The following is a 52,897-nucleotide window of genomic DNA, read 5'->3' on the forward strand; positions in this document are numbered from 1 at the left end:
AGCATTATCCATATAGTGAAGTGAGAAAATCTTCTTGAAACAAGAATCTTCAATTCATGTGCCATGGAGTAATGCCTCATATTTTCTTTTGGCAGCAATTTGAATCTCAATGTAGGATTTTATCATGCTCATTCTTTCCTCCTTTCATTCTCAAACGCATTCCAAAATCTAGAGCACCGAGGGTCGCCATATAACACAAGTTTGCAGGAGAGAAGAACAACCAAGGAGGTGCAGTTAGGAGCTTCGCCGATCTCTCAAGCTATTTCTCCACTTCCCTTTTGATTTGCTTTGTTCCTTTTTCATAGCTTTGTTCAACTTGCATATCCCGATTTTCATCCATAGCTTCCAGAAAAGCTTATAACCTCTGCCTTTTCATCTTCTTTTGTATAACCTTTGCTTTATGGAATATCGAATTTATTGAGTTTCTTCGATTTTGCCCAGTTCTAATTTTATCTTATTCAAATTTTCTATCATCAGGTATGTATAAATTTTTACTTTTTTGCTATGTAAAAATTGAAAGTAAAAATTGAGTAAACACAAATTTCATTTGATTTATTAAATCTCTATTTCGGTTTTTTAATTAATAATTTTTTTATTTGCGTTTGAGTGTGGCTCTTCAGATAGCTTGAAGTTTATTTGTAGTGGTGCTGGTGCAATTTTTCAATATCTCCATTCTCTCTACTTTCTCCTTCTTCTTTCAGATTCATAAGGATCAACTAACCATCAACAATATGAGCCATTACTACTGGTCCAGTAAATGCTTTTACTTTGAACCTAATTTTTCTAATCTCATAACCTATATGCTATATTTAAAACTTCTATTAAATTCATATGCTTTTGTTGTTTTTCCAACTATAGGATCTACAAATGCCATCTATATGTTACATTGTCTTTTTACGTTTCATTTTTCTTTTTTATTATTTTTATTGTTTTGATGGGATGAGGATGAATTTTACTAACAAAAGTGCTTTCATTGGACAAGATTACAGTACAAAGAATAGGTTGGTGAGAGAAAATTTAATTTGCTGTTGGGAAATTTGATGTCCAGACTAAAAGTTCACTAATAGGTTTTTCTTATTAATTTTTTTTCAGCATCTATCGTATATCTATCAAAGCAGGTTATGGGGTATTGATGGTGATCACACTTTCTCTAATATAAAATTTGCATCCCCAAATCAGAGGGATAACGCTTGCCGTGGTTTGTAGCTCTGATTTGTTCAAACTGATATAGATATATAATTAGGTGGACTTGGTCGCATAGTTTTTGGTAAATATGTTGCAACAAGAATAGTGTTTTAAATTGATCTATAAAAGCAGGTCATCATGGGGTATTGATGCGAAGACTTTCTCTAATATAAAATTTGCATTCTCAAATCAGAAGGATAACACTCATGTCAAAGTACAAAAGAAGGAAAAGAGAAAAGGGTGTTGATCTTGCTAACATGAAGGATCAAATGAAAATTTTTATAGACAGGAGTGTAAGAAAATTAGGCTCTAATATTATTACATGAAATGTTTATTAATGCGAGAAAAAAGTGTCTAACTTTTTGACTCATCCCCTTTATGATTGAGTGATGAATCTGAAGCAGGAAAATATCAGTTTTCTTATAAATAGATTGATGTAAACATGGGTTCATTTAACCTATCTATCACAACTACACAAGTTTGCCTAAGTAAGTTAGACCGTGGGTTGTTGTCAAAAATTTAATGTGTTGAAATGTTTGATCACTCACACTGTCCGACAACATTAATTTAGTAGTAGTTGCTAATATAAATAGTAAAGAAAACGAAATTAAGTAATTGCATGCAAACGTGTATCCATCTTTTTCCAATGCATTAATTTAGAGGTTGTGAATAATCTTATTTTTAGATTATTTTTTAATTATAAGGCCTTGATAGAATTTCCAAAGCAATGCTTTTTATTAAGGATTGAGTGATTTGAATCTGAATAAAGGAAACATGCGTGAGTAAGAAGGTTGATATTGAAGAAGAAAAATTGAGGTCAATATGATACAAATATGTGAAGTTTTATGGCAATAATTCCCATTAACCATAAAACTTCTAAGTGCACGTGTTAATTATAATTGCTTGGATTTTATCTCCAAAATTATGGATTTATAATCTCACAACTTTTATAGTTGATTCATAAATTCGAATGTTATTTAGAGTAACTTAATTTTAATTTTAGTAGTTGCAAATGCAGATAATAAATTGAAAAAATGATTTTTTATGAGTGAAGTAAATGTCTAAAATCCATTTTAAAGTGTCATTTTTTATTTCCTATTCATTATCAATAAGGAAATATTGTTGATATAAATATTAAATCTAAAATAGTTTTACCAATTTATTTCCTTAAATTTTTCTAATAATATTTATAAACATTTCTTATATATTCATAACAACAACGAAAAAATTATTGTCCGAGTATTGCACAGGCTACCCAAATAGTAATCATAAACAGTTATATAAAAGAGTTTTAAAAACAATAACTAGTTAAACAAAATTAATTATAGTTATATATTATAACCATTTGTATAATCTAACTAAGTATTACTTATGTTTATAGTTATTCAAATAACTAAAACATAAACAAACCTACTGCCTTTTGTACAATATTCGAGAAGTCCATAATGGAGAAATCCATGATGTATTTCGTGCTTCGACAATTCATTTAACATTCAATTACTGAACTATTAAACTAATTCGTTTATAGGTTTAATCGTTAATATAATTTTGAAAACATTAGAAAATATTATTATTTTAATCCATTCCACCGTCTTTCATTTTAGTTTACTATATCGGAATCATATGTAAACAATAATTTTGTAATTGATTTTGTTTTTGTCTAAGATGGTTCAAACTTACATGACGAACAAATGCCGTTGTCGATTTATATTGCATGGAAGAGATGGACATCAAACAATTAAGTCAAGCTATCATGCGAGATATTAATGGTACCTATGCTTAATTATGCTTTTGTATTTTAAAAAATATGTTTTAGAGAATATTATTAATGATGAAAGAAGTTGGGATAACATAAGAACATGAAAGATGCCAAAAAAAAAAGAGTCAAAATGTAAAAAGAAAATATTTTGGTTATTTTATTTTAAAAATTGAATAAAGATGTCTTTTTAAAATAGTTGTCAAACTAACTCATATTAAATATTTTTATTTAATTTTAAAATATTTTTTCTTTAAAAAATTGGTGATAGAAAAACCCTACGATTGTGATTTCCACTGTGGGACATATAGTATATTGTACGACTAAATAAATTAAAGTAGATCTGTCACTAAAGGAGGACAAATTAGGAGAGGAGGAGCAATACGTCATCATCACCATAATAATTCAAACAGTGAAGAATTCCATGAAACACGCACGGCCGAAGAGATGACAACACCGAAGGGGTGAGCTAAATATCGCGATTAGGATCATTTTTTTCATCGAAATCAATCACAATAAATGACAACGTTTTGTATACACGAACGCAAGCATTAATGACACAGCCTCTAAGGGGTCAGGTTCACGTGATTAACACATGCTAAACCATTGGGCTTATCCTCCATTTGTAGGGGTTGGAGGTTTGAAAACAACCTTCAAACCCAATTAATCTTCAAATGGCTATATATGCACAAATATGACATAAATGCTGAAGGGATGTAAAGTTGTTCAAACCACGTGAACGTATGCTGCATTGATTCAATTTTGACAAGTATAGTATTAGTGTATTACTATTGCCACATAGGTCCACATGAGGACCCCCACTTGATTTTTTTTTTTGGTGCATATTTCACAACAGGTGATTGATTTTTTTAGTTGCACTTAAGCTTTAAATTATTGCTTAAAAGATATTAGTATAATAGTATTATTCATTATAAGCAACGACAGAACTTATAACCTATGGTTCTATAGGTGCTGTTTGTATTGTTTTTCAATCAAAATTGGAATTTTACTTTGATTATTTGTAGAATCTTTTAATGCAACCCTTTATTTCGTAGATTATGGAAATGAAATTCTAATTCTAATAGGTGATGAAATTGTATCTAACTTTTTTTTCCAATAAGAAAAGTCTAACCTAGATCTACAGGGATCGGAGCAACATTATGAAACCCTAAACAGTGGACAAATGACTGTTTTAATTCTTATTAGGCTCATCTTATGATGTTGTCCAATAGCTACAGGTAATCAGGTGCTGCGGCCAGGGTTGTCTCTGCAAAGAGGAACAGCAATCCGATCATTACGCATTTCTTGAATTGTGCACATAAAATATATGATATGACACTTGTACATGATTAATGAGGAAACTGTTTTTTTTCGGAATTATTAAGAAGGTTTTGTAACTTTTGAAAGACACTGCCGGAAATGGTACCTGTCGTAAGAAGCTCCAAAGTATACAATGGCATGGAGGATATGGAGATGCTTCGCGCGAGCTGAAAAGCAAAGGACACATATCCTTTCATGAATCCAAAAATATAGTCTTTAAATAAGTTTTTTTTTTTTAAGAAAAAAACTTTAGCCAAAAATTATTATTGATATTTAGGCCGTTTTTAACAGTTATTACTGGAACGTTCAAAACCAAACAAATCATTTGTAAACCATCAAATCAATAAAAAAAAACCCACTTAAATAAAAAGTTATAAAAATTAAAAATCTAAAAAATAACATATATTTTTCAGTTTGATTTAATTTTTTGATCTTATTATAAAAATGAACAAATCATCTTTTATAGTTTATATTGATTTTTATTCTGATAATTAATAATAATTATTAAACAATTTATTATTTTTCCTTTGCTTTATAATCAAAATGCATAATATTTATTATTTATGGACTAAAATAATTAAATAAATTTTGGTAAAAAAATAATTAATTCAAAAAATAGTTAAAAATAGTTTTATAAAAAAGGACAAGAAAAATTAAAATAATGTCTTAAATTTAGAAACAAAGAGAGTACATTTTATCCACGATCAAACGTAAACTATATTACTCACTTCTCGAATAAAAAGAGGAAAAAAAAACATATGTGTTGATTGAATATAGACAAATCCCAGTTCATTTTACTTTATTTAGTTAGATCATTCCTAAAACATTATTCATTTAATATACATTTGATTTTTAATGATTATTTTTTATTTTTGATATCAAGTTCCTATGAAGGATAATTTAGAAAAATAATTTACTACTTCCATTCTTAAATATAACATTTTTTTTAACTAATTCTCAATATTTAAGAAATTTGATTAATTTAGTTAATAACATTGAATTTATTAGTAGTTTGCATAATCTCTCTTTCTATTTAATTACTTTTTATCTAATTAATTAATTTATGTTAGGTTTCTTCTTCAATCCTCATGTGAAGATTTTTTTTTTTTAATTTATAACATTTATTGTAAAGTAATTAAAGCTATTTTGGTGAAAAATAATTAATGCCAGAAAATAATTTGAAAAAAGTCTTATAAAACGAGATAAACAAATTTTTAAAAAAATTGTCTCATATTTAAGGACATATGTAGTATTTTTAATTGGAAATTATATAAACAAATGATGCTAACTAACTTTCTTATTTAGGATAATTTTTTTTCCTTATATTTAACATAAGAGAGAATATATATTAATGATTTGAAAAATAATTTTCACATTCCAATTCTATATCTATATATAAGAAGATAAGCTAATGTAGAAAGATTGATCAACAATGGCGGAATTTTGATTGTTCAAGCTTTAGATGCAAACTATTTCTCCTCCTGCTTCGGTATGTGAGAAGATTGATCAACAATGCCGGAATTTTGTTTGGAGTGATACTTCTCAATCTAAGAAAGTCCATTGGAAAAAATGGGAGTCGCTTTGTACCTCGAAAAGGTCAGGAGGTTTTAGCTTGAAAGAGTTATGAATCAAGCTTTGATGATGAAGGTGGGATGGAATTTGTGTATGAACAGTGAAAAATTGTGGGTGAAAGTTATTAGAACAAAGTACAAATGTGGTGATGATATTGTGCCTAATATTGATGATCGATTGTTTGGAACCAATCTTTGGCGTGGAATTGTAAAAAATTAGGAAAATCTAATTGATGCCAAATTTAATTTGGAAGTTGGGCAATGGCAGAACAATTCGCTTTTGGGAAGACATTTGGGTCCCTTAGTGTGGCAAACTCAATCAATACAGGAATAATCAAACCATTTTTGGGGAGAATATTCTAGTGTGTTTTTCGTGAATGCATCAGGTGCTTGCAGACGTTGATCATAAAATCAAGGTGTTGAAACCTCCTTGCAGCTCCAACCAGAATGATTATTTGGAGTGGCCCGAATGCATAAGGTGTATTGCCAACAAATGAGGTAAGAGTTCGCCGACATATGGATACTGATCATAGATGCATTTTGTGTCATACCCATTCTGAGACTTTGTAAGTGTGCAAAACTAGTCTGGCACCTCTTTAATATGCATCATAATTCATTGTTCTTCCAAAATGATGTTAACCACTACTGGCTGAGTACGAACTTGCGAACCAACAAATGTGTTGATAGTTCACCATGGAGTGTTGTGTTCGGTGCTGTTTAAGATCGAATATGGTGGAGGAGAAATGAGATGGCTTTTTAGACGAGATGGGTGCCCACTGAGGGGAATATTGCTGCTAATGTTATGGCTCTTCTTCGTGATATTAACAGAAGCAAGGAAGTCCAAAAATTAGTTCTTAATGATGACTGCATGTATGTTAGTGACAAGTCTGGAAGGTGGAAAAATACAAACCAGGGATTCTTCAAGTTGTTTCTAGGGTGCGGCTATATATGGCGTCTTGTGGAGTTGTTCTTCGCAACTCTGAAGGCTAATTTATACAAGCCATGTCTAGAAGACTTGGTCATTGCATTATATTAATTAGAAGCTGAGTTATAGGCCATTCTTTATGGTTTGCAAATGCTTGAAAATAGAATCAGATTGTCTCACAGGCTATTCAGCTTACGGATGACGATGATGTTTCTAGCAGTCAGTTTAAAGATCTTCTTACTGGAATTCTCAAAGTGAAGGGTCAATTCTAGCCATGCTTCTTTGGCCACATTTTTAGAGAAGCCAACTTGTTGCCTGATTGCTTTGCCAAGCATGGTTTATCCTTAGCTTATGATGTTTGTTTTTTCAATGTTATTCCTGAATTTGCTGTAAAGTTTCTTTTGGAAGATGTTAATTCCCATTTTGAGTTTTAATCTATTGGTGTCTTAGGCATTTTGCCTGGACAATTATGAAAAAAAAAAAAGATAAGCTAGTGTAGGTTACATATTATGTATCTTTTATCATGATTGAAAAAGAATTAAATAGTTAAGTTTATAGATTATTTATTTAGTGAGTTAGTGAAATAAATTGTATTTAAAAAAAATCCTCTATGTTAACAAAAAAAACTTGAGGCAATCTAACTCATTACATGTTTAATCGAATGAGTCCTGAGTTATGTTGACTCAACAATCAAGACTCACATTGACAATTTTAATAGTTATTTTAAAAATTAATAAATTATCATACACAATAATTTATTATGAATATAAACTATTTTCTCATTATATACTATTCTCATAATTTAAATTTCAGAAATAATCAATTTATAATGCAAGTATTCCTCCCCTTTCTCTTATATTATCTTTCATTTAAAAAAAAGTTAGATTCATAACTGCATTCTAATAAATGTTACCATCGTTTCAATTTTGATTTCCATTTATATTTTCTTATTTCATAAATTAAAGATGAAAAAGTTAGAGACATATTCTAATTTAACCATTAGAATTGTATAAAACTCTAATTTAATTAAACCTCATTTTTTGCTAATGTAAAAAATAATCTTGTAATTGAAATTCATAAATAGGAATGTTTAAAATAAAAACACTTATTTTTTTGACAGAAAAATAAAAAAATCAGTCCATGTGGCACGACAGAGTCTACAATCAAAGTAGTTAGCAGTTGAATCCTGATAAATGGCTGTAACCACAATTAGTAATAAAGGCCCAGACTAGAAAAGGAAAGAAGAAGAAGAAAAAGAAAATATGAGAGAGAGAAACCAAAACAAAACAGAGTATGCTCCGCTCCTGTCTTGAAATTTCACTTGAGAAAGGAGGTGTCCACTCGTCTCAATTGTTGGCTCATTTCACCAAAAACAAAAAATATTCTAAACATTCATTAGATTCGACTTTTCCAACTTGGCCTTTGTCTTCTAATCCTCAATCTCTTTATAAACTTTAACCAACTAATTATTCACTGCCACAGAGACCACAACCTTCCAATCATCAAATATTACACGTCCATTTTTTTTTTTGAGACAGATTAAGTGAGTGTAGTCGAGATAGTAGTCATGTCTTAATATTCAATAAATATTTACAAAAGATACTTTCTGAATATCTACTACTAAATGTTCTCAGGAACATTAGATTAGAACTCATAATTATAGGATATGAGTTCAATTCTTATAAATTAGACTAATTTTTATTGGTTACAACACAAATTTTATGCAATAATACACTTTGTTTCATTTTTTTTTTCAAATTATAATTATTTTTCACTAAAGACATTATTGTTTGAATCAGATAGAACTATTACAAGTGATAAATTTTTTTTTCTAAATATTTAATGTAATTAGATATCCAAACTTCTGGAATCATTGATTAAGTTAAATTAATATCATCAAGTTGATTCACTCGCTTGATGATATTTACTTTGTTTCATGAATCAATAATACATGTAAAAATAGTAAAAATATTATTTACACTACGGTAAATTATATATAATAAATTTGTTTTTATAATATTTTTTTTTTAAAATTATAATAAAAATGATTAATTGATTGTGTAAATTTTTTTACAATGAAAATGTTAAATTATTGTTTTATTTGAAAAGAAAAGAATGTTAACAATTTTAATAATTCTTTTTTATCATTATTTTGTCTTTATAAATTTTAATTCAACGAACTCGTAAATAAGTCATTTTTTTAAAAAAAAAATAAAACATATTATTTTTAAGAAATAAATTTATAATAAAAGTTTGTTAAGAAAATAGGATTTACTATCTTTTTGGTTATAAACTTTTTGGATTTATGCTTTTGTTCCAAATTTAAATTTTGATTGGTTAAAGTTTTTGAATTTTTTATTCGATAACACTTTTAGTCTTTATTATCAAATAAAGACGTTAAATGATAATAAAATACTATGTTAGTGAATCAAACGATTTGTAACGTCATTAAATAGTTTAACAAGATAGTTATACATATTTTTTTTAAAGACTGTGTTGACTAGGAAGAAGAATCCCCGTTAAGTAAGGAAAAAGAATCCCTGCAGTTCAAAGTGCATGTTCCTAAAAAAAATGAGGTCTTATGCTTAAATTCTGACAAAATTATAGTAGTAATTTAGTTATCATGGGAATTGGGATTGTATGCAGTTGTTAACAACATTAAACAACCCAAATTCATGAACTAACATTCATGTTTAAAAAGTATTCTTTCGGTGCACTAAAGTTTAGGGAAGGTAACCTCGGTTCGATGAATCAGCATTAATCATGTTTAGGGGAGGAAACATTGTACCATGCTTTTAACTGACATAAATTAAGATTAAATATTTTTTTTATTGCAAGATTACATATTTTTTTAATCTTTATAAGTATGATTTCTTTTGTTGCACTTATATAGGTATGATTTAATTTAGTTTTAGTTTTTTAAATTTCTTTTATTAGTTCTTATTTTTATAAAATTTTGAAATTCTTAAAATAGTCTCATCTCATAATTTATTAATGATATGTCACGTATTACGTCACATGCTTTAGAAAGTTTAAAATTTCTTAAAATAGTCAGAAAATTTCCTATTTAGTCTTATCTCATAATTTATTAAATTAGTCTTATCTATTAGTTGTTGTATTTCAATCTTAGTTCAAGAGTTGTTGTTTCAGAAGTTCTGGTGTTTCAGAACTTGGTAGTTGATCAGAATCTGAAGTTTGTTTTGTCCAGCTGTCATTTCGGTTAGTTAGTTAGATTAACAGCTGTAGTTTGTTAAAGTTTGTGGCCTATATATATAGGGCCTTTGTAATCTACATTGAGAGCAGTGATCAATAAAATTTTCTTCCTTCTTTAATTCAATTTCTCTTAAAACTTAGTAACAAGTTTTCTCCATTAGCGTTCAAAACTCCAACAGAATTGGTATCAAGAGCCAGGTTCGCTTTCAAGAACCTCAAGAAAGTTGCAGAATCTGTGAAAGATGGCTACAACATTATCAAATAATGGTTTTCCAGCACACCTACCAATATTTGATGGGAAAAACTATGATCAATGGATCGCGAAGATGAAGGTAATATTCAGATTTCAAGATGTGGTTGAAATCGTGAATACTGGAGTTGCTGCATTACCCAGAAACCCAACTGATGATCAAAATGCTGCGCACAAAGAACAAAAGAAACGGGATGGTAAAGCTTTGTTCATCATTCATCAATGTTTGGATGCAGACATTTTTGAGAAGATTGTGCATTGTGAAAATGCAAAAGAAGCTTGGGATACTTTGGCTAGGAACTATGGTGGAGATGAAAAGTTAAAGAAGGTACGATTGCAAGCTCTAAGAAGGCAATATGAATTGCTGCAGATGACTGAGGGTGAAACTGTTAATCAATACTTTGTGAGGTTAACAAGCTTAACTAATCAAATGGTGAGAAATGGTGAAAAAATCTCTGATTTGATGAAGATTGAGAAGGTGTTGAGAACACTAACTCCTAAGTTTGATCACATAGTAGTAGCTAAAGAAGAGTCAAAGAATCTTGATGAGTTGAAGATTGAAGAACTTCAAGCATCGCTAGAGGCTCATGAACTGAGATTAAATGAAAGAAGCAAGATCAAAGACAAGTCAAATGAAAGTGCAGCTGATCAAGCTCTGCAGGCTCAGCATCAGAAGAAAGGAAAGTATAAGAAAGGCAAAAGAAAGAATCAGAATTCAAAGAACTCAAATGAAGGAACAAGCAAAGGCCATGATAACAGTTCTCAAGAAGGAAATAAAGGTCAGAAGAAGAAGATAAACAAGAAAGATATTCAGTGTTATAATTGTCAGAAGTGGGGTCACTTTGCAGCTGAATGCAAATCTAAGAAGGTACCAAGAGAAGAATCTGATGAAGCTCAATTTGTTCATGACAATGAGGGTTACGATTCAGAAGGAGCTATGTTAATGGCAATCATCAAAGAAGAAGATGATGATGATCAATGGTATCTAGACACAGGTTGTTCAAACCACATGAGTGGGAAGAAAACCTGGTTTTGTGAGCTTGATGAGTCAGTCACAAGGAAGATTAGATTTGCTGATGACAGTGTGGTGAATGCTGAAGGCATAGGCAAGATCAAGATTCAGAGCAAAGATGGTAAAGACTCATTCATTTATGATGTTCTCTATGTTCCAAATATGAAAAGTAATCTCATTAGTATTGGACAATTGCTTGAGAAGGGTTATACTGTGAGAATGGAAGACAAGATCTTGAGAATTTTTGACAATAAAATGAGAACAATTCTGAAAGTTCAAATGTCAAGACAAAGAACTTTCAAAATTGGAATCAATATTGTTGAAAATCAGTGCTTGTTGACAAAAGCTGGTAATGAGAACTGGTTATGGCACCAAAGATTTGGGCATTTGAATTTTGGAGATCTCAATAAGCTTCAGAAGAAGAAAATGGTAATTGGATTGCCTCATATTACTGAACCTGACAAGGTGTGTGACAAGTGTTGTATTTCAAAGCAGTCAAGGAGTTCTTACAACACTGAGATTCCAACCAGAGCAACAAGAAAGCTGGAGACAATTCACTCTGATGTGTGTGGACCATTTGAAGTAAAATCAATGGGAGGTAATAACTATTTTGTATCATTCATAGATGAGTTTACTAGAAAATTATGGATATACTTGATAGTTAAGAAAAGTGAAGTCCTTGATGTCTTTAAGAAGTTTAGAATAATGGTTCAGAATGAAAGTGGTGAAGTAGTAAGCAAGCTTAGAACTGATGGTGGTGGAGAATACACATCTAATGAGTTCAGGTCATTTTGTGAATCAAATGGCATTAAGCATGAAGTGACTGCACCCTATACTCCACAACACAATGGTATTGCAGAGAGAAAGAATAGAACCATTGTGAATATGGTGAGAAGCATGATTAAAGAAAAGGGTTTACCAACCTATCTGTGGGGTGAAGCAACTGCTACTGCAGTTTATTTGTTGAACAGATGTCCAACCAAGAGATTAGAGTATGTTACACCTGAAGAAGCTTGGTCAGGAATCAAACCGTGTGTGAAGCATCTGAGAGTGTTTGGTTCATTGTGTTTTAGGCACATACCTGATCAATTGAGAAGGAAGCTAGATGACAAGGCTCAAGCAGTTGTCATGGTTGGTTATCACTCAACAGGTTCATACAAATTGTATGATCCTATAGAGAAGAAAATAATGTTCAGCAAAGATGTAAAGTTTGATGAAGCAAGTAGCTGGAATTGGGAAGGTAGCTCATCAAGGAAGAATAGTATGGTGTATCTCAATGATACTGAATCACCAGTACAAGAGGTGAACACAAATCAAGGAGGTGCATCTGAAAGACCAACTAGAAATGTACAAGCTCCACAAAGGCTGAATGATTGTGTGAGGTTTCCAGATACTGCAGTGGCTGATGATGGTGAACTAATTCAACTAGCTATGCTAGCTGAATCTGAGCCAGTCAGTCTTGAACAAGCAATGAAGGAAGAGCATTGGAGGAATGCTATGTTAGATGAGTTACAGTCCATAAAAAAGAATGAAACATGGTTTTTGGTTAAGTTACCTACGAGCAAGAAGTGTATTGATGTGAAGTGGGTATACAAGACTAAATTGAAGCCAGATGGTCAAGTTGCAAAATATAAGGCTAGGCTTGTGGCAAGAGGTTTTCTGCAGAGACAAGGCCTAGATTATAATGAGGTTTTTGCCCCTGTAGCTAGAATGGAGACAATAAGATTGATTATTGCAATAGCTAGCTGGAAGAGTTGGAAGATGTTTCAACTAGATGTCAAATCAGCATTTTTGAATGGTGAGCTAGAAGAAGAAGTTTATGTGAGTCAGCCACCTGGATTTGAGATAAAGGGCAAGGAGGATTATGTGTACAGACTGAGGAAAGCTCTATATGGCCTTAAGCAGGCACCCAGAGCTTGGAATAAGAAAATTGACCAATTTCTTATCAGTCAAGGCTTTGAGAAATGCATCACAGAACATGGAATTTACTTTAGAAATTCTGATGACAACCAGAAGTTGATAGTATGTTTGTATGTTGATGATATGATTGTAACTGGAAGTGATACAATGGAAATTGAATGGTTTAAGGAAGCCATGATGAGAAAGTTTGAAATGTCAGATTTGGGTGTGTTATCATATTTTCTAGGAATAGAAATTGTGATGTCCACAGAAGGAGTGCTTATTCATCAGAAGAAGTATGCAAGAGACATATTGAAGAGGTTCAATATGAATAATAGCAAGCCTGTCACCACTCCAATTGATACTGGTACAAAGCTAATCAAGGAAGGCGTAGAAGAATCAGTGGATGCTACTTTGTTCAAGCAGATTGTAGGTTCACTAAGATATTTGTGCCACACTAGGCCTGATATTACTTATGGTGTTGGATTGATTAGTAGATTCATGGAAAAGCCCATGACTTCACACTTGGTAGCAGCTAAGAGGATACTAAGATATGTGAAGGGTACAGAGGGACTTGGTATTCTATATAGAACTGGAATTGACACACCAGATGCTGAACTATATGGATACTCAGACTCTGACTGGAGTGGAGATGTTAATGACAGAAAGAGTACTGCAGCTTATGTGTTTATGTATGGTAATGCACCATTCTCATGGTGTTCAAAGAAGCAGGCAGTGGTTGCATTATCATCGTGTGAAGCTGAGTACATAGCTGCTTCAATGGCAGCTTGTCAAGCTCAATGGTTATGCATGCTTATGCAGGAATTGGGTTTGAAGTCTGATAATAAGGTTAGAATTATGTTAGATAGCAAGTCTGCTATCGATTTGGCTAAGCATCCTGTAGCTCATGGTAGGAGCAAGCATATAGAGACCAGATATCATTTCTTGAGAGATCAAGTGAACAATGATAAGCTGGAGCTTCTGCACTGCAAGACTGAAGATCAACTTGCAGACATTCTGACTAAGGCTCTGAAGACGAGCACACTGGAAAATCTGAAGATGAAGTTAGAGATGAATTCGACAAGCTAAGATTGTAATAAGGAGGTGTATTAGTTGTTGTATTTCAATCTTAGTTCAAGAGTTGTTGTTTCAGAAGTTCTGGTGTTTCAGAACTTGGTAGTTGATCAGAATCTGAAGTTTGTTTTGTCCAGCTGTCATTTCGGTTAGTTAGTTAGATTAACAGCTGTAGTTTGTTAAAGTTTGTGGCCTATATATATAGGGCCTTTGTAATCTACATTGAGAGCAGTGATCAATAAAATTTTCTTCCTTCTTTAATTCAATTTCTCTTAAAACTTAGTAACAAGTTTTCTCCATTAGCGTTCAAAACTCCAACATTATCTCATATATTGCCACTAAAATGTTCCATAGTATTAACTTAATGTGGTATGATCGTCAGGTAGTAAGTCCTTTTTTTTTTGTTAGATAACCATGTAGTTAGGAATTGCCAAGAAATATGTTATAATAGTACATCATTATTAGTAATAAAAAAAATTAATATATAGAGATAAATAATAATTTTATTAAAAGAATAAAATCAAGTTAATTATAGTTACGAGAATTAAGAAGTATTTAAAACTATAAACCATGCAGTAAAAAAAACTATGAATCATAACCATCCACTAATTTAAACCTATACACCATAATAATAATAATCATCCATTAAATGAGATTACTGACATTGAAAATCAACTGTAAAACTTTCAAATAAATTTCTGATTTTTATTATTAGGAAATACTACTATTATGATTGTGTATTTGATATATATTTTAATTGATTGTCACCATCATATAGTTAGGTTGTTTTATTACTATTTTTTTATTTATAGGAATAGTGTCAAAGAATTTATAATAATTTATAGATCTTATTCAACTAAGACATTAGATTTACGCATATTTTAGTTAATTTGTATTTTCTAGAATTAGGCTGACTTGATTTGATTAGTTTGTGTAATTTTTACTTCCTTATTATTTTTTTTTGAAGCATTTTTACTTCCTTAATTAAGTGGAATGAGATCTATATATACATGTAATCTTTTTTTGTAAATACAAGTTAGATACAATTTAAATATTCTTTTTCCTTCACATTTGATAATGTCATGGTATTTGAGTCATGACTACTGAAGCTAAAGTCGAAGAGCTAATTGGCTTTGTGGTCTAGGCTGGATTAAGGCTTCAAGATCGAAAGGAAAACAATTTGGATTGTTATGCTATGAAGTAGATAATTGTTTAAGTTTTATCTTACTTAATGGATTATGGGCATGAGTGCTTATCATCAAATGACAAAAATATTGGAGCATTTAATTGATTTTCAATACATCGTGTCTTGTGGGACTTCCTAATAGGAAATAAGCCAACGACACAGAGGAGGAGCAATGTTGTTTAGTGGATCTTTTTGGAATTGGATCTTTTTAGAATTTAATGTAATATTAACATGAAATATCTATTAATTTTATTGATGATTAATTTTTGTTAGAGAATCAAATTAGTCATATTTTTTTCACTTACAAAACTTAAATTCAAAATCTTACCTACTCAAATAAATAACATGTTGATGCTTAAAAATGAAGTTGTTTAATTTTCTTTATGTGTCAAGTTTAGGGAAATATAATTTACTCTTATTTTTATAAGTTCACTTGCATTTCTTAGAATTAGACTGATTAAATTTGTACAATTTTTACTACTCCCTTTTAATTTCTTTAATTAATTAGGTGAGATAAAATACATGTATGCTACCTTGCTATAAAAATAAGTAAAGATATATTCGGATATTCTTCTCTTCAAATATGATTCTGTCAATACTTTAATTTTTTTTCGTGAGTGTCAATAGTCAAAGTAAATTCTCCATCATTTATTACCTGTTTTTTTTTAAAAAAATTTAATAAACTTATAAATTTTATTATAAAATAATAAATAGCTAAGAACTATATGTGACAACTCACCTATTATACCATAATATCTCCTATGAACTAAAAAAAACGTAATGAATAAAAAACACAATACCATAATATCTCCTATATTGCTCTTGGAAACCAAAAAGGAGGCGAGTATCATTTAAATCTTTAATTATTGACCCAATGTTGTTTGTAACTTCCTTTATGATCAGACTTTGACATGCCTTGCGTTGAATCTGATCTCATAAGCTTTCCATTTTTTTTATAAAAAAAACTTTAATTATTGACAATTGTATTAGCACTCTAGCTAAGATATATAGCTTTTAATTATTTCTTAGTTTGATTTCTTTACTTAAACTTTAATTATTTATATTTATGTTTCTTTACCTCATCAATATCCTTCCCTACTAGCTATATATAGAGAGCACCTTCTCCTTATGCTATATGCAAAAAACATGTCTCCTCCCCTAATGGAATCAAGTGCTTCCACTCTAGTAATTTACCCTGCATCACAGCCACAACAAGAGCCCAAAAATGAGAATAATGGTGGCATAGTTTTTGGTTCAAATTTGCAGCAAATGCAAGGGGAAATGCCCAAAGAGTTCCTATGGCCTTCTAGGGACTTGGTTGACACCACCCAAGAGGAGCTGAAGGAACCCCTTGTGGACTTAGCAATCTTTAAGAATGGTGATGAGAAAGCCATTGCTAATGCAGCAGAGCTTGTGAGAACTGCCTGCTTGAAGCATGGGTTCTTCCAAGTGATAAACCATGGTGTGGACCCAGATCTCATTGATGCTGCATATCATGAAATTGATTCCATTTTTAAGCTCCCATTGAGCAAAAAGATGGGTGCTAAGAGAAAACCTGGTGGTGTCTCAGGGTACTCTGGTGCTCATGCAGATCGTTATTCGTCCAAGTTGCCATGGAAAGAGACGTTTTCTTTCCTCTATGATCACCAAAGCTTCTCCAACTCCCAGATTGTTGACAATTTCAAGTCTGTATTAGGCGAGGATCTTCAACACACAGGGTAAGATCATCCTCATTCATTTGATTTGATGATTTCTTCATTATAATTTTCTTAACTAAAATTTCAAATTATCAAAAGTGGAATTAAGCATTGACCCATAAGCACTTCTGCTTCTCTAATAACAAAACTCTTTGAATATTTACAAGTAAAAAATTTAAATCGTCCCCCTCTAATATTTTTCATTCACGTGTAGGATATATTCACCCTTTATAAATCTATATTTTTGCCTCCTACATCATTTGTTGGTTCCACCACGGAAACTTGTGATGAAAAAAAGTTGAAATATAAAGAGACTTTAACAAAGATCATCAGTCAAATTTTTTGATAAAATTTAATTACCAATAAAGTCTTAAATACTCTATAATAATTACATGATAATAAAAAAAATATTACTAACATTTGTTTTCTACAAACTATATGACAACTTTGGTTTTTGTCACATCAGCTTGCTACTTGACCCACCTTGTTCTTAAACAAAATTATTTTATGGAAAAACAAACAAAAGAAAGAACTGTTACAACTGCTCGGTTGAGATTATCGTGGACAAGATTGCCAAGCCACCGTGCTGCACGGATATCTATCTCAAAACGGACAATGTCTGCATATCAATTATCATCACATACCCATATTCAATGCCAATACTTGAAACCTATTTTTTATATTTATTTTAAAGGTTTCTTTTTTTTTGGTAGATAACATATAATAAAATAAAATAAATTATGATAGTTACGTTATTTAGTTATTGTTATGATATATTTTTTATTTTAGAAAAACTTATTTATTTCTAGTTTTTATTTTATTTTTAAGAAACTGTTATTTGATTTGATTAACATAACATACAATTTTTGAAATAAAATTTTAAATTTAAAATATCAACCAATCATTTTTCTTATAAAAATTTGATATTTGATAGAATTATATATATATTAATATAAAATATAAATTCCTATATTATAATTATATTTTTTAGAAAGCCTAAGATATACTATAAAGTACTTAATAGTTTATATAAACATAATTATATTTTATTTAATAGATGGGATCGGTAGACATCAATTAACAAATTCCATAAAATGACATTTTAAATATTTTTTTTATAAATATTAAGCTTTATCAATCTAACTTTTAAATTAATCTATATTATCATATTCATATTTTCTTTTTCTCAAATTAATATATTTGCGTGTAGTAATTAATATATATATTTGTATATATCAATGCAACCAATCAAGCCACACCATCTTATCTTTTCTTACGGTCAGTGAAAACAAGAGTTTATTAGGACAATATATAGGACCCGACTGTACCCTTTTGTACCACAACTATTAATGCTAATAAAATGTTCCACAATGAACATAATCTGCAGCCAGCTAGTAGAGACAGTATTCTCTTCTAATTGGAATTATATATCTTTATTTTTTTCTAATAGGAGGGTTTATCAAAAGTACTGTGAAGCAATGAAGGATTTATCTTTAGTAATTATGGAGCTCTTGGCTATTAGTTTGGGTGTGGATCGTGGACATTATCGAAGATTTTTTGAAGATGGTGACTCAATAATGAGGTGCAACTATTATCCACCATGCAACAGTGCCAACCTCACCTTAGGCACTGGCCCTCACACTGATCCAACCTCACTAACCATTCTTCATCAAGACCAAGTTGGAGGTTTAGAAGTTTTTGTAGATAACAAATGGTTCGCTGTTCGCCCTCGATCTGAAGCCCTAGTCATAAACATAGGTGACACTTTCATGGTATGCAAACTATACTATACTATTTTTTTTCTTTTTTGATATATAAAATGATGCCACATATCATCTAACTCTTTTGATCGATCTTTTCCTCATCTTAATTAAAGAGCCAGTTTTACCCTAAGGTTATCATTACATTGGCGCATGGAAACTTTTTCATAAATAGTACCTATAGCATGCAATAGAAGACATGGTTTTTTTTTTTATAATTAATATTAGGCTTTACCTGTAACACTGTTTGGAGTTTCGACTTAAAAAAATTGATTTGATTGAGTTAGAAACTAATTGTCATACGAAATGTATTTTAAAAACATAATTTCAAAAATTCTGTTTTGAACATATTATGTCTAAATTAACTTTATTATATTAAATTCATTTAGAATAATACGGGTGCTCTCTTTATAAGTAATAAAAATAAATAAAATGGTTTGACTAATAAAGAACATTAATTTGTACGTGCATATCATCGTTTATTCTAACTAAAACAACACTAATTTGTACTAATAATGACTAGTGACAATAAAAATGAATTATGATTTCATATTGTTAAAACAAAAAAAAAGGTGACATTTAGTAATTCCTTTGAAATTACTTAATTTTGGAAGCAATTTACTCAAACTCTTTGAACTAAATAAATAAATAATCAAATGATTTTATTTAAACTTCTTACTTTCAATTAAGTCGTATATGTGCAATCATAGGGTTCTTGCTGCATTATGCTGTGCTTTTTAATTGTAGTTATAAACTTTTTGAGACCATTTCCACTTTTAAGGCTATATTTTGTTTATACTTTTTAAATATTTTTTACTAAAATTCGAATAATAAATTTTGAGATAATTAAATACTTTATCTGGAAAATTCTAAACTTACAAAAACAACTTTAACATTTTCATAAGAAAACTAAAAAGATTAAATTCTAAAAAATAAAAAATTATATCATAAAAATACGTAAAGCTCAATTAAATGTACTATTAATTTTATGAAACACCTCGGCTAGCATGTTTCAGATACAACAAAGATTTGATGGCTAATATATGTGGTTATCGACAAAAGAAAAATAAGAAAAAAATTGATGTGATGCATACGTAAGTAGGATGTCTTTGGCTGAACACCTATCCATATTCCATCATCAGTTAATATATAAAATAATCATACACGCAATTATACAACAATATTTTATATTTATATATTGAATTTGATCACACTATTTTCATTTGTCTATGGCAGAACATTTATCCATCATAAGATAATATATAAAATAATCATACACGCAATTATACGACAATATTTTATATTTTATATATTGCATCATCTGATTGTATTTATTCACACTTTTTTCATTTGTCTATACTCTAATTTTGCCACTTGACCGGAATAGTCCAACCATTAAAGGCTTAAGGCCTCAAAATTCATTTGTTTATTTATTTTGTTTTTGTCTATTTGTAACATTGCTTGACCCATCATTTTTGTAAATCATAAGTTTAAAAATTTAAAATATAAGTTTAGACTTAATTTAAGCCTAAAAATTAGTTCAATGGGTGAGAGTTGTGTCTTATTTACATATTTTAACTTGACTTTATTTTTAGTCGAGGTGAGACTTTGATTTTTTCCAAAACTCACATATGTTATTCAATGAAGTTTCTGTTACTTGATTGAAATAATAAAAAGAAAAATAAAAAATAAAAAACATTCACAAATTTTATGTCTGAAAATTGAAAGTATTTTGATTTGGGGTAGATACAAATGAATTGATTGAATAAATTGGGCTTGTTGGTGTGTTAGGCTTTGTCAAATGGGAGATACAAGAGTTGTCTACACAGGGCATTGGTGAACACATACAGGGAGAGAAGGTCCCTGGTTTACTTTGTGTGTCCAAGAGAAGACAAAATAGTGAGGCCCCCAGACAATCTGTTATGCAGAAATGAGGAAAGGAAGTACCCTGATTTCACATGGTCCAATTTGTTTGAATTTACACAGAAGCACTATAGGGCTGATGTTGCTACCCTCCAAAGCTTCATTGAGTGGCAGCAATGCTCTAATTCCAAGTCCAAGCCATCCAACTTCTAGTTTACTTTACCCTTTCCTTTGGCTGCTTATCATTATTATTATTGCTTTTGGCTGCCTAATGTCACCACTACTACTACTCCTACTCCTCCTTTGGCTAATTATTATTCATTTTCCTTTTCTTTTGAATACCCTGTAGGGAGTTTAAGTACGTACAGCTCATCCAGCACTTACAAACCACAAAGTGATATCATGTACGGTCGTATTTGAATCAAGTTCCATTTTCTGTTATGTGTCAATACATGTGTTTTCATTTTAACCCGGGGCCAGACCGGTAAAAAAAATGGTTTAATATGATTGAATTTGTTAAGGGTTACTCGCATACTATCTAATTATAAGATTTTTTTAGATATTTATTTGTCTTTTTTTATAAGATTAATTTTTAATTTTTAGATGTATTATTTTTCTTCTTCCTATATACCCTTATTTAATTATTTTCTCTTCTAACATTAATAAAAAACACTTAAGTATATAGAGAGAAAAAAATAATTTTGAAATGATTGTATAAATACTTAACAGATTTAATATGATTAATTATTTTTCTTGTGAATTGGTTAAAATGATCTTATAATTAAGGACAAAATAAAAATAAATTAATGTGCATAATTATAATTGTGTGTTAAAGTGAGTGCATGTTGAAGAAAAGATAAATCACATATGAACTTTTAAGAGTATTATTCTAACTTCTAAGTAATTTAAGATTAAAAATATCAAAAAGTTTAAAACATAACTAGATCTAGATTTAAAAAAAAAAAAATAGAGTGGAAAAAGAATTAAGTCTAGTAAAGTTACCAATGTTGTACAAGTAATAGAACAAAACAAATCAAAAAATAATGTGAAGATTAATAGTAGTGATTCTATTTATTCTTATCTACGTAATGCATTGCTAAAGAATAATTTTATCTATAATTTAGAGCTAGACACAAATATTAATTTAACAGTATAACTTAAACGTACTTAATATGTGCTTGGAATAATAGTATTATCTTAGATGTATATTCAACTGTTAGCTACTATTTCGTGTTGAAACCTAACATCCTTATATTTTAAGACATGTTATGTAGTCTTTATGATCACTTCCTTGCATCTTAGACTTGGCTCCCTAGTTGAGTAACAGGTTAATTAAAAAATGTCTCATTGTGTCTCAAAAGGCCTATTATTACCTGAGGAACATAGGAGCTTCATTAGTAACATCCTACTTATAACAAAGGATTGAGATACTCCCTAGTTGTCGATCCTACTCAAAAGGCACAATAATCCAAAAGCTCCTCAATTATTATGTCGGAACCTAATCTATGCTTAAGAAACTATTCAACTCAAATAGGTATCCATCTTGAATTGAATACTCCTACAATCTATGCCTATAAATGGCAATGTTGCTCTCACTCTAAGATATACACGCTAACCTTTAATTGCAATGTCACCACCTCAAGCTTCCATTGAATTCAGCGTCATCCAACAATCTTCAACCAAATAATGAACCACTTGGAGCACTAAATGGGTTGGAGATGGGCTCCCTAACCTTGGACCTGCTATATAATAAGTAACTTGAGCCTACAATACAACAATTGATTTCGTCTATGGGAACCAGTAAACAAATGAAAAAGGAAAGAGAAAAGGTGAAAATAATGAAATTGAAGAAAAGTGGAATAAGAAGTAGAAAAGTTTAATTGCATATTTTATTATCTTATTTCATTTCATGATCCACTTTTTTTTTCTACACATTTTATCATCATAATTTTTAATTCTTGTGCATTTTATCCTATCTTCTATTATTCTTGATGATATGAGAATGCTGACTACTGACGTGGGACTTTGTTGCTATTGCTAGTGTGGTAGTACCCGTGGCATTGACATTGATTGTTGTTGACATGGCATTGGTGTGCCGACATGCAATTGGTGGCATCTTATTCTTGATATTTTTCAATTGGTCCTTGAATAAACAATATTTTAAAGACTATAAAAGCTAATTAGCCATGCAACCTAAATTAATGTCAACAAATTAAGGTGTATTGTATCTATTGCGAGTTTTATTATTTTAACCTATTGGATTGGGTCGTGGCAGTTCCATGAAGTGCTCCACATCAAGATCAAGAGCGAGTCGAAGGGGGTTTCGGTTTCATTGGTGAAAATCAACTGTATCAATTGTATTCTTTTCTTAACTTTCACTTGCACTCTCCCTTCTTACTAGCCTATTTTTGTGCTCCTCTTTCATTTTATCAATACAATCTCTACTCTCCAAAAAGCCTCATACACACACGTACGTTGTTCCTCCAAGAGAGGCATGGAAGATGAAAGCCATAGCAATTTGCCAAATGGGGTCTCATCATAGGAAGCCGTGAAAGCCCTTGCTTAAAGACATGCAGCAACAAAGAACAAGATCGTTTTCTCCCTATAGCCAACGTGGGAAGATTCATGAAAAAGGCCATCCCTGGCAATGGGAAAATCTCAAAGGATGCAAAGGAAACAGTTCAAGAATGTGTGTCAGAATTCATCAGCTTTGTCACAGAGGAAGCCTCTGACAAATGCCAAAGAGAAAAGAGAAAGATCGACCATCAATGGGGATGATATCATTTGGGCCATCACTACCATAGGATTTGAGGATTAAGTTGACCCTTGAAAAACCTATCTCCAGAAATATAAAGAGATAGAAGGAGAAAAGATTAATATTCCAAAGCAACAACGTTCTGAACAAAGGCTACATCAACAGCAACACCAACATCCCCACCAAGACCAAAATAACAATCTACCTTTAAGTAGTGTATAATCCTCACCAAACCTCATTTCTCAGCCTCCTTATGTAGCCACGGATCAGCTATTTTTCCTACCATTCTCCCCAAATTCAATTCAGAAACAGTTACAGCCACAAGACCAGATTGATTCCGTGGGGCAATGGTAAGAGAGTAATTAAGACCAGGATTTTATATATGCTCGGCGATTTTTTCATCTTGCACTGACGCCAATTTTATACGTAGCTATATGCGTGTATATGAAAATAACGCAAAGTTTATTACACACACACATACCTGTAAGATTTGAGTCACTTATTTAACAAAAAAAGAGAAGATGATAGATTATTTAATGGAATATTATCACTTATTTAACAAAAAAAAACTAATTACAAATAAAATATTAAAAAATATTCATTTTTTTGTTCTTATAAAATTAAAATATATTATTATTTCACTCGAAGTTAGGTTCAGTTAATCCAAACTTAAGTCCAAACCAAATTATGACATATTTTAATTTTAGGAAAACTAAAAATGTAAAAAGGAATATAGAAATGAAAATTAAACTTTTATAATTTTATAAGGACACAAATTATTTTTGCCTATTTAAAATTAAGAAAGTTTATTCCTAAGACTCTTAAAATTAACGGCCTGTTTGGTGCATAACAAATAGGAGGGATGAAGAGATAAAGAAATTAATTAGACGATTTAATAGGGGTGAGTTACACAATAAATAATTTTAGAAATAATGAGACCCAATGTAATACTACTTTTTACCTATTTTTTATTTATGTCTCTATCTCTCTCCTCTATTTTTCATCAATCAAACAATCTAACGTTTAGTTTTATTTCCCCTCTATTTTTCCTTTCTCAAATCATCTCTCTTTTATTTTTTATCTACTTTATTTCTCTTATAGTTTTCTCTACCAAACAAAGCAGTACATAAATTTAGTTCCCCCTTGATTTTTTTAATATTTAAATATTTTTATTGTTATCTTAATATTTGAAATTTTATAGTGAAATTGGGATATCAAATTATCTTAGAAGTTTAGAAATAAGAAATTTAGTGAAAACCTGACAAAACTTGGTAAATTTATATAATTTCATCCAATTATAGATTATTTTGTATTTTAAATTTTAAGTATTGACTTTTGTTATTGTAACATGGTGAAATTTTAACCTTAGAAAGAGAACCATGTCAAGTATATTGTGCTATGTCAAGGGACATGCACTTGCTCGCTCTTAGAGCTTGTACCGTATAAGCTCATATAGGCGTATACATTTGCACGCCATGTCAAGTATCTCTTAAAGTATTATGGTTATTTTCAGATATTATATTTTTAATTGCTAAGATATGATATTTTATTATAAAGACTATTTCATTAATATCCTTATACTCCTTTGAATTAAAATCTTTTATATGAAGCATTTGTTTTCTAGTTGAAGAAAATTTCTTATAATTAGAGTTTTCTTATAAGAAAATATTATTTGATATTAACATCCTTATGATTAAAAATAATAAGAATACAAGAGTTGGCAACTATATTTATTATGTTGACTTGTATTGATTATATTTAACTTTCTAGTATAACCATATTGTTAGTGTTTTATTAAATTAAAACATTACTGTGATGAGCCAATAATTACTATAATAACTATTTTATGACATATGAGCTATAATTATATTTTCATTTATACCTTGCACTAAATAATTCAGTTTTAAACTATGGTGTCTACACACTATGTATGCCTTCTAAATTAAGGTATGTTATTTCAAGTTATATATGTATTGTTGTAGCAACTTATTTTATAAGATTAAGCACAAAAGCTTATTAAACAGACCCCTTTTAGTTAAATTAAGTGGCTATAAGGATTTTCTTATAAGCTTTCTTCAAAACAAGTATTTTAATTATGTATTTTTTTTTAAAAGAAAACTCTCTAATTTCTAGCTTTTTCCACACAATACTTACTCACACTTAACATATAGAACCCTTTCACTTAATTTCTTCTTCAAGGATAGCTTGCTGTACACACACCTCTCAAATTCATCACCTTCATTTTGCTTGCAACCTCCATAGATCATCTACCACCACCCAACATAAGCCAACCTCTCTTTTTCTTTTCTCCTCAATACAACCCTTCAATTAACCAAACCATCCACAAGCTGACATGCATGTACGTTTTCCTTCTTTTTATTCCCTAAGTCAAGCTCTTCAATAACTTAAGTAGGTGTTCTTAACTCGTCAACGGAGCGTCTCCTTCTCGTAATATAGGAAGCAAAGAGGTTTTATAAAATTGTGTCTTTATGTTGTAGTGCATGTTATAATGGAGAAATTGTGTTAATTGCCAATGGTGTGGTTAGGAATACTTCAGAGATTTAAAATAGATCTCTGAATGGCCACGGAGCTATAAGGTAAGGTAGCTCATAGAGCTACTTCACAGGCCATGATTGAAGGTCAAGGAACAAGAATTACCTTGAGATATTAATTATGGATGTGTGTGTATTGTAGAAACTGATGTTGGAAGTGCATTAACTCCTGTTATACAAATCTGACTTTAGAATCTATTCATGATTTGAATGCTTGAATTTTTATGTAATATGATTACTTAGAAGTTAGATATATATATATATATATATATATGATATGAAAATGAGATTCTTTGCCATGTCTAGTATCACTGTTAATCGCAATTGAGGTTACTAAGCTTGACTTGTGAATCCTTTGAATGATTGAGTTATATGCAGATCATCTTATTCCTACCACATTATAAGTGAGTTAGAGTCATTCTTTAAGTTGCTTGAAGCTACACAATTAAGATTGACATGTAAGATAGTTATATTATATGCTAGTGCTAGATATGTGAATTGTGTTAGCATTGGTGTGTGAGTGCACTTGCTTGATTCGGTGATGTGAATATTGTTTGGGAAGATTAACGATTCTGTTTCCTTGAGTGGATAAAGATAATCACTGTTTGTGAATCATAAATGTCCCTTTTAACTCTAAATAAAGTGGTTAACTTAATTTATAAATGCTAGCAAGAATTTGAGACTTGATGATGCGAAGTGGTTAATGAATCTTTTTGCATCTGACTTGTGTAGGGAATGCTGAGCTAAAAACTTCTATTTGAATAACTGTCTCTAGTGCCTTAGGAGTTATGATAGGACATGATTTTGAAATTTATTTAACAAGGAGATTGTCTAGTGGTGAAAAAGCAACTTCAATCCCAAAACTGCTTGCTGGAAAATTTTGACTGCAAATGCCTTGCATTGCATAAATTCATGTGTACAGGTCTGGAAGAACTAGGGGTTACCCTTTTACAGTAATTTAGTCCTAGATGTCCTTTTTCCAACACATTTGATCCCATAATTTTAAGAATTTCATAGAATACTTAATGAATATTTTGGCGGGACATGTCAAACCTGTTTGGGTGCAGGACAGATTAGCGTACAACCACTGTTTGGGCCAAAGTGGAAAGAATAATGTGCAATCCACTAATTAGATTTGTATTCCCTATTTTTCCTACACCTTGGGGGTACCTAATGTCAGCCTTGCCCAAGTCCTTGACTACGTCTAAGCTTAGAAAAAGTTAGAAATCCTTAACCTTGTCAAGCAAATATGATAAAATCTTTTGTGTGAGATTCCTCTTACGCAAATCGAAACTGGTATTGGTCTACAAAGAATTAGCCTAAAACTTTTCTTAGTCCTCTAGATTTATGTCTTAACTTAATTCAATTGGTCTCACAATTCTTAGAGGTCTGTAGAATATTTGATGAATCTAATGCCAAAACATGGCAAAGGTGTGAAGTTGCAGAATTTTTCTGCATAATGTTGAGGGTTGGATGCTTGTTTAGATATGATTCTCTTGTTCCTTGCACATGTGATGAGTGTAAAAGCCATCATGGTATTCAATTCTAATGTGAGTGAACTTGTGCCTTCATAGATATAACTTTGGAACATATAGTTCCCTGCATTAAATAAATTATAAAATTCTAATGACAACAAAGATAGCTTATAACCTACGTCTATAGTACAAGAATTTAGGAAACTCAATTGTTTGGAACGTACCATGACAAATACTATGCCTAAATGGTTCTATACTGGTATTGTGTAATCTAAGGTGTATAAAATTAGCTTGGTTATGTGCATTAATTAATTTTTAAGTCCTGTGTACATGCTTATTGATAGGATTGCTTCCTTGTGTGCATGGAATTTAGTTAATTTGTGATAAACTACCATTCACACTTTGATTGTAACATGTATGAAATTGAGAAATGGTTGAGAATATAAGTGAGATGGTTGACTTGTTGTTTGTGGATTGAATCCTGTAAAAATACTTTGATAGCTTGTGACAATTAGTATCGCCCCAATTGTGTGAATAGAAAACTGTGTACAAATTACCCTTGATGAAGACAGAGATGGGAGATTTTGGTTTGAAAACTTTGCCAGGGACTAAGTGTCCATTGATCTCATAATTTGGGACTAGGTGTCCATTGATTTGTGAATTTTTTAGTAAGTCCTTTTTGAAAATTTTGTCTAGGACTAGGTGTCCACCAATTTTATACTTGCCTCACCAACTGTTTCTTATAGTAAAACTTGTTTTATGATTTGTGAAATACCGATTTACATGGAGGCGAGTGCCTAGATCTTTGGCCAGTGTCTAGGTGCTTTGCATGACTCCTTTCCATATGTGAACCATTTTGATTTCCAAAAGAATTGTTGTGTAAACACTTATACTACAAAGAGTTGTGAAAGGTTTCAACGGTGAGGAACAAATTTGTGAAAAGAGAAACGTTTCACGGATAAGGGCTTATCTCCTAAAACCCATCTCCATTCCTCTCATTGTGGTTGCTAATAAAGAGAAAAACTTAATAATTGATCATGCATCATGGCATCCCAGGACTTAGTGTCCACCCCAGGCTAGGTTCCATATCCAGGCTTAGTGTCACCCCAGACTTGGTGATATCTAGGCTTAGTGTCACTCCTAGTCTTAGTGTCACCCCAAGTTTCTGGGTTATTCCACAGCTTAGTGCCAAGGGTGCCATATAAATTCTATCTTCGGGTACCCACATGCATCATGTATTAATTACAAGATAAGTACTGATTAATTGTATAATCATGCATGACATTCATACTAGGTGACTAGCTCCTATTAGATGATTGAATACACTCATGCCTGGTAAAATGTAAATTGTACTTGGATTCTATTCTTCAATGTGTTTGATAAATATAATAACATTGCTGGTGGAATGTTACTAGTGCTCAATGTTATGTTTGACAGAGAATGGACTGTGCTTAGAGAACTGTGATCATAAATCATAATAGTGAACCACATTTGGATTACATATTGTAGTATAATCACCGACTGGATGGTAATCTCTGTGTGTTATTATGGTAACTAATGTATTATCGTAGATGTGGGTTCAATTAACTGTGATTGTAAATGATATTTGTGTTTATATATGGACTCTATTTTTGTTGTATAATTGTTTGAGGTGATGGTAATAACAGAGGTATTATAATTAATTAATGTGTTATGTACGATAAGAATTTAATTAGGGATGATATTTGTGTTTATATATGAACTCTATTTTATATTATTATTCAATCATAATTTATTATATTAATAAATTTATTAACTTTTATGATAATTATTTTATTCATTTTATTGTGTCACATATTCCCATTAAATTCTTATTTTTATTAGATAGAAATGAGATATTGCTAATTGTGAAGACGTGGAAAGGAATGATACATCATCACTTTCAAATAGGGGTCCAATTTTGGCAAGGGACTTCTCTATCCAATAACTATCAAAATCTAGTCTAGCTGGCCTGTCAGCTACACTGGTACCTGTCCATCTCACAAAAGACAGCAGGTTGTTTCTATCACCTATAGACATCGAGCAGCAGTCATTAATGGACTGAGAATGTAAAAATCACTACAATATTAATTTTCGATCACTCTTACATTTTTCATGTTATTTGACTCATCCGATTATGATTCAATAAGCTAATTAACCATTATTTCACTAAAACATGCCTATAGTTTGTGCCAATTTAGAAGCACATCTGATCGACATTATGTATAGACCAAACCAATTTGCCTGACCGATTCACCGGTAAAATCAGCCAGTCTAAAGTCAGAGCTTTATAATATAGATTAATATTACCATTTCCGGTGAAGTGAATATTCAAAATTGTCAACTATTACAACGCTTATAATTATATAACCCAATGGCCTCTACATTTGCAAGAATGCGATCAAATTTCCTTCATGCTATGGCACCATGTTACAACAGAGGACACCAATTTAATAAATATAAATAAAGGATATCAAAATTAATACCCAACAGGAAAAAAGAAGAATACGTAGATATTCCTAACTAACATGATACATATGACTCATAGTGGAAGCACAGTTACACAGGAATTTCGAGTAGCCAAAAAACCCAAGAATTTGGGAATCTCATCCCAGGCTTAAACAATAGCATACTCGAGCTTTTCCTGCTCCTTAGGTCGCCACTTGGACTTCTCCACACATAACAAGCCCTCCTTATCCTTGGAGTAAGTCATGCGAACCTTCCATTGCATAGACCTAGCCATGCTCTCAAGCTCTTCAACGATCTCCACAGTGTCACGAACAATAAGTTTTCCTTCAGGCCTAAGAATCCGATCAGCCTCGGCCACTACAGCTGCCAAATTGCACCTGAATGACCAACAAGCATTAGCAAAACCAGAGTAACAGTTTTAAACTAATCAGATAACCAAAAGTTTGCTGGTGGTGAATGACAAATGAAATTTAGTTATTTGCACCTTTTCTTAAGCTTTGAAAACAGATGATCAGCATGGAGGAGATCATAGGTCCTAGGATAGGTGCTAAATGATTCACACCAATCATGATATATACCGAACAGACCTCGTTCAAAAATAATGGGAAGAGTATCAGGGGAGTCTATTGTAACCACATTCATGACCCAAACATTCAAATCTCTCAAAGCTGCAGCAAATCTGGAAACCACAAACGGTGAAAGATGTCAAACAAAGGACATATTAGCAAGTGCAAATATAAGTCAGAGTAACAATCGAAAATCAAAACAGTGACTTTAGCTCACCCTCCATAGATAGACCTCATATCCATGACATTGCGCACATTTGACCATTTAATTCCCATCCCATCTAGATAAGACTGGGACACTACACGTTTCCAGTGTTCATAATCAGCAGTGAAATCTTCAGGGGCTGGCTTTCCATAAACTCCAACTTGGGAACTCAACAACCAATAAGGCACTTTGGTCAGTCTGGCTGGCCACAGCTCAGGCAATTTTGAGCCTCGTTCCTTTGAACTAGCTGGCACTTTGTGCATGCAAGCTTGCAATTTAATGTTCCTGTCACACCGAAGAGATTAGATTGCATGTATGTATAATGAAACTTTAGAGAGAAGGCAGGGGGATATAAAATGAATATGCCACTTTATTTTAAGGCTTTCTCATAATGTCACAGTCAAAGATTACTTCAGCAATTAACTAAGTCAAAAACTCTTTCTTTTCTGTTTTGGTTGAAGAAGAAAAAAGTCAGTTAATGATAAAATACCATGCTGCATTAGGATCATCAGAGTCTGGACACAGCGGTGGCTCATTCTTTGAACGTTGCTCGTAACACTCATTAGAAGTTGGCTTCTTGTATACAGCTACACCTACTCCATTTACTTGATCCTTGCTGATCGACACAACTTCCCAGCACATGGCTTTTGTTAGTGTCTTCATGGCTGCAAATAAATTCATAACACGTCAGGATTAAAAACCTACATTAAAATGCACAAGAGTGCCATATATAAGTCTAGCTATAATTTACCCTTCCATATTTCAACATCTTCAGGAAGCTTCTGATAAATTGGAGTAGCAGACCATACAAAAAAACCTCCAGGTCTCAATACTCTATTTAGCTCCAAAAGAAGTTTACCACCTGCAATTGGACAATAATAATGTAAATAGACTAATCAAATCTTGTAATTACAGTAACTAGGAAATTGATGATTCTTGTAACTGTTAGCCTCCTTGAGAATTAAAAACAAATGGATTTCATCAAATGTCTTTTGTTTTAGTTAAAAAAAAAGTCCCCCCCCCCCAAAAAAAAAGGGCTCTTAAATAAAAAAGCTCGTTGCACTCACATGTATTTTACATCAATATGTTATCTTATAATCTAAATGGCTAAAATGAATATGGTTTAGAAAATGCTATATAAGGAATTCATCTTATCACCAAAATAAAAGTTATGTAATTGGAATACCTTCTATATGCCACGGAACTCTACATCGTGCACAGTGGACTACATCAAATACTTTCCCAGGGAAGGGAAGCCTCTTTGTGCCCATCACAGCAGATATAGCAGGAATCCCCCTTTCAAGTGCAAATTGTACCTGAGCTTCATGTTCATCCTTTGGTGCTAATGACATTGCAAGTACATCTCTATCAAAGAGAAAACCTCCAAAGCTGGCAACACCACATCCAACATCTAGTATAACGCGCGTGCGTTTGCCCCAAGCAATGTCAGGTTCAGTCTGTAATGTATCACCAAAGCCCTATTAGATAAAATACTCAACAACATCAAGTAAACAAATTATAAAAACCCAGACCAATTCTAAGATGAAAGCATAAGGCTTCTACTATTGAGAAAGAACATCAAATGGTATAGCTATTCTGTGTCAAGTTTTGGTTGTCTCCCAATGCACCATGTGTTTAATTTCCTATATGCGTGGACTTGTCCTGGTTAACATAAAAGTGGGGGCTAGGTTTATCATCCTATGTAACTTAATTTCCTCTGTTGACAATTAGCACAGAAGGTCATTGTAGAACTTTTAAGTTCATCGAAATTAAAATACCATGGTCATACATCCGTACTGCCATTTTTTATCATGTTTACTATTTGTTTCTTTCCTGGTGAGAACCCAATGTGCAATTCCTACCAATTCAAATCTAATCTCCATGCTAGACAATGGAAAACAATCAGAATTATGTCATTGTCAACTGTATCATATGAAATTGTAAGACTCGTACCAGTTATCTATGAGATGCCTCCCATAATCTTTAGATCTACAAGATTTGTATAGAATTGCCATGACATTATTATAATTTGTTTTGCAATGTCACTGCTGGTCCTGATTTGTATGAAATTGTAAGACTCATACCAGTTATCTGTGAAATGTTTTTTCCCCTTTAAGGAACAGGTCAAATTAGAGATTAAATTGTCTATGTATTGGTCAAAATGTCTGAATGCATCATAAATACTAAAGCATATACAAGTCATATTCTGGCATATATAACAACAGCATCCTCATCCTCCCTTATTTTTTTTGTTATATTTCTTCTAAAGTTGTATTTGAATGAGGAAATTAGCGAGACAAAGAAATAAGCAGATCGAAGATGCAAAATTTAAAATTGGATGGGAAACTTGCTCAAAGGCAGATAAAATATGATTGGTGGATACTGCAATTGTGACAGAACACATAATTTTAATTTATGGAACATGCAGCATAAGTCATACATACAGATCTACATATTTATGGACATATTATTAAAAGCAACAGATTAAAGTCAAATTTCATACCCACACACACACACATGTATGTGTATATATATTACCTCTTGTATAAAGTCAATGTAATGAAGTGCCCCATGTTTGAATTGGGTTCCACCACCAGGAAAAGTAAGGTACTCGCCCGTAACTTTCACCCAATTCTGGTGGCCCTTAACTTTAGCAAGCTTTGTGTGTGGAACATTGTAATACCATATCTGCAGGAGAAAAACTTGCTACTTTATGAACGGGTAAACGGTCAGACAGAGAACGATAATTGACAAGATTTGAGTCGGTTTCTACCTTCTCTCTGCTTTTAGGCCACTCAATTGGGCGTTTATATCCTTCAGGAACAGGAACAAGGCAGGTAGGAGGTTCTTCAGGACAGTGTCTTTCTCGATGTTCATAGTGTTTAGTACTCCGGAGACTCCTAATAGCTTTCCAGTTGTCAAGGCATGGGATAAAATCAGGACCAGCAGTGACATTGCAAAGCTTCCACTTGTATCCAGTTGCCTGCTTGGAGGATTCTTGAGACTCCTTTTCATTCTTAGACTCTGCTGCCTGAGTTGACCAAGACCCAGTTTCTGTAGTACTTTCTTCGTGAAGCTCAGACTGAGCCCCAGAAGGATATACCTCCTTTGAAGTCTTCTGTTTGGTATCATCATTTGTATTCTTCTCAATAAAGTTTTCATCAGATTCCTTGTTATCGCTTTCTTCCACCTTCTCCTCTATCCTAGTATTTGTTGTTTCATCAGAGTCATCAGATTGCTTTTCACTTTCATCTGAATCAGACTTCTTGTTATCATCAGAATCAGGCTTCTTCTCACTCTCATCAGAATCAGATTCCTTAGTGGAAGTCTCATCACTGTCTTTGTTATTTTCCACAGAGTCTGAGTTTGATTCGTTTTCTGTATTAGAACCTTCCTCCTCAGTTTTCTTATCATCCACGTCTTCTGTCTTTGTATCATCAGAAGACCTCTCTACAGGATTTTCCTCCAACTTCTCTTGTTTATCTGAAGAGTTTGAGTTGTCTTCAAAGGTTACATTGCTGTCCCCCTTGGTTGCATCCTCAGGCAAATCACCTGGATTATCTTCAAACTGCCGCGTATTGCTGACCTCACTCACTGCTTCTTTCACCTCTGCTTGTTCTTTCACTTGGTTCTTATTCTCCTGGGCTTCGTCTCCGTTACGCACAGGAACAACTGAAGATGATGTCATCATCCAAACCCCAACCAAGCACAGAGCCACAAACATGACAACAGTCACCGTTGAACACCAACTCGACGATCTTCTACCATCTACTCTAGCATATTTCCCCAAAGCCATCTTGCCCAAGGGAATTCACAGATGACTTACACCTGGTCACAAACCAAACAAGCATTAAACACCACTTACAAAGAGCTACACCAAACTGCTGGTGCAAGCCTAGTTAACAAGATCAAAGACAACCCAAATATCCTCCTACAAATCTTCCAACTATTAAAAAAATTAAATGCATTTAATGTCTTGAAAATATAAAATGCATTCAATACTAAAATCCAATCAGTAAAACCCAAAGGAGTGGGAAACTACATCAAATAAAAGCTAAGATTATAAAACCAGAGTACGAACTAAACGGATCATAACGTTTACACACTTCAAAGTTGAAAGAAAACCACTTCGCATCTTTTGAATGTGATGACATTAATCAGCAAAATCCAACACCGACACAGATTCTCAAAACGAAGTAAAATGCTGACTACCACGTATTCAACTCATTGAATAACGATTTTCCAGTCCTGTGCACAAGCTAGGAAAATTGAATACATTGAACTACCTTTCAATCACTCAAAGAAAATAAGTACTAAATCATTTTCGCGTTTACAATACAATAAACGCTTTGTTTTGTAGTAAAGACTTCTTCTCGGCGCAGAGTCTGGAAAAATCGATTAAAACAAACAACAATCACACGGATCTAAGGAAAAACAGAACAGTGGCATGAAACTTACGCCGACGCCGAGCAAGATTCCGCGCGAACGAATCAGCACCGTTGGCTCAAAAAACGATCACTGGAAGAAAAGAGAGAGAGAAGAAGATAAAGTTAAGTTTGATTCGGAGCAAAAAAAAAAAGAAAGAAAGAAAGAAAGAAAACGCGTTAAGTGTGAGAAGCAGAAGACACGCAACGCGAAAAAGGAAGAACAGGATGAGGATCTGAAGCGGAAGAGTCGGAGCGAGTACCTGGATCTGAGTGGGAAGGGGAAAATGCTATATGTCCATTGTAGACACAAGACAAGTGTGAAGTGAAAGCTTGTGGCGAGTTTAGTGATATTTAAATACTAGCAGAGAGTTTAGTAGCTGGTCGCTGCTGCCAAATGACGATGCCTAATTTCATTTTAATTGAATTAATTTCGTTTGGAATTTGCCGACGAAATAAAATATTCGAGGAGTGAGATTTGAGAATTTTATTTACAAAATAAAATTAATAGTTTGAAAAAGAGGGTACAAAACAGACGCTAATAAGACTGAATTTGACTTTTTTACTGTATTTTTTTATATTGTCTATGTGTTGTTTCATTAAAATAATAATAGAGTAAATATTTAATTTAATAGTGATATGGACAACATTGAAAAGAAACAATAGTAAAGCCAAATCCAATAAGACTACGGGACACCTGCTGTAAATGTAATTTCTGCTTATAATTACTTTCCCCTAATCTTTAAAATTAAATATTTATTATACTTTTATGTAATTGATATTTTTCAATAAAATTTGTCATTTTTTTCTATTTGAAATTAGTTTTATAGTTTAATTAAATAACTCGGTCCGGATATTATTCTAATACATATTATTCTTAACACAGCCAGGGCCCACCCTGGGTTTGTTCTTATAGAGAGAGTCCCAAAAAAATCTAAATTACTATGATGTGAGGAGTAACAAAAACAATCTCAATACCTTTTAGCAACAATTTCATCTTATAATTATTAAAATATGAATAATTTTTCTCATATTATATTGATTTCACTGATAAGAAAATATTGGTTTCTTAATAATTATATTGCTTTTATTCATATAAATGAGTCAATAATCTTTAAAATAAAATCTGTTATTATGCATATGTCTATATACTTTTTCATGACGTTACCATCTTACAAAATATGAAAAGCTCCTGCAAGCTGATGAAAACAGAAAGAGAATACTGAGCGTGTTATAAATCAATTCTCAAGGACACTATTTAATGATCATTTACTACAATTTATTCAATGATTTTCCAATTGAAAGCTTGGGTCTAACTAACCAAATATATATGTGGCCCCCGTTAGCTTTTTTCAGTGAAGTTATTTTTGTTTTTCATCATATGTCCAATGAAAAACCAAGGCGTTCAATTCAGGAAAAAAAAAACAAGGCATTCATACTTAAGTGTTTCTTAGCCCCCATCCTGTATCAAATACGTCAAATCAATTAATTAATTAAAATAATAAATGAATAAAATTATCTTCTTTTGTTGGTGAAAGATCAATCTCCCAAATTATGTTGAAAGTACTAAATGATAATATCTTAATTAAGTTTTTCACATTTAAAATATTGTCTGCTTTAAAAAATTGCCTAATATTTATTTTTTTATTTAGATATTGAAAAAAATTTGTGTTTCATTTTACTATTTATCGTTAGTTCGTATTTATTAATTGATGATGTGGCAAATAGAATGTGATGTCATCACACTTAATCACTAAACATGTAGACACATACATTCATATCATTAATTTTTGTTTTTTTAATTTTAAAAAATGAAAGCCAAAACCTCTCTCCATCAATGTTATCTCCACCTTTGCAGGCTTCCCCCAACCAAAATCAGTTCCATAAACTCCAAATTGATTAAACCTTGCAATTCCAAAGGGTGGCTCAAACCTGATCCCCAAGTCTTGGAGGGAAAGGTATAAGCTTCAAGCATCTCCCGTTGTTGTTTTCAATAGGGAACAGTTTGGTTAAGACATCGGTCCAATTGGTTGTAAAGTTAAGTCCCAACTCGCTTAGGGTTTTGGGGTTTTGTGAAATCAACTTCAGATTCTGCTACCACAAATGAAACGGAGTTGCTTGGAGTGTATTGAATGATGGGGTTTGGGGAATCATTAGGTCAAACGACATTGCCGTCGAGAGGGGGAAAGTGTTAGAGGGTGTGAGAGAGAGAGGTTTTGAGCTTTGGAATAGAAAATGGATGGGCTTGGAACGATTTTGGAATAGAGAGGTTTTGTGATGCATGCGACGTGAAGAATGCACGGAAGAGCGTAGCCTACAATCCACAACTTGAGAGGCATGTTGGGATTCTCGTTGCGATTGAAAACCAAGACGGTGGCAACAAAGGCAAAGTTCCAGAGAATGTCCAAGATGACGAAGGGCTTGGAAAAGGCCTAATCACTCTGCCTCTCTTCGAGTTGCTCCGCTGCCGCCTCCCGCATCACCATGGACGACTCTGTCTCTCTTTTTTGGCTTTCATTGTTTTAAAATTAAAACAAAAATAATGATGTTGCCTTTGCCTACATGTTTAGTGACTAGGTGTGATGACGTGATATTTCGTTTGTCACATCGTCACTTAACAGATGCAAACTAATGACAGGTAATAAAATGAAACACAATTTTTTTTTTAAATTTGGGTGAAAAAAAAAATAATGTTATGTAGTTTTTTTAAAACTGACTATATTTAAAGTATAAAAAACTTAATTAAGGCAATGAGAATTTATCCCAACAATGCTAGTAAATGTTTTTTTTAATTCTTTGCATATTATATGTTTTTATCAAATATTTGTTTTCATTTTTGAATTAATGCTCTAAAAACAATGTCTATTTATTCCGAATAACATGAATTTTGCAAAAAAATAACAAAAATCAATTAATTAATCAATTACTCGATCTATTTGTTATTTATTTGTTACTTTTAGATTATGTTACCTTTTATGCTAAAAATGTAAGTCTTGAATTCGAGGTCAAGGCTGGGCTTCATGAAATGAAAAGGGAACAAGAAAATTTTCTTGAACTTTTCCTCAGCCTCATTAATCCATTAAAGTTAAAGAGATATTTATAAAAAAATGTAAATTTTTTAATTTTTTTAGTGTTTTCTCCGACTAAAATCAGAGTTTCACTCTGGTAATTGTAATGGAAGAAGAACACTAAAAACACTTTAAAAAATTGTATCTAACTTTTTTTCCTTAATAAAATTCTTTAACAAAATAATAACTACTGAAAACAACTTTGGGCAAATAATAATACAGATAAGCAATAATAAAATAACACAAATGTGAAAGGCATAAATGGCTCCTCATGCTAAAAATGTGAGTCATGTGACCCTCCCCCCTTTAATTCTGGAAACCCCATAACCATCTTCTAGTGCACGAATTCATCCCAACAATTGGGATATGACATTTCATGTTTCTCCAAATTTCCTGAATAGACTCGTCCACTGCTTTTGGACCTTCTTCGATCCGTTACATTGGTTCCAAACTCACTTCGTCCTCAAGGTACAAACGAAACCAATCCTCCCAAGTAACATATTCTAGCGATAGACCCAACCATTGGGCCAAGACAAAGCTGTCCTTAGAGGTGTGCAAAATATCATAATGGAATCGAATCACTTCGAAAAAATCAAACTTGAAGAAAAAAATTAAACTAATAAATTTTATGAAAATGATTCGATTAATCAAACTGTTATTAAAGAGATGTTCGATTTGATTTGATTCAGTTCTTTAAAAAATGGATAACTGAATTGAAACCAATTGAACCAAATAAAAAAACAAACTGTTTTGAAAAAAAATCCAAGAAGTGATTTATTTTACCAATCTTTTTTAATAAAGTGGTTCAAAATAGATCAAGATTCAGTTTTTGTACCATTTTAGGGTATGCTTGGTTTGTATTTTTATTTTTTGTTTTTATTTACTGTTTTCATTTTTAAAATATTAGAATTCTGAAAATATGTTTGATTTGACTTATTATTTTTTGTTTTCAATACATAAAAATACTGAAAATGCATTTTAAGAAGGAGATGTATTTTTAGATTTGCTTAAAATTATATATGCTTGCCACCACGTTTTTATTTTATCCATGAGCTCAACTGAAAATACTAAAAATGAGATTTTATTATTTCCAATTTTTGGTTACTTTGGGAAAATATTTTCACCGAAAATGAAAATAAAAATCTAACCAAATACATTTCCATCACCATTTTTTATTTTCAGTAAAAATAAAAATAAAAAACAATTAAACCAAACAACCTCGGCTATCGTTACCAGGCTTGGAATTTACAACGGTAGTTGGACAAATTAACTAATTAATGGAAGATCTTCATGACTCCATTTGGAAGGTAAAATTCAATAGGACCAGTAAGTGGTCCATGAAGCAATGTCAAAATAATAAGAAATAGTAGAATACTATATTTAATTGTAGACCCCACACCCAATAGGTAGTTCCAAGCGGTAAGCAACGGAACAAGGCTTTTGTTTGACATGGAAAGGAAGATACAAACGTTCACTCAACTTCTAGGCATGAGCTCCACTTAATGATAACATTTACCTGCAAAGTTTTGAGTTTTTCACCTCGTTTTCTTGTTGGGTTAAAAAATTAATAACCTTTCTATATATAATAACAATCTAAAATGCACACTATCCATATTACACTAGGCAATAAAAGTAGAAATATGGAGGGAAAGTATGGGATATTTAATGCCCGTTAAGTTTTCATATTTGCTGTAAACATAATTAGTTGTTGATTTCTCGCACGCCACAACTTGGCCTATACATATCACACCTTCTCATTTAAAATTGTAAAAACTCTAAAAACAAATGAAAATGTTTATTCACAAAAAGATAAGTTAACAAAAAGATTTTTAACAGAAACATTTCAAGCATCATTTCCCACAAAATATAATTATAAACAAAAATCTATAGGTATTAGTATAATATAATGTACTTAAATTACAAACAAATTCAAAATAAAACAAAGTTAGTTATTGCATTTGAGAACTCAAATATAATTTGCATTCCAGCTTCCAATTTTTGTGATTCTACAAAAACCCTCCATTCACAGCCAATTTTTGCAGATTTTCTCCAATGATTATAAACAATCATGCATTCCGTAATCCCTAACAAATTTAGATGGGTAAATCTTGCATCTTTCATAAATGAGTACATGAAACTCGGCACATTCTGAAATTAACATTAAATTCATCTTAGATATGCATATGATTTTAAAATTTGACAAATAGAGATGTTTTTGTACTGATTATATATAGTATTGAGTTACTCATCAAACTGTTGCAAATCACTTAGTATTCATTCAACAAGACTTCAAAAGTGATTGAGTTAGGAGTTTGGTAGTACAAGGAGTGTCATTTAGGATAAGCTTTTGGTTGAGAGTTGTTTTTGAAGATGGTCAGGAAGAAAACACTGTCTAAAATGGATCATGGTTACTTGATGTTTTCATGTGAGTCCATAGAAATCTATGAGTTCTGTCCATCCAGCCAATATAGTTGGGTTCACCAGATCTTGGTTGTATGTAACAAAGTGCATGTTGCCATTATATCTAGCAAATGTCAAGTATGCTCTAATTGATCCTTCCATCTTACAGCAAATGTCATACTCACTTCACCATAAGACTACATTTAAAGTAAATTAATATAAGCAATACTGATGTGTTATAACATGTCATGTTTATTTGAAAATAGTCTTGAAATTCCTAACTTAATCCTTAATATGAAGTGTGTTGAACATTTCTTCTAGTTTTCTGTTAATCTTTATCATTATCTTAACCATTTCATTCTAATTCTTTTGATCTTCATTCATCGTTTTTGTTACATTTTCTGTTAGTTGTATCTATGTAAACAAAGTTTGCAAAATTTCCAATACGAACAGAGGATACACGTTCCCCATGTCTACTAAATCAAAATCTTTTTACACTAGCAAAGGAGACAAGAGTTAAGTTACCTTTGCTATTGTTACTACTTATTATGTCTGGTACAACACAATGGGCCTCAAATCCCTAAATAAAGGCTAATCGTGCAAGCAACCCCAGCCTAAACATCGTTGGCTAATGCTACTGCTGTAGGTAGCAGGCAAGTAACCAACCAATCTAACTATGCCCCCTAGTCCCCATCATAGCATCAAGAAGTATGTTTGTTTATTAAAAAGCATATTGCAAGTTTAAAGGCATATTGCCCGCCATTTGGGATATCTTCAACACAATTTGCACTAAAATATAAAAAAGACCAGAGTATACAATAAGGGAATCAACTCACAAGCACTCCAGGTTAAGCCCATAACAATTAATTGCAAGTTAAAATCAATCACTATATACAGAATATCATTCATTCAATATTAGCATATATATCATTTGCTCATGCGAGTGTGCATAACTTATATGTAGTCCATTATCACACCACTAGCACAACTAACATAGCCTCTGGAGTGACCGAAAATCATCAACTAACACCAAAGCACTAAAAATTAACAGTGTGACAACGAAGAGTGCTAGAATGAGAATAGGAACCCTAACACAACATTGAAATGGAATTTGTAAACTCCTAACATAGCATTCATTTAAGTTGCCAAAGGTAAGAGAAATGGAATACACCTCGTCGCCGATATTGACAGCTTTCATAAACTCCTCATCGCCATAGAGAATGGCCACTGAAAGCGAGAACACGACCAACAACATCTGCGAGTAAGGCACAACCTTCAGGCAAGCGACTGCGAGTGGGAGTGAGAGTAGGAGTGAGAGTGCGCTGCAAAACTCAAACCTTTGAACCGTGAGTGGGAGTGACAGTGAGCGTGAAAAACAATTATATATAACAAACCTTTTATTTTCAAAATAATAGTTTTTTCTTCTTTACATTATGCTAGAATTCAAGAATATACATCCAAATTCCCTAAAACATATTACCAACTTTCATTCAAATTTACTCTTGATTGAACTCGATAAGACACTCAACTCAAAATATCCCACCCATATTCGTCTAGATCTGGATCAGAACGTGATGGCAATGCTTTTTTAACAGCCATTAATTTTAATTTTATTTTTCAGAGAAAATGAAAAATAATAAATGTGAATGGATACATAACCAAACGAAAGGGAGGTGCATTGCAATATATGATAAGTGGGGGTGGTACAAACGACATGGACGAGGACCAACAAATAACAAGTTGAATTTTGCAGCATGTGGTAATAAATTAACAATAACAACGAAAGTAATATTTAAACAATAACTTAGTATATTGTTATTTTAGATTTTGGTGGATTGGTATCAACCCTTTGCTTACTGCGTATGCACCGGATTCCATCATAAATGCACCGAATCCATCGCCTACTGCACACAGAAGAAAAACTCACCCACACGAGAGTTTGGCAGCACTTCCACTTCTACTTTGATTTCATTTCAATATCTAACCCATAACACATACAGGTCTCACATGGACATGGGAAATGATTGTTGAACCATAAAATTGGAGAATAAAATCTCATTCCTTTTTATTTTGACTAATCAGTGCAAGTATTAATGGTGGATGAAAAATTTACATTTTCATCAAATTATCATATAAGAATTTTTTTAATAATAATCATAGCGCGGATCGAATTTAAGTTCTTATACATCTATCTTAACTCTCCCACCACTTATAAGCCAATTCAAATGAGAAATTTATTAATTTTATAATAATGAATTCTAATTAATTAACAGTAAAAAATTATAACTTTTATTTTGAGATGTATTTCTATAGCATGAGTAAAAAAATGATTAAAAGAAAGAGAAATACTATTTATAAATAACTCATATGATATTTTATATAACTAAGAGAAAGAAACATCAAATATAACAAAAGATGCAATAAAAAGAGATAGGCATAGAAAATTGTTATTGTATAAACTGTTTATGAGTTTTTGTATGAATAACACAACTCAAAAAAAAATGTATGGTATCAATTTTTTTAATTTTAGAATAACGACACTGTCTGAATATTTGATATTCAACTTTCGCCCTCCGAGATGTTATAATGTGATTTTATTTTGTGTAAATTCTACAGAACAAATAAAACTGTCTCACTCTAAAATTAAAAATGTGAAAAAATTTAACAGTATTACTTACATTAAATTGCAAGTGATTTAGGTCAATGATTATAATTAAGAACCTGCAATTAGTTAAACTAATAGTGAGGTGTTGTTATTTTTGAAAATTACAAACTGGTCCTTTCTGGCAAAGTTTCCTCCTCTTCATTGACACACCACCTATGCTTTTGCATTTGCAATTATAGTCAATTACACGTACCATTCTTAAAAGGCCAATTTAGGGCATTTGATTTATTTTTTCTTGCTTTTTTTAAAAATATATTTTCTAAAGCAATTATATATTATTCATTAATTAATTTTCCATTCAAAATCTATTAATTTTTAAACAAATAAAAATAAAAAAGTTTAAAGATATCTAAAAAAATAGTTTGAAGATGTTTTCCGCTTCTCTTTTTCTTTTAATGTTCTGTTCAACATATTTTAAGAACAAACATATTTTAGAAAACAAAAGTATTAGTGAAAATCAAATCAATTATTAATATTATTATTTTCATAAGGCTTTGGTGATGGAATTCTCAACCCCCAACAGTGACAAGCTGCGCGACAGTGACACAGCCGTAGATTCGTTGACAGTGATCGCGCCATCGCGGGACATTAGTATCGACCTCAAAGTCGGCGAATTCAGAAATGCCACTCACTTTCTATCGTTCTTTCAAATATATTCCTAATTTATATTAAAAATATATTTCTAATTAGTACTTTGGTTGGTAATTATATAAGACAAATATTTATTTGTATATAAATATAATTATAAGTAATAATACTTTTGAACTTAGAACCTTGGGTTAGTTATTCAAATTTTCCTTTCATTAAAGTGGTCAAATAATTTTTTTTAGAGATTAATTATTGATAAAATTAATAAATATTTTCTTTTTACCTATAATGTAGTAATAAAAAGTTACAATTAATGATAAAATATTATCTTTAAATTTATAAATTATACTTTAGATTTATAATAAATAATTTAAATTATGTTGTAAAAATACTTTTAAATTAAAATAAACAAGCCATTAAGAAGATGAAGTATATAAGTAAAGATGAAATACAATAATTGTAATTTAAAATGACTAAGGGATATTTATTTATTTTAGTTACAAAGCTAATGCATGAAATTTTTCTCTCTCATCATCATGCAGTGGCGGATCCGGAATCCGGAATCCGGGATCAGTGGAGGTAATTTGTTTTTCAAAATTTAAAATATTTATTATCATATATGTAAAATAAAATATAAAAAAAATAAAATGTTTAACAAGCTAAAGTATAAAAGGAACAATACTTATATTCTTACCTATCTCTTAAATTTACGGGTGCATTTGTATCCCTCAAGATAAATTGGATATGTTATTGTGACCGTGTGAAATATTTAATAATGTTATGTTTTGTGTTACATTAAATAAATAACATAATTTTAATAAATCTTAACAGATATATTACAATTTTTAGAATTATTTTGTAAAAGATTTCTCTAATTGACCCAAGATAAAAATGGGATTAAAAAATTTCATCTTTAATGAATTCAGACAATTGTCTTATTTTAGATTCTATCATTAATATAATTATTATCATATTTAATGATTTTAAATATTTAATTCAGATTAATAAATTAAAATTAATTTTTCTAATTTCAAAATAAATGAAAACTATTTATCTAAAGTGAATAAAGAGTATAGCTTTTTATAATTAAATAAATAAATAAATACTAAGATTTATTATTTTACATTTTTTTACATATATTTATGCATTTTATTATAATTCTAATTATTAAATTTTAATTAAAAATTTTAATTTAATTGTTTATCAATTAAAGTAATAAATAATATGACATGTAGCTGATATTAAAAATTTTCAAAGTTTTATCTATAATTTCACAACTATAGGATTTATTTGTAATATATTTAATCAATAATTTTAATTAAAATGTTATAAAAAAATTAATTAAATATTACAAATGAATAAAAAAAACTATAAAGATAGAAGTGATTGAAATTTTTAATCTTGAAAAAAAAAATTCTAAATTAGTATTATTAATATGTCTTTATATTTGATTTTAATTAAAGAAAATCAAGTATTATATCAAATTCACCAATCTTGTTATCCCTCTTGGGCAATTGTACCTTGAAAACGTACACGAACCTGTCTATCTTATATATTTATCAGATTTAGGCAAAGCCAGATAGTTTCACTAACCAAATTGCCAGAAGAGAAAGAACCAGTTTCACTCCAAAGATTCAATGCTCAAGAACTTCAACCCTGATTCCAATGGAAGGAACAAGAAGCTACCCTTTTCCCCCAAGAACTTCAACCCTGACATCTACGTAACGGTTCCATGATCCGATGAGTAGCACATGATCATCGACAACAAGCACAAGAAATTGATCGTCCGCGTTTGAATGAGGAGATCAAGATGATGATGATGATGAGTATCAGGTGTGTGCAACACTGTTCTGTCATATTACTCAAGGAAAGATCAAGAAGAGTACGTAAGGTTTTTCAAACTTGATATGACTAGTTCTTTTTCTCTGGTACATGACTAAAATATTTGTCATAGTTGTTCAAGATTTTGATATTAATTAATATATATCTGGACTTGGGTACATGCATGCATGTCAAGATCTTGGTTTTAGATGAAGTTCTGGAATTTGACGTACGTGGCCATCTTCGTAAGATATGTGTTTCTTTAATTCGAGATAATGCTATGTGATTTTTGAATCCATAATTGGAACATAACTTGCAAAATAAACAGTGCTTTTGGTCCTTCTGGTATCGCTTAAAGATGGTTATAAAAATTTTAAGGTAAAGAATAATAAACTCAGTTAATTAATTGCATGAGTACTTCACACTTCTTTCATAAAACAAGTGCGCGCATATTGAAATTTGCTATTCTTATATCCCTTGCAGGATATCCTTTGTTCCATTGACTGAGAATTAATTCTTACTTGTTATCGCTTTTGTAACATTTTGTGGTCGATCATGTGTTGTTCGGACCCTTTTTGACCTTTTATTTATGGTTAGCTTTGCTGATGATTTTTTCTTTACATATTTTTGCTTAGGAGTTAAGATTGTAAAAACCCCACTTGATTAAACAAAAACTAAAAATATGACATAAAGCCAGGTAAAATCTTTGTCCTATCACAGAAATTGGAGCAAAAGTACAACTTGATAAAGGTAAAATCTTTTGTTCTTTTCATCTTCCACTCTCTCCATCTTTTTTTTTTTTTTTTTTTAATTTGTGTCTTCACAACTGTTTCCGTTGAACGGTGACACCTTACCCCACTGCACAAGTCGATCGACCCTCTCCCTAGTTTATTTTGCATCTTTCTTTCCCTCTTGGTCTCCGACGACGAAGGGAGATGTGAAACAAAGGGCGTGGTGGTGGTGTGGAAAGAGGCAGTGTGAGCGAAAGAGAAAGGAAGTAGGAAAAAAAGAAGCAAATGATAGGAAAGAAAAGGGACACCATTGCATACGACGGTCGAAAATCACTGTGGCAGTGCTTCACAGAGGTTTCTCATTACTATGTTTTTCCTTTTTGGTTTTTTTGCTCTACTTCTATCTTTGTTTCACAACTAATTCAACTTCGCCTCATCTACATCGGTTATTAAAAACCGTTGTAGGAAAACATGCGGTGACATTTTTGAAATTGAAAGTAAGTATGTTAAGGCGTTAACGATTTTGTTCATAAGCAGACTAGTACGGGTTTTTAATCACCCGTCTTTGAAGTCATGCGATTTTGATTTCAATTGTATTTTCACTTTCGAAGCTCAGTACTACGCCTTGTTGAACGTACGTGTGTGCTTTTTCAGCAAGACCTGCGCAGTTCCATAAGCTCCGTGACCTCGAAAGTGTGCTGCAAGCTCCGTCGTGGTTCGGCACTCCCAAGGTCTCGATACCTAGCGCATTCTTCTTCACTTCGTCGTGGCCTGTATTGTTTCCAGCTGCCTCCGGCCTTCTTCTAGTAAGTACCAATATTTGATTCATGCATGCTCCTAAATTTAATTTCTTGTCTGTTCGTGCTCCCTTATTTCGGTGTTTATCATATTATGAATGTTTGTTAAAACCCTAAATCTACTTAGTAGAAATTCCTTTTGGGTACGGAAATAGGTTTCAGAATGGCCGCCATTACGAGCTATTTCTCTGAGTTGAAGCTTTCAAAAAGTGAAGAAACTCTATCACGAAAGTGCATTGCTTTTAAGGAGGTAGGGGAATGCCATTTTCCTATATTTAACTGTTTCTGCATCAAGCAATTTAATGGTCAATTTGCTTTAAGAATTTGATAAATTGTTATGAAGATTGAGTTTTTATATCTCAATTTTATACTTTTCTCATTATGTCTTATTTGGCGAGGAAAGGAAAAGGATTAAAGGAATTATCAGGTTTGTATTGTGAAAGAAAATGATTCTGTTTGATTTAAATATTGAAGCTTCTATTCCTGTCTTATTTTATTAACATGTTTGTTTGGTGTATTCTTGTTAAATTGCCTTTCTGGATGCATATGTTCTGATTATCTCTTGTTGATTATTCTGATAGCCTTGTGAAGTTGCTTGCTATAGTTGTGTCGAAGACGGAGAAGTATACTTTGACAATCGTAGTTTGGTAAGCTGTTTGAGATCCTTAATTATTTGATTTCTTTTTGTTTGGTTCTCTTTGCAATGGGTTGTTGTGATATTATGCTCATTTAAGCAGTTTATTTTTCATGAACATTTACAGAGTTTTTAAGTGCCATATTACTGAGGATGTTGGAGCTGATTTAAATGAAGGTTATGATACATATACATTCCCAAAAAAGGTATGTAATTTGTCTATAATCTAATGTTATGGGTTGAACTCATGGTCAAGTAGGACATTACTTGCTTTAAGGTCTCTGTATTATCCTCAACCTAGAATCTTGATGAAGATACAGAAGTCCTCGCGCAATTCCACAAATAATGTTGAAGCCCTTAGGCCAATCTAGAACTTTCCTTTTTGCATGATCTGCTAAATTAACAATATTGCTAACTCAATCCCAGGAAACATAGAAGTAATCGGATAAAAAAGACAGAAAAGGGTAATGTGAAGGAGAAAATAGAGGAGGGAAATTCTACAAGAAAATGGAAATTAAATTGCATAAGATGTGAAGAGATCATAACCAAAGATAAAGGATTCTAGGCTTTTGTTAGGCATGTATTCATATATAACCATCTTCTCCTCTCCTTCAATGCAACGACCTAGAAACTTGACTAGGTTTCGATTCTGAAGTTTGGCAATCAATATGACTTCATTCTTAAATTCATTAAAGCCTTGTCCAAAACTTTGTTAGAGCCTCTTCACAGCAATTTCATGTCCATCGTCTAGGGTACCCTATAATTTCTCACACATGCAAACTTATAAATATAGTTAATAAGATGAATTCCAAGTTTTTATGTTCATCAGGGTAGTATGCTGCATAATTACCATGTATACAGTCCCAAATCCACCTTCTCCCAGCTTATTGTTAATTGAGAACCCATCAGTAGCTTTGAAAATTACAGCAAGGTCAACTAAAGGAAGCTCAAGGTCTTCTTTCACGTTTTCTTCATTGCTCTCTACCATCAAGTTGTTACCTGTTTCACATGCTTAAAAGACATAATAAGTTGCCATTAAATTACAGCACCGGCACATTAACAGAATTTTTTCTTTAAAGGTGTTTGAGGGTGAAACTTTAAAGGATCCAAAATTTCTAATTAAAAGTTCATAGTTTCAATCTATAAATATATAATTCTAAACATTTGTGCTAATTTAATAAATGTCTACAATCTTCATATTACATCACACTGACTTTGTTTTTGTCTTTAAAAAGTACCATTGGTTTTTATAAGCTAGTGTTGTGTACTTTTAATCTCTCAAGTCTCAACTACTGTGTCCTTTAGCTTGTGTTTGTGTCCTTCTATGCTATATTATGCAGTAAAAAAATTTGAGAGATTTTTCTTACAGTAAAACATTCTATACCTCATGATATGGTTTTGAAGTTCTGAGGGGACATTTTATTTTCCTGTGGTGGTTTGCATCTTTTGCAAGTATCAGATAACACTCCTTGATGGGGTTGGGAGTGTTTGGTTCTGTTCTGGTTTTGGCACTCTTATTCAAGCATTTGGCATCTTAGCAGCCGAATACTGATGAGTTCTTTTTGTCTGAGTTCTTGAAGAAGATGATGGGTTTAGCATCTTCCCAAGGCTACAACTTCTCTGCTTATGTCTGTTCATGGAGAGGGGTTTCTTGTGATGCCGATAGAGAACATGTTGTTGACTTAGTCTTTTCTGGTATGGACCTCTCTGCCACTATACCTGATAACACCATAGGCAAGCTGGGAAAACTGCAATTTTTGGATCTTAGCCACAACAAAATCACTGACTTGCCTTTAGATTTTTGGAGTTTGAGCACTGTCAAGAGCCTTAACCTCTCCTCCAATCAGATTTCTGGCTCATTGACTAACAACATTGGCAACTTTGGTTTGCTAGAAAGCATTGACTTGTCCAGCAACAATTTCTCAGAGGAAATTCCTGAAGCTGTTAGCTCATTGCTGAGTCTAAGAGTCCTCAAACTTGACCAAAACAGGTTTGCACACAACATACCTTCTGGGATTCTCAAGTGCCAGTCCATGATTTGTGCAACTTCGTACTTTAACTGAGCATTATTGTGACAAGAAGCTTCTTTTATAGTTAGATTCCATTGCAAGCGTAAATTTTTTTCCTCAAGCTCAATTTTACTACGCTTGCAGTCCTCCAACTCTGATGTAACTTACTCAGTTGTTGAGATTCTTCGATTGTAAGATACATTCTTAGCTTTCAGCTCATCACACTCTAAGGATAGCATCAGATATGAAGCTTCCAATCTTCTGAATTCAAATTCTGCTTCATACAGTGATCTCTTAAGGATAAAGATTTCATCTTGAAGCATTTCTATTTTCTGAAGTTGGACTTGTAGCTCAAAAATTTCTTCTGTTGCTTTTAGCCTCTTAAGTTCAGAGGCTTTCAGTTCCGGCTCGAGCCCTCTAACTCTGCCCTTCAAATCTTCATTTAATTTGACTTTTTCCAACAAAACAACTACTTTTTCATGATTAACCATCAGAGTGTCTTGGTTTACCCTGGAAGCAGCTAGCTCTTCAGCATAATTTTGCACCATGACTTCGTATTCTGCTCCAAGATTATCAAGCTCGGTGTCGTATAGCCTTGCTTTCTCCTGTTCTTCTTGAAGAGCAGATTCAAGTATGGCTTTATCAGCACATAAATCATAGACCTCAATTACAATATTAGATGCCATCCTCTTGTGTCTATCGCAGACGCCAGATATCTGATCTCTTAGATGTTCAACCTCCTTCTGCAAGTTACCTGCTTCAGCTGTTTTTTCCAAATACATGTGTGTTAAAAAATTCTCTTCCATAGTGAACCTTTCATCTAGCTTTCTGCTTTCCTCAAGAAGGGCATCTAGGTCTACATCTATGGTTTTTTCTTTCAAAGCACTATCTTCCAGCATTGAAGTAAATTTGCATTCCAATTCTTCAACTAGTTTCAACATACCAGAAAATACAATTTGTGATTCCCCCAGTTTAGAATCCAATACTGTACATTGGCAATGCAACTCCAAGTTTTGCATTCTTTACTCATCATGTGTCGTTTGAAAAGTTTTACATTCTTCAATCAAATTTCCATTTGTAGCTTGTAATTCCTAGCTGGCTACTCTCAGAAAGCTGCACTCTTCTTGAACTTCTATCCATTTTTTCTGCATGCTGTCCTCCTTTCTCTGATACTTGACCTCATCTTGCAACTCCCTTATTGTATTATCCATGTCTTCTATCTGGAACTTAAGATTTCTGCTGTCATTTTGTTTCACCATTGAGGTTAGCCGCTGAATTTCTTCCTTCAGTGCATCGCTCTCTTTGTGTGATGCTAACAACTCCATTTTAAGTTCTTTTTTATTCTTTGAATTCTTGCTTAAACTACAGAAAAGGAATCTAGTTAGACAATAAAAAGGAAAATATGCTTGTACAAATTGTGAAAGGTATGCTTTTTTTTAGTCTACAATGGCTGCAATGAGGATCGAACCTAACAATCCTAGTGGGTTGAGAAAATGTATGTTTGTGCAGGTATCATATAATTCATAACCCATAATTAAAATTACTAGTGCCATGCTTAATAATTTGAAGTAAATAGTAGGTTTGCTTTATGCAAGTATCAGTACACTATTGATTTTTCCTCTTGAGCGCAGCCTTGATTACTGGGTGTATCTTAGATGATAAATGAAGCCAATTAAAATGAAGGAATTACAAAAGCATTTGAAATTGTTTTATTTATGTTCACTGAACAATGGCAGTTACTGAAATGATAGAGCTCGATTAGACATTCCAAAATACATCTTTTTTCATTTACAAGTGAAGTAGGAACACGACACATTTGACTCTTATCATATACTATAGAATGACTAAAGGCTGAAGCATATGATATTGATTGGTATAAAGGGTTGATTACATAAAAGTAAAATTAGCTAAAGAAACTAGGTGTAAATAGTTGTAAATTTGGGATGCTAATTGTTTCTACTTATTGGTTGGTAAAGGAAATATTATGGTGTGCTAGGAAGGGAAAGTGAGAATCCTTATTATTTGGTAGAAAAAGCGGATTATTAAAAGAAATTCGTATACACTGTACAAAACCATTGAGCCTTTAACTAGCAGCTATGGGCATATTTGATTTTTTAAAATATTTTTGTTTGCATTTTTTGTTTTTATAAATAATTACAAAGATGGCATTATTTTTATTTTATTTCCTATTTTAAAGACTTGTATAGAAATTGGTGAACATATGTAGTTTATCAAAATGAGAGTTTACCATTGACACCAAGAAAGCTAGTTTATTTTCCAGTTTCTGTTGTTTACAAATAATTACAAAAATGTCTATTTTTATTTCTTATTTTTAAGGCTTTGTTTAAAAAATGGTGAACATGTGTTGTTTCTCAAACTGAGAGTTTAGCCTTGATTCAAAGCTTTGGAGAAAATTAAATTAAAGAGAAAACTGGTTTACTCAGGTATGTGTAAATAAAAGCAAAATTTCTAAAAACTAAAATAAAAGCTTAAATATGAATTTATTCTTTGTAAGTTAACGCTTTTTAATTTTAATCTTTATAAGTTTTTTTTTTTCATTTTAGTATATGTAAGTTTGTGTCTTTTTAATTTAGTCCTAAATGTAAACTTAGGACAGAATTTGAAATCCAATCTCTCCTGGAATTTATCTCTGTTATGCCTACTCAAATTGCATATTTTCCTCTTTCCTTTTCCATCCTTCAATTGTTTCCCGTTCTCATAATAGGCTTTCAACACTGCCACATTGAATCATATCATGTCACATAATTTGCTATCTATAATAATGAGTAATTCCGAGCTTACATGGTGTAAATTGGTAGTTTGAATTATCGATATTCAATATGTCAGTTCTACCCTATCCAATTATAGTATAACTAACAATTCATATTAATAAGAAACACTGTTAATTTTAGAGTTTATTATTATTTTTTTACTCTTACTTTATCATGTATTATTACTTGTTGTATTCAAGATAAACTATTTGTTCCTTAATTGGAAACTTTAAATAAT

General features: G+C 31.7%; 2 protein-coding genes and 1 pseudogene across 3 annotated transcripts; 2 read left to right on the forward strand and 1 right to left on the reverse strand.

The window, feature by feature from the left end:
• The first annotated feature begins 16,530 nt into the window (after positions 1 to 16,530).
• LOC114410077 (gibberellin 20 oxidase 2-like) lies at positions 16,531 to 21,238 on the forward strand. The gene is made up of 3 exons (XM_028373838.1): positions 16,531 to 17,109; positions 18,539 to 18,860; positions 20,640 to 21,238. The coding sequence occupies exons 1-3, from the start codon at positions 16,538 to 16,540 to the stop codon at positions 20,922 to 20,924; spliced, it is 1,179 nt and encodes a 392-aa protein (XP_028229639.1). The 5' UTR covers positions 16,531 to 16,537; the 3' UTR covers positions 20,925 to 21,238.
• Positions 21,239 to 23,103: 1,865 nt separating this feature from the next.
• LOC114410078 lies at positions 23,104 to 23,832 on the forward strand (annotated as a pseudogene).
• A 5,944-nt stretch (positions 23,833 to 29,776) lies between these two features.
• On the reverse strand, positions 29,777 to 35,568 carry LOC114410079 (probable methyltransferase PMT26). 2 transcript variants are annotated; one of them, XM_028373839.1, is made up of 10 exons: positions 35,439 to 35,568; positions 35,210 to 35,269; positions 33,525 to 34,579; positions 33,290 to 33,439; positions 31,938 to 32,208; positions 31,503 to 31,613; positions 31,242 to 31,416; positions 30,764 to 31,036; positions 30,465 to 30,659; positions 29,777 to 30,357 (listed from the first exon to the last, which is right to left on the reverse strand). In XM_028373839.1, exons 3-10 carry the CDS (start codon positions 34,545 to 34,547, stop codon positions 30,129 to 30,131), a joined length of 2,427 nt encoding a protein of 808 aa, XP_028229640.1. In that variant the 5' UTR covers positions 34,548 to 34,579; positions 35,210 to 35,269; positions 35,439 to 35,568; the 3' UTR covers positions 29,777 to 30,128. The 2 variants fall into 2 exon arrangements, with proteins under 2 accessions (XP_028229640.1, XP_028229641.1); XM_028373840.1 differs by having other exon boundaries at positions 35,385 to 35,449.
• Positions 35,569 to 52,897: the final 17,329 nt, after the last annotated feature.

The sequence above is a fragment of the Glycine soja genome, chromosome 4, assembly GCF_004193775.1.
Source record: "Glycine soja cultivar W05 chromosome 4, ASM419377v2, whole genome shotgun sequence".
NCBI classification, from domain to species: Eukaryota; Viridiplantae; Streptophyta; class Magnoliopsida; order Fabales; family Fabaceae; genus Glycine; species Glycine soja.

Excerpts from the sequence above, each read along its gene's own strand:
- LOC114410077 (XM_028373838.1), top strand. The coding sequence starts at position 16,538 with ATGTCTCCTCCCCTAATGGAATCAAGTGCTTCCACTCTAGTAATTTAC. Across the intron at positions 17,110-18,538 it reads GAGGATCTTCAACACACAGG|GAGGGTTTATCAAAAGTACT; the intron begins GTAAGATCATCC and ends TTTTTCTAATAG. Across the intron at positions 18,861-20,639 it reads ACATAGGTGACACTTTCATG|GCTTTGTCAAATGGGAGATA; the intron begins GTATGCAAACTA and ends TTGGTGTGTTAG.
- LOC114410079 (XM_028373839.1), bottom strand. The coding sequence starts at position 34,547 with ATGGCTTTGGGGAAATATGCTAGAGTAGATGGTAGAAGATCGTCGAGT. Across the intron at positions 31,037-31,241 it reads GATGATCCTAATGCAGCATG|GAACATTAAATTGCAAGCTT; the intron begins GTATTTTATCAT and ends TCGGTGTGACAG. Across the intron at positions 30,660-30,763 it reads ATGAGGTCTATCTATGGAGG|ATTTGCTGCAGCTTTGAGAG; the intron begins GTGAGCTAAAGT and ends TGTGGTTTCCAG.